The sequence below is a fragment of the Anthonomus grandis genome, chromosome 12 (assembly GCF_022605725.1).
Source record: "Anthonomus grandis grandis chromosome 12, icAntGran1.3, whole genome shotgun sequence".
Lineage (NCBI taxonomy): Eukaryota > Metazoa > Arthropoda > Insecta > Coleoptera > Curculionidae > Anthonomus > Anthonomus grandis.
This window is the reverse complement of record NC_065557.1, coordinates 28,925,639-28,989,996: the sequence shown is the minus strand read 5'-3', so window position 1 is coordinate 28,989,996 and position 64,358 is coordinate 28,925,639. Positions and strand designations below refer to the sequence as shown.

At 31.4% G+C, this 64,358-nt stretch overlaps 3 protein-coding genes across 11 annotated transcripts; 2 read left to right on the top strand and 1 right to left on the bottom strand.

Moving 5' to 3' along the window:
* Positions 1 to 20,077: 20,077 nt before the first annotated feature.
* Positions 20,078 to 50,098, bottom strand: LOC126743003 (uncharacterized). 9 transcript variants are annotated; one of them, XM_050449913.1, is made up of 4 exons: positions 49,891 to 50,098; positions 47,740 to 47,976; positions 38,479 to 38,611; positions 20,078 to 21,778 (listed from the first exon to the last, which is right to left on the bottom strand). In XM_050449913.1, exon 4 carries the CDS (start codon positions 21,763 to 21,765, stop codon positions 20,257 to 20,259), a length of 1,509 nt encoding a protein of 502 aa, XP_050305870.1. In that variant the 5' UTR covers positions 21,766 to 21,778; positions 38,479 to 38,611; positions 47,740 to 47,976; positions 49,891 to 50,098; the 3' UTR covers positions 20,078 to 20,256. The 9 variants fall into 9 exon arrangements, with proteins under 9 accessions (XP_050305870.1, XP_050305869.1, XP_050305868.1 ...); XM_050449912.1 differs by lacking the exon at positions 38,479 to 38,611 and having other exon boundaries at positions 47,740 to 48,017; XM_050449911.1 differs by lacking the exon at positions 38,479 to 38,611 and having other exon boundaries at positions 47,740 to 47,979.
* On the top strand, positions 41,736 to 43,598 carry LOC126742843 (uncharacterized). The gene has a single exon (XM_050449649.1). The coding sequence runs from the start codon at positions 41,736 to 41,738 to the stop codon at positions 43,596 to 43,598; it is 1,863 nt and encodes a 620-aa protein (XP_050305606.1).
* LOC126742842 (uncharacterized protein K02A2.6-like) lies at positions 44,746 to 45,816 on the top strand. The gene has a single exon (XM_050449648.1). It carries the CDS (start codon positions 44,746 to 44,748, stop codon positions 45,814 to 45,816), a length of 1,071 nt encoding a protein of 356 aa, XP_050305605.1.
* Positions 50,099 to 64,358: the final 14,260 nt, after the last annotated feature.

Below are 64,358 nucleotides of genomic sequence, written 5' to 3'. Positions count from 1 at the left end.
CAATTAATCAGAGATAATGCAAACCTACTAATTATATTTAAACAAGACGGAACCAATTTAAAACATATCTATGATGATCATGTAAATATGGACATGTCATTTCAACAGTTTAAAGATCTCTGTTCCACTTGCTGGCGATCCGATTTTGATTTTATTGTTATTGATAAAGATTGTGGTGTTGAGACTGGAAGGTATCGAAATAAATTTGACCAGTTTATTCATTTAAATAAATAAGATATATCACTAAGGAGTTAATTAGTTTAAAGCCTATAGTTTGGAAGCGAACATGAATGAAAAGTTAGTAAAAGAATTAATACAAGCCCGTCAAGCTGTAAAACGAAAACTAAAATCTTTAAAAACAGATGTGGCCAAGTCTCAGTTTCGACAAGAAAAAGAATTTAAACCAATTACAGAACCCTTAAAAGAATTAATTAAAGCTGTAAAAGCGGAGGAAAAAATTAAAACAGAACCCTTAACACCGCCAGCATTTTCTACTCCTCAAAAATTTAAAACCGATTTATCACCGCAAAAAAGACGTCAAACAAATATTTATAACAAATATCTACCTTCGGAATTACCATCATTTTTAACAAGAGAAGATACATTTGAAATAAACGATGAGAATGACGATGATGTATTTTTTAATCAACAATCATCTTTAAGGGAGCCTCGTCTAAGTTCTACGAGACGAGATAATTTAGATGAATCTACCATTACTGAACCAACAACAAAAGAAATTAGACAGAGTATTTTTGAGTTAACCAGAAGTCCGGCATACGAACAATATCTTGAAGCATTTCATCCGCTTGTAAGAGGTTTTGTTGATGCATCTTTAAAAAGTGAACGAGATTTAGATAATACGCATGGCCTATTTCATGATGCAGAAAATGAAAAGTGGAAAATTGGCGACAGTGAAGCTGACTTTGTGCAACAAAATTTTAAGATTCAGGATTTAATCTATGAGGGTACACCCGGTCTCTATGAACTTTTATTTTTTCAAGAACCTCGCGGTTATACCTCAAAAGATCTTGACAATTACATGGATATATTGCAAAGAAGCAATGCTTATAGAAGAAACTATGATCCAAAGGCACAGATTCAAGGCACTACCGACCCAAAATACTTAACAATAATAAAACCGTACTTGATAAAAAAGGGAATTTTAAGATCTACTTCCACATCTAGTGCCATTCCTTTTTCTAAGCCTAAACCACCGTCAGAAACACGCCCGAGAAGTACTAGAATAACCTCGAAAAAGGGGGGAGGAATGATGATGAATTTAACAAATAAAAAAACTGATTATGTCTATTATGATGATCCTAATGAGTTAGTGGAACGGTTAAAATTACTTATATCATCACAAATGGCAGGGCATACCGGACATAATAATGAAATAGTCTCCATTATTGAAGAGCTAAAGGAAGCAAAAGTTATTTTATAGACTGTTTAAACCACTATATGGTATTTTAAAAATGTCTTTGAACAAGTTCGGTTCTCATCTTCACTTAAATAGGAAAAACTATAGTAAAACTGATACAATTACTTTTATTCAATTAACGCCCCTAAAGTTGTTTTACAACATATCATTAACATTTATGGGAAACTGCTTTCCAAACGATGAGAAATTTACTTTGATATTTGATAAAAAAACATTTTTTAAATTTCCATTAAGTTCTGGTGTTATTATAGGGGCTGAATATCCAAAGAAAGAAATATTCTTATTAATTAATGGTAAAAAAGGAAAATTAGAGGGAAGAGAAATAAAAGAAGGAGATCTAATTGAGTTTGGTAAAGAGCCAAAATCCTCAATTGACTTTTTTTATGGAGAATTAATAATAAAATGTCCCGTTTTAGTAGAATAAAACAATAAATAAGTACAAATAAAGTTTATTTCAAAGATGACTTTAGACAAGTTTGGATCTCACATATTTCATAAATATTCCAGAATTGATGATGATGATAATCAAGTTAATTTAGTCAACATTGCAAATTTAAAATTATTTTACCATATAACATTGCCATTTCTTGGTCACCATGACCCAAGTGAAAAAAATTTTGTTTTAACCCAAGATAAACGAGTTTCCTATCGATTTCCAACTGACTCTGGTGTTATTATAGCCGGCGAATTTCCAAAACAACATGTAAATTTATTAATAAATGGTAAACAAGGTGGAGTGGAAGGAAGAGAACTAAAGGCAGGTGATTTAATTGCATTTCGACGGGATTCAAAATCTCAGATAGACCAATTTTATGGAGAATTAATAATAAAATGTCCTATTTTAATAGAACAATAAACATTAACCATGAGCAAGATAAAAGAAGATGTTGTTAATGAGCTGCATAGATTAAGTAGGAAAAAATATCCAAGAAGACGTGTTATAGTTAAAGGACTTAATGATTTATGGCAGGCAGATTTAGTGGAAATGATTCCATATCATAAGCTCAATAAAGGTTATCGATATATACTTGTAGTTATTAATGTTTTTTCAAAATACGTATGGACAAAACCCATAAAGTCAAAAACTGCTAAATATGTGGCTGATGCAATGGCAAATATTCTTAGCAATGTTAAAACACCACCAAACAACCTACATACCGACAGAGGATCGGAATTTTACGGTAAACATTTTCAGGAATTAATGAAAAAATTTAAAATAAATCATTATAGTACATTTTCAAATGTAAAAGCTAGTGTTGTGGAACGAGTAAATCGAACTTTAAAAACTTTAATGTGGAAAAAATTTAGTTTGAGAGGAAATTATAAGTGGATCGATATCTTGGATGATATTGTGCAAAAATATAATAATACAAGACATTCTAGCATTGGAAAAAAACCAAATGAAGTAAACGAAAAAAATGAACAAGACATTTTAAAGTTTCACTTTAACCATATAAAAATGGTTGATCCAAAAATTCCTAAATTTAAAATTGGTGATCATGTACGTATAAGTAAACAAAGAGAAGCATTCACAAAAGGATATACACCCAATTGGTCAAATGAAATCTTTCAAGTGAAAAAAATTAATCTAACAAATCCTACAACCTATTTACTACAAGATGAAAATAATGTGGAAATTCAAGGTGGTTTTTATGGGGCTGAGTTGCAAAAAGTAAAACATCCTGACGTTTATTTGGTTGAAAAAATTCTACGGCGTAAAGGGAACCAAGTTTACGTAAAATGGTTGGGAATGGATAAGACACATAATTCTTGGATTCTAAAAAAAGATGTTTTGTAAAATGTTAGTTAAGTTAAATATATTTTTTATTATTAAATTTTTAATTTTAAACCAAACCATGTACATAGTAGAAGATTATGTAATAAAATCTGTTAAAAGCAAAATTATTCTTTGGTTTTGAGTAGATCAACTATAACCACAAAAGATGTTGAATCAAATATTAAATTCATTAAAATATTTATTTGGAATAAAGTGTGTAGTGAAAAATAATAGTGATAGTGTGACAAACATTTATAATGAAGAAAAACATAATATATTATGTGAACAATTATTACAAATTATAGGTGGAAAGAAAAATGTGCGAGAATTGAATGCAAAGGAATTAGAAAATCTACCAATGGATTTCTTTTTAAAATATGTGGATCCCATGACTTTATTATTTATTTGGAACAAACTACCTGCTAACTATAGACAAGAGTTTGATTTACAAATAAAATTACCATGTTTTATTCACTATAATAGACCAGATTGGCGAACACACGTAGATGGACCTCCTTCACCACAAAATAAATGTTGTTTTTGTATTAAAGCTCTTGCTAAACAAAATTAACCAATATTCAACAATAAACCATGATTTGGTTAAGTCCTACATTTATAACACTAGTTGCAGTAGTACAAAATGTTTTCTACGTTCATAAACCTCCGGAAATAGTGTCTGCATTTGTTCAACTGAAAGGTGAAAATTTTTCAAGTGATAATTCATGGATACCCTTACTATACAAACGCATTCATAATGAATCAGTTCCAATATTTTTTACATGGATTCCAACTACCATCTCAATGACCTCTAGACATAGACTTCACTATAGGTTAAGATTTCGATTCATTAATGGAACAATACTTGAAAGTAGGGACTGGACAACTTTTAGTAAAGGATTAAATACAGAAAATTCTATAATTATTAATCTAAATTCTAATACTAGTGGTAATTACTTAGAGTTAAATACTTTAAGATCAAATTTCCATGTCTTTATGTATGTAACACAGACCATTTTTATAATTACTATACTAATTTTAGGTAATATAATATGTAAAATGTTGTATAATTTAGGAGAACAACAACAACAAAAACAATTACAAAATGTACACCGTTTAATTTAAGAGAATAATAAATATCATGTGTATTTATCAATAAATAAGTATGTACCTATTAGTAGTATTACTATTCTCATATAAATTAGTAATTAACATTTAAGCAAGGTCGCGATACCGCTTTGTTGCTCGCACTCGACGGTAAAATATGATTGTAATAATATTATACTAAAACGGTACGGACGTTTTGGTAGGTGCGCGGTAGACCAAAATTGGTTTTTTTAACCTTGGCAATTAACAGAAATATGCGCAAATAGTAAAAAAAGTGGCTTTGCCACAAAGAGTTTTCATATTAAGTTAGGTGATATGTTGCCTCAGGCACCCTCACCGACCACACCCTATGCTAATTACTTCTTCGGCGTTGCGTCATAACTTCTTCGGCTACGGAACGCCATCCACATCTGAAGAAATTGATGAGACACGCTGATGACTTCTTTAGATAATTACTTCTTTGGCAATTAGTCATAACTTCTTCTTCTTCTTATTACTACTTCTTCAGCGTTACGTCATCACTTCTTCGGCTACACCTAAAGGGCACTTCTGTCGACGACATATTGTGTCTTCTTCAGATCTGCATGACCTCGACGGCACAGCTCAAGAACAAATACCATCCACTTCTTCAGATGCGGATGGCATGTGTCATCAACTTCTTCAGATGTGGATGGCATGTGTCACAGAAACGTGGTAAGATAACTACTATCGTTCTGCGCAGGAGGTGTGGCCTAGAGCCTCGATAGGGTTCATGATTTGGGGTTTTATTTAATTTTATTAGTTGAGCGGCTTTAGATCGTTTTGGTTGAATTTTCTGCTATTCGAATACTTGAATCTTCGCAATATTGAAAAGTTGAGATTGTGTTTATTTTTTTGCTAATTTGTTAATTTGTTTGTTAATAAATAATGGCTGACGCGCCACGTACACCCCCATTGTAACCCCCCCCCATGAAAAGAGTACGAAAACATTTGACCATTGCTAAAAAGGAAGTGATTATGAACATATATAAAACGTGTGATAACGAGCATCCAGCATACAACAAAGTGCAAAAAGTCCAGTTTACAGCAGAAGCAGCAGGTAATAAATATTTTTAATATACAGTGTGTCCCAGGAGGAGCTAATTTATACGTTAAAATGACAAAAAATGTTGTGGTTAAAATTTGACCGTTTGGCATCCAGCCCTGCTTGGTTAAAAAATAAAATTTAGCATATATTATAATTTTTTTAAAATCAAGCTTGTCTTGATACGAACATTTTTAAAATTTTATAAGTAGGTAAAGTGGAGGGTAAAGTAGTAATTCTAGGCAAGATATAAAAAAAGTTTATAAGAAAAGGTTGTTTAGAATGCAAAATTATGCCCGGATACCACATTTCATAACCATAGACCTACTTTGATTTTTACGTTTTGTGTACCAATTAATTTTTGTATTCATATTTAATTATTAGAGATTGAAATTTGTAAAAATCAAAGTAGGCCTATGGTTATGAAATTCGGTATTCGGGCATAATTTTGCATTCTTTTCGGTAAACCCCAATATATTAACATAACTTTGCATAAGAAAATACTTAAAAGGGATTATTATATCATTACCTGGCACAACCTCAAAATCGGTTTAGACCCATTTTACAGGCGCTCGTATTAAATTTTAAAAAAGCTGCTTGCAAAGCAAAGCTGTACGGTAAAATAATTTAAAATAAGTAGGCATAATTCTCTTCATCTAAATCTGCCAAGGTTGCATCGATGGGCGGGCCTATATTTCGCGCAAATCATTTACTCCATCTGTTCGTTAATCCGACTATAGTTGTGAACAAGGGGCAAAAAAATGTATAAGAAAATGGAAAAAGTTTAAGCCCACAACAGATGCAATCTCTACCTGCATTATAGTAAAGCTTAAGGTATTAAACATGCTAATTTTCCTTTTGATTTTTTCTGTATATCTTCAAGTTCATATATACAATACACAATTTAAATTTTTTTGATAACTTAGCTGGTTAATAATTACCAATATCTAACAAAGTATACAATCTTTCCGAAATTCTATGATCAATGAAACATACCATATTACAACGTCTTACGTTATACTGATGCCCTCTGACCTGCTTGTAAAATTTTCTAGTTAACGGCTTCGCTTAAGTTTGTCAAAGATTCTACTGTCCTTTATTACAACTTCATACAAAACCATTCACAGTAGTTATCTTACCACGTTTCTGTGACACAAGCCATCCACATCTGAAGAAGTTGATGACACATGCCATCCGCATCTAAAGAAGTGGATGGTATTTGTTCTTGAGCTGTGCCGTAGAGGTCATGCAGATCTGAAGAAGACACAATATGTCGTCGACAGAAGTGCCCTTTAGGTGTAGCCGAAGAAGTGATGACGTAACGCTGAAGAAGTAGTAAGAAGAAGAAGAAGTTATGACTAATTGCCAAAGAAGTAATTATCTAAAGAAGTCATCAGCGTGTCTCATCAATTTCTTCAGATGTGGATGGCGTTCCGTAGCCGAAGAAGTTATGACGCAACGCCGAAGAAGTAATTAGCATAGGGTGTGGTCGGTGAGGGTGCCTGAGGCAACATATCACCTAACTTAATATGAAAACTCTTTGTGGCAAAGCTACTTTTTTTACTATTTGCGCATATTTCTGTTAATTGCCAAGGTTAAAAAAACCAATTTTGGTCTACCGCGCACCTACCAAAACGTCCGTACCGTTTTAGTATAATATTATTACAAACATATTTTAGCGTCGAGTGCGAGCAAAGCGGTATCGCGACCTTGCTTAAATGTTAATTACTAATTTATATGAGAATAGTAATTCTACTAATAGGTACATACTTATTTATTGATAAATACACATGATATTTATTAATCTCTTAAATTAAACGGTGTACACTTTGTAATTGTTTTTGTTGTTGTTCCCCTAAATTATACAACATTTTACATATTATATTACCTAAAATTAGTATAGTAATTATAAAAATGGTCTGTGTTACATACATAAAGACATGGAAATTTGATCTTAAAGTATTTAACTCTAAGTAATTACCACTAGTATTAGAATTTAGATTAATAATTATAGAATTTTCTGTATTTAATCCTTTACTAAAAGTTGTCCAGTCCCTACTTTCAAGTATTGTTCCAATAATGAATCGAAATCTTAACCTATAGTGAAGATGTCTAGAGGTCATTGAGATGGTAGTTGGAATCCATGTAAAAAATATTGGAACTGATTCCTTATGAATGCGTTTGTATAGTAAGGGTATCCATGAATTATCACTTGAAAAATTTTCACCTTTCAGTTGAACAAATGCAGACACTATTTCCGGAGGTTTATGAACGTAGAAAACAATTTGTACTACTGCAACTAGTGTTATAAATGTAGGACTTAACCAACTCATGGTTTATTGTTGAATATTGGTTAATTTTGTTTAGCAAGAGCTTTAATACAAAAACAACATTTATTTTGTGGTGAAGGAGGTTCATCTACGTGTGTTCGCCAATCTGGTCTATTCTAGTGAATAAAACATGGTAATTTTATTTGTAAATCAAACTTTTGTCTATAGTTAGCAGGTAGTTTGTTCCAAATAAATAATAAAGTCATGGGATCCACATATTTTAAAAAGAAACCATTGGTAGATTTTCTAATTCCTTTGCATTCAATTCTCGCACATTTTTCTTTCCACCTATAATTTGTAATAATTGTTCGCATAATATATTATGTTTTTCTTCATTATAAATGTTTGTCACACTATCACTATTATTTTTCACTACACACTTTATTCAAAATAAATATTTTAATGAATTTAATATTTGATTCAACTTTTTTGATCTTTTGTGGTTATAGTTGTTCTACTCAAAATCAAAGAATAATTTTGCTTTTAACAGGTTTTATTACATAATCTTCTACTATGTACATGGTTTGGTTTAAAAATAAAATTAAAAATGTAATAATAAAAAATATATTTAACTTAACTAACATTTTACAAAACATCTTTTTTTAAAATCCAAGAATTATGTGTCTTATCCATTCCCAACCATTTTACGTAAACTTGGTTCCCTTTACGCCGTAGAATTTTTTCAACCAAATAAACGTCAGGATGTTTTACTTTTTGCAACTCAGCCCCATAAAAACCACCTTGAATTTCCACATTATTTTCATCTTGTAGTAAATAGGTTGTAGGATTTGTTAGATTAATTTTTTTCACTTGAAAGATTTCATTTGACCAATTGGGTGTATATCCTTTTGTGAATGCTTCTCTTTGTTTACTTATACGTACATAATCACCAATTTTAAATTTAGGAATTTTTGGATCAACCATTTTTATATGGTTAAAGTGGAACTTGTCTTAAAATGTCTTGTTCATTTTTTTCATTTATTTCATTTGGTTTTTATCCAATGCTAGAATGTCTTGTATTATTATATTTTTGCACAATATCATCCAAGATATCGATCCACTTATAATTTCCTCTCAAACTAAATTTTTTCCACATTAAAGTTTTTAAAGTTCGATTTACTCGTTCCACAACACTAGCTTTTACATTTGAAAATGTACTATAATGATTCATTTTAAATTTTTTCATTAATTCCTGAAAATGTTTACCGTAAAATTCCGATCCTCTGTCAGTATGTAGGTTGTTTGGTGGTGTTTTAACATTGCTAAGAATATTTGCCATTGCATCAGCCACATATTTAGCAGTTTTTGACTTTATGGGTTTTGTCCATACGTATTTTGAAAAAACATTAATAACTACAAGTATATATCGATAACCTTTATTGAGCTTATGATATGGAATCATTTCCACTAAATCTGCCTGCCATAAATCATTAAGTCCTTTAACTATAACACGTCTTCTTGGATATTTTTTCCTACTTAATCTATGCAGCTCATTAACAACATCTTCTTTTATCTTGCTCATGGTTAATGTTTATTGTTCTATTAAAATAGGACATTTTATTATTAATTCTCCATAAAATTGGTCTATCTGAAATTTTGAATCCCGTCGAAATGCAATTAAATCACCTGCCTTTAGTTCTCTTCCTTCCACTCCACCTTGTTTACCATTTATTAATAAATTTACATGTTGTTTTGGAAATTCGCCGGCTATAATAACACCAGAGTCAGTTGGAAATCGATAGGAAACTCGTTTATCTTGGGTTAAAACGAAATTTTTTTCACTTGGGTCATAGTGACCAAGAAATGGCAATGTTATATGGTAAACTAATTTTAAATTTGCAATGTTGACTAAATTTACTTGATTATTATGATCAATTCTGGAATATTTATGAAATATGTGAGATCCAAACTTGTCTAAAGTCATCTTCGAAATAAACTTTATTTGTACTTATTTATTGTTTTATTCTACTAACACGGGACATTTTATTATTAATTCTCCATAAAAAAAGTCAATTGAGGATTTTGGCTCTTTACCAAACTCAATTAGATCTCCTTCTTTTATTTCTCTTCCCTCTAATTTCCCTTTTTTACCATTTTAATAAGAATATTTCTTTCTTTGGATATTCAGCCCCTATAATAACACCAGAACTTAATGGAAATTTAAAAAATGTTTTTTTATCAAATATCAAAGAAAATTCTCATCGTTTGGAAAGCAGTTTCCCATAAATGTTAATGATATGTTGTAAAACAACTTTAGGGGCGTTAATTGAATGAAACTAATTGTATCAGTTTTACTATAGTTTTTCCTATTTAAGTGAAGATGAGAACCGAACTTGTTCAAAGACATTTTTAAAATACCATAAAGTGGTTTAAACAGTCTATAAAATAACTTTTGCTTCCTTTAGCTCTTCAATAATGGATACTATTTCATTATTATGTACGGTACGCCCTGCCATTTGTGATGATATAAGTAATTTTAACCGTTCCACTAACTCATTAGGATCATCATAATAGACATAATCAGTTTTTTTATTTGTTAAATTCATCATCATTCCTCCCCCCTTTTTCGAGGTTATTCTAGTGCTTCTCGGGCGTGTTTCTGACGGTGGTTTAGGCTTAGAAAAAGGAATAGCACTAGATGTGGAAGTAGATCTTAAAATTCCCTTTTTTATCAAGTACGGTTTTATTATTGTTAAGTATTTTGGGTCGGTAGTGCCTTGAATCTGTGCCTTTGGATCATAGTTTCTTCTATAAGCATTGCTTCTTTGCAATATATCCATGTAATTGTCAAGATCTTTTGAGGGATAACCGCGAGGTTCTTGAAAAAATAAAAGTTCATAGAGACCGGGTGTAACCTCATAGATTAAATCCTGAATCTTAAAATTTTGTTGCACAAAGTCAGCTTCACTGTCGCCAATTTTCCACTTTTTATTTTCTGCATCATGAAATAGGCCATGCGTATTATCTAAATCTCGTTCACTTTTTAAAGATGCATCAACAAAACCTCTTACAAGCGGATGAAATGCTTTAAGATATTGTTCGTATGCCGGACTTCTGGTTAACTCAAAAATACTCTGTCTAATTTCTTTTGTTGTTGGTTCAGTAATGGTAGATTCATCTAAATTATCTCATCTCGTAGAACTTAGACGAGGCTCCCTTAAAGATGATTGTTGATTAAAAAATACATCATCGTCATTCTCATCGTTTATTTCAAATGTATCTTCTCTTGTTAAAAATGATGGTAATTCCGAAGGTAGATATTTGTTATAAATATTTGTTTGACGTCTTTTTTGCGGTGATAAATCGGTTTTAAATTTTTGAGGAGTAGAAAATGCTGGCGGTGTTAAGGGTTCTGTTTTAATTTTTTCCTCCGCTTTTACAGCTTTAATTAATTCTTTTAAGGGTTCTGTAATTGGTTTAAATTCTTTTTCTTGTAGAAACTGAGACTTGGCCACATCTGTTTTTAAAGATTTTAGTTTTCGTTTTACAGCTTGACGGGCTTGTATTAATTCTTTTACTAACTTTTCATTCATGTTTGCTTCCAAACTATAGGCTTTAAACTAATTAACTCCTTAGTGATATATCTTATTTATTTAAATGAATAAACTGGTCAAATTTATTTCGATACCTTCCAGTCTCAACACCACAATCTTTATCAATAACAATAAAATCAAAATCGGATCGCCAGCAAGTGGAACAGAGATCTTTAAACTGTTGAAATGACATGTCCATATTTACATGATCATCATAGATATGTTTTAAATTGGTTCCGTCTTGTTTAAATATAATTAGTAGGTTTGCATTATCTCTGATTAATTGTTTAGGAATTGATGAGTACGTTTGACATAGGTAAAAACAGTCCGTATATTTATGTCTACCAAAACAAAAATAATCTCGCATAATACTTTGATTACAGCACACAATATCATCAAATATTATTACTGAATTAGGTTTAACGTCAACTGGTGGTACAATATTCTGCTCAAAACACGACTCAAAATAACCTATTCCCCTAAGTGGTTTTAATAATTTTCTTAGAAATTCATATTTTGGTTGATATAATGATTTAGAATACACATAAACATTTTCAAATCGTAATCCGTTGGGGTGTGTTAATAATGTAATCATTACATTAGTTTTTCCACAGCCCGATGGACCCACTATGATTCCCCGTTTTGATTCACCTCCAAACAACTCCCCATGTTTCTTAAATATCTGCCCATTACTGATATTTAGGTCATAATTTTTCACTGGTAACGAAAACTTTTGTTTTTCCAACCACATATTCGAAGTATAAAAGTGTAATAACTATTATATAAAAATCTATTATGACACTAAAGTTCACACCGAAAGGTAGCTCCTTAAATACTGTAATTAATAAATTACCATTTGAATTACACATTCCTAGTTATAATTTTTGTGGGCCCGGTACAAGATTGGAAAAACGTTTAGCTATCGGTCATCAAGGCGTAAATAAACTTGACGAAGCGTGTAAAAATCACGACATTGTATACAGTAAATTTACTAACGTAAAAAGTCGTAACAAGGCCGATAGGATATTGGCTGATCAAGCAATCAATCGGTTTAGGTCAAGTGATGCATGTGTGGGTGAACGTTTAAGCGCCCTAGGAATTGCAGGTATAATGAAAGCAAAATCCAAATTGGGGATGGGTTTAACAAAAAAGAAAAATAGAAAAAAAGCGTCTGCAAGTAAAAGAAAGAAAGGTATAATCGGAAAGTCTTATAAAAAGTTAAACGTTACAACCAATGGTGCTTTAAAACGTCTTAAAAAAAGGAAAATTTCTTCAAAAAGAATAATTCCTATTCCAAAAATCGAAGGTGGTCCTTCCTTTAATTCCAATATTTGCAGGGCTATCTGCCTTAGGCGCTTTAGGAGGAGGGGCAGCAAGCATTGCTAAAGCCATTAATGATACAAAGGCAGCACAACAAAAATTAGAAGAAAATAAAAGACATAATCGTGTCATGGAAGAGATAGCTATTGGGAAAAAAGGAAGTGGCCTTTACTTAAAACCATATAAAAATGGTTATGGGTTATATCTAAAACCAAAAAACTATTAAATATATTACCTCACAATAAGCCGTTAACAAACCTAGATATAAATAGGTATATTAAAAAATTAAACATTTCTCATTTTAGAGGCATCTTCATGCGAGATAAATTACCAAAAGTAATTAGAAAAATTGAAAGTGGAATTATAAACTTGGATAGTAATTCTGGTCCAGGTACACATTGGACGGCATACGTTAAAAAAAATAAAAAAATAAGTTATTTTGATAGCTTCGGTATCTAAGGCCCCCTAAAGAAGTTATTGCATATTTTTTAAGTGATGGTAATAAAAATTTAATTAGCTATAACCATTATCCGTATCAAACATATGATAAATCTAACTGTGGACAGCTATGTCTACATTTCCTTTATAATAATAGGTAACCAAATTGTTTAATCCAGATAAAAAATAAACAGTTATCAAGAAGCATGTCATCGTTTACCATAACACTTTCAGCTAAAAGTAGCATACTTTCGGCAAAGTTTAATCCACCTATTTATTTAGATGATAATTCACTCTAGTCTTCAGTAGAGAACTTCAGTCTCTTGCTTCCTTCCAGAAGGAAGCTCTTTACAGGCAAATTGCTGCACTATCAGCTCCAATAGAACATAAACGAATCATTGTGAGTAGGATGACATAATCGGTGTGATTCCCATAGTAGTATATTTCGTTATGTTGGCACCTGCAATTCTTTTTTTTGAGAAATAGTGATCTGATCTAAATTTTCGAGCTTTAAACCATAGCGCTTTACGATTAAATAAAAGCTTACGAATGCTGTCCACATAATTGACCATATAACTACTTTTAGGAAGAATTCCAGATTTTTTAAGTAACCAATTTTATTTCATATATATCTATTTATATAAATATATATATTTATATATATATATATATAAAATTTTTTTTTATCAGAATATGAATATATATATATATATATATATATTCATATATATATATATATATATATATATATATATATTTATCTATCTATATATATATATATATATATATATATATATATATATTGTAACGAAATTCGGGAACACACTTTTATTGTCAACGTCAAAAACACTAACCTAACTCGTTTAATTGTTTCCAAGGTAAAAACTGACTTAACAATTAAAACTGAATGAATTGTCACGAAGCGCGTCCTTTTTAAAACCCGATGGAACAGTTTCGAAATATTTAGAATTATCTTCATTGTTTTTGCCCAAAGAGACCAATAATTTTACGAGAATACTGACAGTCAAAGCAAGCAAGTATACAAATTCTAGAAAATTAGAACTACAGGGATTTACAATAATATAACCTAAATAACCTAAATTGGGGCCAAAATGGGGCTCTCACACAAGATGAACTACCTAAAAACTAAACACTATAGATGAAAATAATAAACCAAACGTAAGTAGAACCCTAAAGAAACCCTACGAATCAACTTTAACTACAGAATACTAATAAAATTGTACAAAAACTAGCAGAATAATTAACGTATTTACATTTTCATAATACTGCTCCCCTCTTAAGTTTGATCGTCCCGATCAAACATGGGACCACCTGAGTCATGATAGGGCGCTAGCCGGACGATGTTTACAATTTTCATCTTCGCTGTCGGATGTCGCTGGATACGGTACACCACGTCGTTGATTCTGGTGACCACATTGAATGGACCTTCCCAATCCTTCTGGAGCTTTGGTGACTTGCCCTTCGTCCTCCGTGGATTGTATAACCAGACTTTATCCCCAGGATTAAAACCGGTAGAATTTGCCTTTATGTAATAACGTGATTTCATTCTGTTACTTTCTAGATGAAGTTTATCCCGTGCTTGTTCGTGAACAATTTGTAAACGCTCTTGTAAATGGTCGACGTACTCCTCAAGGGTTTTAGACTTATGGGGTCTTCCAGTAATAATGTCCAAAGGTAAACGAAGTTCATCACCGTAGACAACTTTTGCCGGGCTTTTTCCAGTTGACTTGTGGATAGAAGAACGATATGCCAATAGGAATGGTTGTATACAGGTATCCCAGTCGGTTTGCTTAGAGTTTACTACCATCCTTAAATAGGTTTCAAATGTGCGGTTAAATCTTTCAACCATTCCATCAGACTGTGGGTGTAGTGGGGTTGTACGGGTCTTATTGATTCCCAGCAACTGGCATACTTGTTGGAATATTTGTGACTCAAAGTTCCTTCCTTGGTCTGAATGTATCTCTCTGGGTACACCAAATCGACAAATCCAGTTCTGGAACAGCACTTCAGCTACTGTCGTTGCTTCTTGGTTTGGAATCGGATAAACCTCGGGCCACTTACTAAAGTAATCCATAGCAACAAGAGCATATCGGTTTCCGGAGCTACTAGTAGGAAAGGGTCCTGCTACGTCTATGGCAATTCGTTCAAAAGGTGCACCAACAAGATACTGCATCATCTTTCCTCTTGTCCGGGTTTTTGGGCCCTTGCTTGACGAACACTGCTCACACTGTCGGCACCAGCGTTCAACATCCTGATGACTGTTCAGCCAGTAAAACCGTTCTCTCACTTTTGCCAAGGTCTTACTAACTCCAAAATGTCCTCCGCCGACACCGCCATGAACAGCTTCAAGGACTTCCGGAATACGTTTTCGAGGAAGGACTGTCAGATATGTCTTTTCTTTTCCATCTACGCTCTCCCAGACTCTTTTTAATAATCCATCTTTTATAACCAATGAATTCCATTGAGACCAATAAGCTTTAAGTTCTGGAGATTTGTCAGAAATGTCTTTCCATTCTGGTTTTGAAATTTCTCGAGATTTCAGTTCGTAAATAAGACCAAATACTGGGTCATCACACTGATCTTGGATTAAACTAGCTACATCCCACTCTTTAGAACTGTGAAGGCCAATACGATTACAAGTAAATATCTCTGGATGCTGTTTTGATTCCTTTTTAAAACAATGTTGACATGTTTCAATACAGGGTCTTCTCGATAAAGCATCGGCATTTTGGTGATATGCGCCTTTCCTATGTTCTATTGTAAAGTCATACTCTTGTAATCGTTGAAGCCACCTTGCTATTTGTCCTTCGGGGTTTTTAAACTGAAACAGCCATTTCAACGAAGCATGGTCGGTTCTAAGGATAAATCGTTGACCATACAAATATTTATGGAAATGTTCAATAGCTTTTACTGCTGCCAATAGCTCTCGTCTGGTGACACAATAGTTTCTTTCTGGTTTTGATAACGTTTTACTGAAATAAGCTATCACTTGCTCGCCATTTTCATATTTTTGTGATAGAACGGCCCCAATTCCAACATTACTCGCATCGGTATCCAAAATAAAAGTTTGTCCAGGAATCGGATATGCTAAAATTGGAGATGTGCATAGTGCTTTCTTTAACTGTTGAAATGCTTCTTCACAGTCTGTTGACCAACTAAATACCACTTTGTCCTCCGTGAGCTTATGTAGAGGCTTTGCAAGATTAGCGAAATTTCTTACAAATCTTCTGTAATAGGTACAAAGGCCCAGAAAGCTTCTTAACTGGTGTTTGTCAGTGGGTCATGGCCATTTTTCGATCGCCTCTACTTTAGCTGGATCAGTCTTGACACCTTTTTCTGATATTACATGGCCAAGGTATCGAACTTCTTTTTGAAATAAGCAACATTTTTTAGGACTTAGCTTTAGGTTGGCCTCTCGCAGTTTAACAAATACCTTTTGAATATTCTTCAAATGATCTTCAAATGTTTTCCCCAGTATGATAACGTCATCCAGATAAACTAAACATGATTCCCAAACCATTCCACGTAAAACTGTGTCCATAAGTCTCTCAAAGGTAGCTGGAGCATTGCAGAGTCCAAAGGGCATTACTGTAAACTGCCAAAGTCCTGTTCCAGTCGAGAATGAAGTCTTTTCCTTATCTTCTGGGTGCATCTTTACCTGCCAGTATCCACTCTTTAGATCGAGTGTTGAGAACCATTGTGAACCTGATAGCGTGTCCAGGGTGTCGTCAATTCTTGGTAGGGGATAACTGTCTTTCTTGGTAATATCATTCAGTCGCCGATAGTCTACACAAAATCTAGTGGATCCATCCTTTTTCTTCACTAGCACAACTGGAGATGTCCAAGGACTCTGAGAAGGCTCTATCACTCCTTGTGTCCTCATTTCTTGAAGCATTGAGGAAACTTCTCCTTGTTTAGCTATCGGAATTCTTCGAGGTGCTTGTTTAATCGGAGCATTGTCTCCAGTGTTAATTCGATGCTGCACCAAATCAGTTCTTCCCAGGTCTTTATCGTGCAAGGAAAACACATCTTGATTTTCTTCAAGAAGACGTCGCAATTTACTACACTGGTCCATGGTTAAATTGGCAGAAGATTCTTCAAATAGGTTTTGTAAACATACAGGAAAAGGTCTGTTTGAATAACGACTTCTATCAGCATTTTTCATGACTGCTACTACTTCAGAGCATACGCCAATGTTCTCTCCTTGTTTCAGGTGTTGATCATATCCTTTTAAATTTACCATTCGAACCAAAATAGTAGATTTCTTCTGCGTAGTTAATGTCTTGGCTGGAAAAATTCCTTGACCATATAGTTTGCAGTTTTCCATGGGCTCAATCAAAACAGTTTCTCCCTCTTTTCCTCCAGTTGTAGCATAAACCACCACCTCTGAATTACCTGGTATAGTAACATCCTTGAATACCTTAACGACTCTGGTATTTACTTTATCTTCATATAGGTGGTGCATAAAAATCTCTTCATTTCTCGTTGTCAATATCCGGTTATATACATCCATTTTAAACTGCTGAGCATTCATAACATCTAATCCTAATATGACATCATCCATGATTTCTGCCACTAGTACTGACTGTTGGAATGTTGTTAAGCCAATTGTAACTGTAGCTTCATGCAATCCAAGAATCGGGATCCTTTTTCCATTTGCAGACTCCAGAATTAAATTGGGTGGTGCTGAGAGCTTACAGTGTGCTACGATGTTCGGCTTCACGATAGTATGACTTGATCCTGTATCCACTACCATCTCACATTCACGGCCGCATATTTTTCCCGGTACTACCAAGCTCTCTCCAGGATGTGGCAGCCGGTTTAGTCTTATACGTGGGGCTTGGTAGCACCCAGCCAGCTTGAAGTTGAAGTTTTCCTGGTTCCTTGGATCTCTTAAAGGCTTGGGGCATTGACGTTTAAGGTGCCCCTCCTCATTGCAATTCCAGCATTGCAATGGTCTTTTAGGTTTCCTCGCTAATAATGATTCAATCTTCTTTAGGCGGTTTTCGAGATCACTTTCCGAAGTTCTGATTTGTCTTATTCGTGTCTGCCTTCTAGTTGCTTGAAAAGCTGCCTCATACTCTAGTCCATGGGCCAAAGCTTCTGATATACTTTTATGATGAGCCATCCTTAGAGCGTGGTTAGTATCTGGATCTCGAACTCCGTCAATAAAACAATTTATAGAAATTTGTTCTCGGAACTCTGTTGGGGCTGAAGGGTAAGCCAGATTTACTAATCGAGCAACATCGGCCTCAAACTGTTGGAGTCCTTCCTCGGGTTGTTGTCTTCTAGATTTCAATTGAGCCTGGTACACTTGTTGTAGATGGGCTTCACCGTATCTCCTCTCTAAGGTACGCACCAGTACGTCGAAATTGAGCTGATCCTCAGATGGCACCATTCTTAATATTTCTGTAGCTTCTCCTCTAAGGCTTAGTTTAAGATTGATTGCCTTTTCTTCGTTATCCCAGCGATTTCCTCTAGCAGCGGCCTCAAATTGATTCAAATAGGTACTCCAAGCTTCTTTGCCGTGGAATTTTGGTGGCTTTACTTTCATCATTGTTTGCATTCCAGGATCGGGATGAAGAGCAGTCCGTTTTACTTTCATCTCTAGTTCTTGGATCTTTTTTTGTACTTGTCCCAATTCTTCTTCTACTGTTGCTTCAAAGTTAGTCATTAATTGTTTCTGATTCTTCTCCAGATCTTCTTTAAGTTGTAAAACTCGTTCCTCTTGTTTCCTGTCTCGTTCCTCCTGCTCTTTTTTAAGATTATTTTTTAAATTAAGTAAGTCATCTTTCATGGTTCGAATCAGGTCTTCATTTTCTTTCTTTAGGTCATCTTTCATGGTCCTTATCAGGTCTTGATTTTCCTTCTTCAGGTCAGATTTAATTGTCTTTAGTAAATCTTCCTGTTTCTTGTCTCGCTCTTCTTGTTTGCGGTCTCGTTCTTCTTGTTCTTCCTTTTGTTTACGGTCTCGTTCTTCTTGTTCACGGTCTCGTTCTTCTTGTTCTTCCTTCTGTTTACGGTCTCGTTCTTCTTGTTTGCGGTCTCGTTCTTCTTGTTCTTCCTTCTGTTTACGGTCTCGTTCTTCTTGTTCTACTTTTTGCTCGTCAAACTTCCTTAATAGCAGCTCCATCAATTTCTCGGTCTCCATCTTGGCCAGACTTCTTGTTAAAGGCATCCACTAAAATGAGCTTCCAAATATCCTTTACTTCTGACACCAATTGTAACGAAATTCGGGAACACACTTTTATTGTCAACGTCAAAAACACTAACCTAACTCGTTTAATTGTTTCCAAGGTAAAAACTGACTTAACAATTAAAACTGAATGAATTGTCACGAAGCGCGTCCTTTTTAAAACCCGATGGAACAGTTTCGAAATATTTAGAATTATCTTCATTGTTTTTGCCCAAAGAGACCAATAATTTTACGAGAATACTGACAGTCAAAGCAAGCAAGTATACAAATTCTAGAAAATTAGAACTACAGGGATTTACAATAATATAACCTAAATAACCTAAATTGGGGCCAAAATGGGGCTCTCACACAAGATGAACTACCTAAAAACTAAACACTATAGATGAAAATAATAAACCAAACGTAAGTAGAACCCTAAAGAAACCCTACGAATCAACTTTAACTACAGAATACTAATAAAATTGTACAAAAACTAGCAGAATAATTAACGTATTTACATTTTCATAATAATATATATATATATTTCATTCATATTCTGATTTAAACGACCTGTTTATTTGGTGTAAAAAAATTATTGCTCTTAGAAACACATGTTAGCAAACCTATCCTTTCATCACTATTACTTTTTTTGTTATTTTGTCATATTATCTTCAAAATTTAAGTGTGCTTGGACTTAATTATATTTAGTATTATTAACTTAATTAATTTACTTATTGCAACGTAACTAGTCTCACGAGTTTAATCCTAAAGTGTGCCTTCTTAAGAGCACTAAACAAAAGTTTCGTATGTTGTAGATTATGTGGTCAATTAGCCTCTTGTTTTTCAATTAAAAAAAAATATGTAAATGAAACGTCGGGTAACTAACAAATACATGTTTTATTAATTTTTTTATCTCAACTGTTTTACATATGGTTGAGACATAAAACAAAAATTTTAATTTTCAGTTAAATTAAAGAGTACGGTAAATTAAACCTAATATCACATTAAGCAAAAAAAGGGAAAACATATAAAAAATCATATATATTATCTGTAACAATTAACCTGTTACTGTCAGTATAGAATGTTTGGGTTTTATTTTGTATTCTTTAAGCTCCGCCAAACTCATTTCTTTAATATAAACATCATTTTGTTTTATTAATAATAAAGGTTCTTTAAAGTTCTTGCCTTTAAATTTTAATTCGCAAAAAAACTTTCGAGCCTTGGGTCCGCAAAATTTTGCTTTCCATATAACACTATTATCTAAGAGAGTCCATGAGCAATAGAAAATGCCCATAGTTTCATTTACTAAAAAAATCTCCTGATATTTTTGAAATACTGCAATAAAGGACTGGAATAGCTTTACGCTACTATGAATTAGGCTAAGGTGGCCTACCATATATTTAAAAGATCCCTTGAAACTACATTCTTCCATTGGACAGAAATATACGCAAAAGGTGCAATTAATTTCATGATCCAAAATATCTGCATAAGAAAGCTTTTTTGGGCATCCACTTTTTCTATTTACGCAAGTGTAAATAAAGTTAACAGACTTTTTTTCCAATTCCAAATTTCTATTTGAAGTAATTTCTTTTTCACATAGAGTACATACTTGTTTACTTTGGTAACATGTTACACATATATTATGCTCATCTATACAATAAAATATAGGAGCAGCTAAATGACCATTACAGTTAGAACATTTTAGTTCATCATCCAAGTCATTTTCTGCTATAGAAGTAAGGCTTCTCATACTAGCCTGTCTTTTAACTATATTCCTTTTCATATCCTCTGGGGTAAATGTAAGTGATCTTGTAAGAACAGATCTTATATTTTTCGATTTGTATTCCGTTTCAGAATCAAAAACACAATCGCTCTCATCCAAAGTAGTTTTCTTATCACAAAGCTCAAAAGTCAAATTTTCTTCATAAGAACTATCAAATAAATCTTGTAAATTAGGACTAAGGTCATTAACATCCTTGCTTAAATCTAAAGTATTATCCAAATTAATTTTTAATTTATCAATATTGCTATTTCGTAAACATTGTATGTCTTTTTTGGACTCATTAGCATTTGACCAATTATTTGATGCTTTATTATCAGTGAAGATATTGTCAAAACATTCAATTATAGGTTTCTCATTTAGCATCAATTTACAGCAAATGCTATTTGAATCATTTGAAATATCCTTAAATTTTTCATATAGAGACTCAAGTGGAACGCGAAAAGCTCCATCTGTTATTTCAATAATTTCTTTGGCAATAAAAACATTATCTCTGCCTATATGTACATCATATGTTAATGTGGACGCTATTCTAGCAGGACCGAGAAAACGTAAATATATATTAAGAAACTCATTAGTTACTTTAAGCTGCAACAAATAAATTTCTGCATTTAATAACAAAAGATGATTTTCAGTTGCTGCGTCTAATGAGATATCTATTGACTCATTAAAATGTAGTAAGTCTTCGTGCATTCGACTAAAGTGATCAAAAACATCATCGGACGATCCTTTCCATTTACATTTATACTTTTTGTCCGCCGGGCAAAGGTATATTTTAGATTCCATTTTGGCTGTTATTCTGAAAAGAAAAATACAATTTAATATTAAAAGAAAATTGAAAATATCATTTATAGTAGTGTGTATTATATATATAGAAAAAATTAATATTTTCTTAAACCTGTTATTGAATATGAATATTCAAAAATTTTTATAAAAAAAAGTTAGTTTTCTATTTATGCAAAAATAAATTATCAATTTGAAGCAGAAGAATTAATATATTTAAATAAAAATTATTTATAAGTCTTTAATCCACAAAAAATAAATAAATCTGATATAGTTTAGATTTAAACTAACATCCGTCGACCTTGTACTCCGTTCCTCCATTGTGGCTATATTTTTGAAGCAAAAAATTATTTTTTTTTGTTTTCACTTATACAGGGTATTTATAAAATGCGTGGCAGAAGAAATTAATGTTTTTTTTATATAAAAGACTTCATATTTTATTTAATTTTTAAACTCTTTTTAAAATTTAAAAAAATTGAATGTCATGCATAATCAAAGTAATTTTTGACAGTTGAATTTTTTTTTTCAACTACAGAGCCATAACTATTTGTCATAGGACAAAATGATTTTTACATTCCTATCTTAACTTTTTAAGATGTGTTTAATAAAAGGAAAAAATGCTACTGTAACTTCTTTTTTTTCCTTAAAATGTTAAAGAAAGTTCGTGGTTTTCATGCTACAACTCAATCATATCCAAGTAGCCGATGAAAAAAATATGGCAAAACTCTTTGTTGAACCTCATTTTAAGATATCCGTGAAGTCGTAAAGCCCTGTGAGTTTACATCGCAGTGTTATAATCGAGATCAATTAAGTGATAGTGACAGGAGTTTTTTGTTTATTTCAAAAATTTCAAAAAGCCTCCATAGCTCTTTTATTTTTCGGTTAACAGCTTAATGCGATTGTGTACAATTTGTTCTATTTTTGATTAGGACTATAGATTTTGATTAAGACTGAAAAACTTTTAAAAATTTATGTTTACGTCAGAAAATATCAGATGACAAAACCAAAAATCAACTTAACTATTTAACCCAATTACGAGAAGAACTGGAACGTAAAAATGCTAGTAGTGAAGATAACCTTACCATCAAGTACATAAAAGGGGTACCAGAAATTGTTTTTGTTGACACAAAAAACGATTCGATACATCTTTTCTTCAATGGAAAATCTTATATACGAATCTAGGCAGTTTATCGACTAAATTCAACGAGTTTGTCTACAAAATTCAACTAACAAAACCAAACCTTATTTTTATAAACGAAACATGGCTTTCAAATAAATTACCTGACTCCTTGGTTAACTTACCAGGGTATACTATATTTAGGTAGAACAAATAAACCTGGGAGTGGAGTTTGCGCCTATGTAAGCAATCAAATTTTAATTGATTTTTCGTCACAAAAGTTGCCATTTTTTTCTGAGAACATAGACACGCTAATATTAAAAATAGCAAGCAAAAATATTTCTTTTACGTTTATGTGCATCTATCGGCCGCCCGCAAATGATTACAGTTTGGAAAACAACAGAAAGCTTTTTGACAAGATGAAAGACTTGTCAAGGACATGTGAAAATTTAGTAATAGTCGGTGACTTTAATTTTCCTGGCTTAAAATGGCCGCTTACGTCATTTTCTGAGCCATACATATCTGAAACCTATTTTAGTGACTTAATATTTAATAGTAATCTGTCCCAACTTATCACTGAACCAACCAGATACAGACAAAACCAGGAACCACCGACCCTCGAATTATTACTAACAAACGTAGAATCTCTTGTTTGCAATATTAAAATTGAGGACTTTATTGGAAAATTAGATCATAGTGTAATCAATGCAGAACTTTAATTTTCTACAAAATTCTATAATGGAAAACAGAGCACTAGTCAGTCAGATAGTCAGTCATACTAGGTGACATGTCTGTAACAATCTAGGAAAGTTAAACTGGGACCAAATGTTTATATCCTGTGAATTCTCATCTGAAATGTAGTCAGTTTTTTATAATATTCTTTGCGACTCTATTATTTTGAGTTCTCAAGAAAACCCAATGCGACGGAAAGCAAAGAAACCTTGGAATAAAAATCTTTATAACATCTATATAAAAAATATAAGCGTTCAAGAAATGACACTGACCTGATGAATCAAAAATGCTTACAAACTTAATCCCGCCAAAATTTTGAAATTAATTTAGCAAACAACAAAAACCCCAAAAAACTATTTAAGTACATTCACTTCTCAATTAAATCAAGAGTGTCAATACCGTTACTAAAAAAGGTCAACAACAGCATGTGTGAAAATGAAATGCAAGTCGCGGAAGAGTTGGTGAGAACTTTCGAACAGGCATTCACTAAAAATCCTGAATAAGATGTATTACCTACCCCACAGTGTCCTCGTATCTTAAACTCAATAACAACAATAAATATAAATGAGGAAAAAATTAAACCAAAAATTAAAAAATTAAAAAAATATTCGTCTGCGGGTATGGACAAATTAACGTCAACTATTCTAAAAAAATGCAGTGATAGTTCCGCCCCTTGAAAAAGTAATGAAATACTCAATGATTAAAAACTTTGTACCGAACAGTGGAAAGTCGCATCGGTCACGCCAATTTTTACAAAACGCAACACGTTATCAACAGACAACTATAGGGCGATAAGCCTAGTATCGATTGTTTGCAAAATTATAGAGTCCATTGTTCGAGACGAATTGCAAACATTATTTATTGAAAATTATGTAATACCCAATATCCAACACGGATTTCAAAGGGCTCGCTCTACGATTACTAACCTGCTTCAATGTGTTAACCAGTGGACATCAGCCTTAGATAAAAACCAATCAATAGATGTTATGTACATTGACTTTGCTAAGGCATTTGATAGAGTTTCCATAAAACGATTGTTACGTAAGCTTGAACATCTTGGCATTAGAGGAGAATTGTTAAATTGTATTGGAGACTTTTTAAAAAGCAGAAAGTTCAGTGCGAGGGTAAGAGGCACCATGTCAACATTCTATCCGGTATCCAGGAGGAGTCCCTTAGGGCTCCGCCCTTGGCCCTCTCCTGTTCCTGGCTTACACGTGTGATTTCCTTTCAGTACATGTTGATAATGAACATGAACATAAAATGTTGGGTATCAATGTTTGCTAACGACACAAAAATATAACTTGCTAAAACGAAAACTTCGTGGTGATTTAATTTTAACATTCAGAATCCTTTATAAATATTTGGGCTGCGATCTAAATGAACTATTTGAAAGAAATCATGATGAAATCACACTTTTGATGTATAAAACAAAAACACATCGAATGTTTTTGCCAAATAGAGTATTCGATGTTTGGAATTCGTTACCTGTAGATATCATAACTGCTCATTCTGTAAACTGTTTTAAAAATCGTCTGGACAAATTGGACATGTTTAGTATTTAAATTGGGAAGCTGACATTTGAAGATTTATTAAAATATATTGTAATGCCTACTAAAATCATAGAGCTATACAGAATGTAAATTCTTGGCTTTTATCTAATGAAATAATAATAATAAATGGATTTTCCAGTTTTCTGAAAAATTGTTTTACATAAAAATTATTTTCTGTTGCATATAATGCGCATTGACAATCCAAACAACTTATATTTTAACAATTTTTTTCTTCAAATAATTTTTTTTCAGAAAAAATAATAAAAGCACCTCTTTGAATTTTTTAAAGAAGACTTTTTGGAAAAAATTCGGTAAAACTTTTTTTGGTAAATTTTATGGAGCCTTTTATAAAGCTTTTTGAGCAATTTATTAGTTTATAAAAAAAATCTTTCAAAAATTTATTTAATTTTCCAAAAACCTTTCATAACGCTGTTATTTTTCGAATTACGGCTAAATGTTATTCTTTTTGTGATTTGTTCTAATATTGATTACAATTCCAATGCTAAACGAATTTTCATGTTCTCAAGGGTTTTCGACAGAATCAGGAAAAACTTTTAAAAGGTATTAAAACTATAAGTCTTAAAAATGATTTTTTATTGCCTGTAATGCGTATTGATATTTTGAATAATTTTTGTTTTAACAGTTTTTTTCTCCAACCAATTCTTTTTCAGAAAAAAAAATAAAAACCAAAATTATGAACATTTTCCTACGATTACCCCTTTGGATTTTTCTGAAGACTTTTTTGGAAAAATTAGGTATAACTTTTTTCTGGTACATTTTTTAAAAATCTTTGAAACCTTTTTAGCGTTTTTTTTTCACATTTTTCACTTAAGAATTTTCTAATTTTTCAAAAATACTCAATAACTTCTTTACTTTGAGGTACACTAATAAATGTTATTTTTTATCATTTATTTAATTTTCGGATTAAATTAATGATTGGGATCCCTATGTTAAGCGAACATTTTCTATATTCTTAAGAGTTTTTGAGAAAGTTAGGAAAAACTGTTTGATGAACTGTAGATGTTTTTCTCGAAATAAGATTTTTGCCTGTCTGAGAATTTTGAAAATTTCGTTCGTTTTATAGATATTTTCTCACAGAAATCGAGCGAATCTGCAAACTCACCTTAACGCTCACCTCTTAACATTAAAACCCTTAAACTACTTGGAATCTTTAGCACTAACGGATTAAGTGCCTTATATACTTTTTAAAGATCCACATACAGAACAAAAAAGACGATTTAATCATATAGTATCAAATATATAACCTATATCTTCTTTCCTATTAAGCATTGGCCCTGCCACTAACCATATCTAGCTACTCTATCTTTCTTGCCAAACGAAAATTTATACAAAAATAACGCCATCTCAAAAAGATATTTAATTTCTTATATACAACAAAACCTAATTTGTAAATATTGTAATCTTTGGTGGTATTGAGTTATTATAACCAGTTTAGCTTTTTGAAAGAGAAAGTAAGAATCGTTTTTTTTTTCCTAACACTTAAAAAAAATTAAGATTCTCAATAAAAATAGAAATAATGGAAGCTTTATTCTATTTTAACATAACATTACAAAAATATATAGAACACCACCTCTCTGTATTATGAATATGTTGTCTTAAAAATACAATACAATAGTAATGTCAACCAATGCAAAACAAAATAAAATATTATTTACTATAACAGAAATTAAAATTATTGTAACCTGTTAATAAAAGTTCCGCAAAGTAGTAAATTTCACCGCTAAAATATACCGAGTATAAACTCAGTAAAAACATTACAATTTTATATTTTTGTTCCTGTTGCACACTGACCCTGTTACTCCTTCATCTGCGCCTTTCATCAGCCAATTGGATATGGTTGAGTTCTAAGTATATATCATAAGATAGATCTTAAAAGGTTGAGATAGGAATGTGAAAATCATTTTATCCTATACCGAATAGTTATCGTTAAAGTTGAAAATAGTCAATATTCGACTTTCTCTAATTAACTAACTACTCAGGGCCGTTCCAAGGGTATCTGCCGCCCGGGTGCGAAAAAAATTTTGCCGCCCCTCCTTTACCCCACCGAATCCGGCCTTTGATAAACATTTGTAAATAAATAACTTGAAATAATTTAACGTTAAAAAAAACAACATTTTAGAAACATAAACACTTTATTTTATATTAAATCATAATTTTATTTACAATTTATTTGTAATGTAATGTATTTACAAATAAATTGTAATTAAATACAAACATTTAATTAATATACATACATACATATTATTTACATACGCAACATGCACTTTATAATATGTATATGTATACATAAAGGGGCAGGTAGCTAACATATCCAATGATTATACACAAGTTTGCTTTTCTCGCTTTTTTTAAACTCAAACTGAAAAATGCTTTATTTTCAATATAAACATAGAAATTGTAGACAAAGCCATAAGACTGTACATTAAAGGAATAAAAACAAGAAACTAATTTAAAACAAAACAAAACTATATAAAACTTTGAAAAATACTTGCTGCTACTAAATGCTAATCATTAAAAAATTCACTTAAACTATAGTATGCTCTAGTAGCAAGAAATATTTTCGTCCTTGTACGTAGGCTTTTTTCAGTCTTAAGTTGTCTTATTTCTAGTGGAAGTTTATTAAACAGCTTTCTACCTCCATATATGATAGAGCTACGGACAAGTTCAAAATTAGGAATAGGTAGCCTCAACAAATTATTTTGTCGCGTATTATAGTGGCTTTCTAAGTGGAGTTCCTGTTTATATTTTCTAAAAACTAAGCAAACTGTTTCCAAAATAAAGATACAACACAGGGTTAAGATATTATAACTTACAAAAAGCAAGCGACATGAGTCACGAGGCTTGGGCCCCACATAGATATCTAATGGCCCTTTTCTGGAGTACAAACACTGAACTAAAAAGTGAATTTGAACATGAACCCCAAAAGCAAATTCCATATCGAAGGTGCGACTCGATAATCGCGAAGTATGCAGATCTGGCGATGGAGAAATTAAGACTGGTGGCAATAACCCTAAGGGCGTAGCAGCCTGATGAGACTTTTCTACATACATTCACAATATGGTCTTCGAATTTAAGGAACTTGTCTATGGAAAGACCCAAAAACTTACTGAACGGTGGCATGGTGATGGCTTCATTATTTAAACATATATCATTTGTATTACATTTAAAATTAATGATATTTGTTTTGGAAACATTAAATGTCAAAAAATTTGCATCACACCAGTCTTTTATTTTTAACAAATCTGCACGTATATTGACCTCCATTTGAGAAACATCAGAGTCGTGCCAGAGGATGGTGGTATCACCGGCAAACAATGTAAATTTGCCAGTTAGCTGCAGTTGTGGCAGATCGTTTACATAAATGAGAAAAAGTAAAGGGCCAAGTACTGATCCTTGCGGAACACCCACATTTATATTAAGTTCCTTAGAGATACCGCCATTAAATTTGACAGCCTGGACACGATTTGATAAGTAGGAACGAAACCACTCAAGGGCAGTTCCTCTGAAACCATAGAGCTCCAGTTTCATCAGCAGCACTCTGTAACTCACGCAGTTAAATGCCTTGGACAAGTCACAGAATACCGCTGCTGCAACTTCACCAACATTCAGTCGGTTGTACAAGTGCTCTAGAAAGCTAAAGATAGCATCATTTGTGCTCACAGACTCACGAAAGCCAAACTGCTGAAGACTTAATAGGCCAAACCTATTTAAAAATGAAACCATCCTCACCTTAACGAGCCGTTCCACTATCTTGGCTAAAGTAGGCAATAACGCTATAGGTCTAAAGTTAGAAGGACAGTCGCGATCGCCACCCTTGCAAAGAGGAACAATCATTGCTCTTTTTAAGCACTCTGGGAAAACTTCAGACATAAATGAAAAGTTAATTGACTCGGCCAAGACTTGCAAAGCAACAAGAGGTAAAGCAGAAAATATTTTAAGAGAAAACCCATCCCAACCTGATGAACTCTTATTCTTAATATTAACCATTAACTCTTTAAGCTCTTCTACACTTGTGGGGGCAAAAAAGAAAGATTCGGATACTACCACATTGCTGAGATAGCTCCTGGGATCTATTTTTTGTGAGAGATTGGATGCAAGGTTACTAGCAATATCACAGTAGAAGGAATTGAGGACATTGGAATCTAAGGTACTTGGAATAACCAAGACATTATTTTTGCCTCTTAGCCCATTTAAAATCTTCCAAGACTCTTTTGCTCTGTTGGAGGAATTATTTAACCTCCTTTGAAAGTAGGTCCACTTAGCCATTTTGATTGAGTTTCTGTAAATCTTGCGGTATTTGTTATAATAATTTAAAAATGTTGCATTGTTCATAGCGTATTTCCTAATGTAAAAAAGAGAGCGCATATTTTTTCCCAGATACTCGTAAACCCTTAGTATACCAAGGTCTTCTATTTCGTTTCTTAATATTGACAACAGGAAAAGCAGTGTTAAAATTATTTAATACTATTTGATGAAAGCTATGCAGTGGGTTAACAATACATTATTCCAATACATTATTCCAACTTGACATATTGCAAAGCAAGGAGAATTTGCGGAAATTAGCTCTAGTATAAAGTCTATCGCGTGCAAACTTATTCTCATTAGCTGCACTATGAAGCTTTACTAATCCCACTATTGCCTCATGGTCAGACAAACCAGCATTGATTGTTGTACACTGATTTTCGTGTTGGTTAAAATTCGTACAGAAGTAATCTATCAGTGAGGAAGAAAATGCTGAAATCCGGGTTGGCTGATCCACGTGCATCTTAAAATTAAATGAGTTTAACAGATTAAAAAGCATTCGATTTGATCTATTAGATTTGTCTAAAAAATTTACATTAAGATCGCCAGTCAGAATCAACATCGCATTAACCGAAATTTCACTTAAGAGGATCTCCAACTTTTCTAAAAACAAATCTAAATTACCAGATGGAGATCGATACAATCCTAAAATATACAAATTTAACTTACTGCTAAATACAATAGAAAACTCGCACACCTTTTCAATTAATAGATGATCAAATCTGTCAATAGTAATAAACACAAATTTAGTTAAAAAAGCTTTCTCTAACATAATAAGAGTACCACCATGTGTATATTGCTTGCGTGAAAATTTGGAAATTAGTACAAAACCAGGGATATCAATAGGCTTGTCAGACCTCAACCAGTGTTCAACAAGAATTAACACACTAGGAAAGTTAACCGATTCTAAAAATAGTTCCAATTTGCTAACTTTTGAACGCACAGATTGAACATTAAGAAATGCTAGGGAAACTTGATTATGGTGGGAGTTTCTATTAAAAAAGAAGATCCAATAGCAAGGGTGTCTATAGATTGGTCTAGTTGAGGCGTAACCGAAGACCTACCTTCGATCAAGGGTGTATCGCTGATTATCCCACTATTGCTAATACCTAAAGATGCTAATACTAATTTGGATGACAGAAAAGTATTTTTAACATATAAAGATAAAAGTTTGCACATAGATTTGGCAGAGTGACGGTACCTAAAATTTTGTCTGACATCAGTAATTATTCTCACAGAAAAGTTACGGTTAGAGATGAAAGAATTCATAAAATGAATTGTATTGTAATATCTGCTTTTTGAGCACTTATTAAAATCGCATTTAATACAGACAATTACATTAGTTATCCTGCCCATTGATAGCAAGGATTTTATTTGGGAAAAAGATGGCAATGTACAGGAAAAATCAAGACAAACAACAACAACATCATTCTTCGTATAGTTAACAATTAGCAGAAACGCATAATTACATAAGGTCTGGGCTGTAACATTACTAAACACATAACCACAGGTGTTGTATGACGAGCTCAGGATACCTGAGAGAAGAGAAGAGAAACCTCTAGCACTAGAATCACCATAAATGAGTACATTTGATTTTGCTCGTGGGTTGAAATGCGCATTTGCTAAGCAGTTTGTAGATTTTGATTAAAGATTTGATTTCATGCAAATGTTTTAACAATGTTAGACACATCTATATTTTCTGCAATTTCTTTCTCAATACTAATTATTGATAAGTCAGAAAGCCTCTCTTGACCCATTGTGGACCGTAAATAATTTTTTATTATTTTGAGTTTAGAAAAGCTTCTTTCTCCACTAGCTACTGTGACAGGTAATGTTAAGAAAATTCTAATGGAAATTACTAAATTGGGAAAAACATAGATGAGGTTATTTACAAATAGGTAGGTAAGAACATTTAAGGCATTCATTTCAGGGGAAATATAGGGTGCAACATTATCAATTTCATCAGATAAATCTTGAGCTAAAATATCTTTTTCATTTTTTGATGGATCATATAAAATTTTCTCAAGAGCTTCACATTTTGCAAACCTAATTGATTTTTCTGTTTGGAGAAAGCTATGTAGGTTGTTAAGAAAATTAAACAACGTATCATGTTGCTTCATTTGCTCGAATCTTTCTTCCAATTTTAATAATGTAGTATCTGATATAACAAAATAAAAATTAATTTTAAACTGATCAACTGGATTTTTAGGGGCCTCGTCTACACACTTAAATAAACGCTTTTTTGTTCGGGGTCTAACAATATTAATCGGAGGAAACGAAGGGTCGCAATCAATATCTTCGGCAACTTTTTTGGCCTCCTCTAAAATATCAGTAAAACCTTTATCTGATCTAATACTAGATATATATGTTTTAGTCTGTTTTAAGATTAAAATAATTTTAGGTAGGGCAACATCGGATTCCTGCATCACTTTACTTGCAATATTAATTTTTGTTAACACATTATACCATATAATAATGGAACAAATAACTTTAAACGACTTAATTTTTAAGAGTAATGAATTAGCCATAGTTTTGGTATCGGAGTTCCTGTTATTATCAGAGTAAAGTGCAAATAAAGCGTCATATATTTTTCCTAAATTATGTCTAAGAACTTTCAGAGCATCTATTCTGCTTTCCCATCTAGTACTAGAATGAGGTAGTATAGCTTAGTAACCTTATAGTTTAGTATTAACGTTGGGATTATAATAACGTTTAGTTGATGCGGAGAAAAAAACGTAAAGTTCCTGCACAATAGCAAAGAAACTTGTAATTTATAAAGATGCTTTTGCAGCGTTATTAACAACTAAATTTAAGCTATGGGCTGCACAAGGCACGTAAAAAGCTCTAGGGTTCAATTCAATAACTTTTTTTTGTAAACCATTATTGCGACCCTTCATATTCGCTCTATTATCATATCCCTGACCCCTTAAATCGCCTAAACAAATGTTTTGAGTCTCCAAAAGATCCAATAAAACATTAGTTAAGCCTTGTCCTGTCGAATCTGATATTGAAATGAATCCCAAAAAATGCTCTCTAATTTCGATTTGCTTTGATGTATTATTTAATAAAACAAACCTTATTACAATAGTTAGTTGGTCTTGATGACTCACGTCAGGAGTCATATCCAAAATAATTGAAAAATATTTACTAGCATTTAACATAGATATAATGTCATGTCTTATGTCTTATTTGCTCTCCCAGAAGGAAAATTAATTCATTTTGAATATGAACACCTAAATAATGAGGCATATTTGATGGAGTTCTTTTAATCCTGTTAATGTGATCGCATATTGTTTCATTAAAATTGGCAATTGTTTCGATTAATTTTAAAAAGTTTCCGTTTTTTTGCTCGTATATCTTGTTATTTTCACCTCTAAAAGTTAAACTTTGACCAGCTAAAAACTTGACAACATAAATTATAATTTTCAAAACAGAAACCCATCTATCTTTTTCCATGTTTATTAATTTCTCGTTTAGTGAATCAGTTGTCGTTTTAGAAGAAATTGATTGTTTTAAACCAAGCCAAGATTTTGTATTACAAATATGCCCCTTTGACTTTTTATGTCTTTCTATAAGTTGACTTAAATGTCTCCAATCGTTATAACCCTCAACCAAACCACTACCACCAGAAAAAGTTTTAAATATTTTGCAAGGAAAACAATATACACAATCTTTTGATTTAGAATATACTAGCCCTCGGAATTATTTCTCCATTACACATTTTTTTTTATAATAAATAGATGAGAATCCTCTATTGTCTTTATTTAAAGGAAACGTCATATCGGCCTCCGTTAGTTGCGTAGGCCCTAACTCTATCAGAGTTAATTTAATTTTATCCAATAAAACATTTGGCCAATAGCCAGGATCTTTATAGACATTAATATTTTCAAAGCTTATGAGATGAGTTCTCCTTCTCTCTCCGTCACATTTTCATCTCGGGCTTGGGAACTTGATGGTTTGTCATGTGATCTTGTTGGGATTAAAAACGCTTGGAGTGAACTGCAAGCCTTTTTAGTTAATTCTTCTTTTTCACGCTTTCGTTTTCTGTACTGTGCTCCAGAAAGCTTTTTTCGATTATCAGACATCTATAATAAAACAAATTCAAAATTAAAATAAATCCAAGTTATCCTATATTTTGCCTGAATGAATAAAGAGATATATTTTTAACATTTCAAATAAAAAATAAATAAATATTAAGATTAAATGCTACTTTTTTATTAAACAAATAACTAATATTTAAAAGGTGAGTAGCCAAACGGAATTAGTGGATGAGTGCGACTACTGACTATTCGTAACGCATATCATTTTTTCATTTTTTCCTCAAGTTCAAAATGAATTATTTTTTTTTGGTTATTATATTCTTTGACTCTAAATAAGTCAACATTACTTTTTAAAATAAAATTAATTGTACTAACAAAAATTTAAAAAATCTCAAGAGTAAAAAAATTGGGAGATTTCTAATAGGAGTAATAGGTATCTAAAAAAAGGAAAAAAAACTCCTTAAATTCAGGAAAAATAAAAAAATATTATGCATTATAAATAGGCAGTAGGTTCAATGATCCACCATTTCCGTTTGGCTACCCATTTTCCAAACATCCTATATATTTCAAAAATATTAAAACGATATTTAAATTTTATATGACAGCTCAAAAAAAATGTTATCAAATTAACGTATATGTAGAGATACTTACCTTTTTAATTTTTACTGTCTGTTTTACCACAATATTAAACAAAAGCTTTTAATAACGTTACGATTTACACGATTGACACGAAACAAGTGCACGCATTGCACGCATTTATATGCCTTGACCACCGACAAGTATTTTCCTGAAAAATCTTCGTCGCGACATATTTTTTCCAACTCGTTGCGACCTGAAGCGGACTGAAGCGTATATCTAGGTATACCTATTAAATTTGAATCGGAAATATAACTAATAATATTTAGAATGTTATAAAGTAACTTTAATAGATTAATTAATAATTAATAATATTTACATAAGTATAATATTTTAAAATAATATGTGTATAATAGTTTTTGAAACAAATTATTAAATTTTAAAAATATTTATTAAAAAAAAATTTATTTAGTTTTTTTTGGGTTGAACTTTAGTTGGTTGAAGTTTTTTTTGCACTCTGACCTTCCGCCCGGGTGCCCCGCACCCCCTGCACCCCCGGGTCGGAACGGCCCTGTAACTACTTAATAAAAATATAATATATAATAAATCAAATTGCCTAAGTTTGGATGCGAAATCAGAAAGTCAAATAAAGGATATTTAAGTATAAAAAAAAGGTTAAATTCTTCTGCCATGTCTTATGTGAACTTATGACATAAGCCGCTATATTAAAATTATGACAAAATAATTTTAAAATATAGCTTTTTTCACTGACAAAAAAATATTTTTTTGCTTCAGAAATACAGTGACAGTGGAGGAAGAAAGTACCAAACGGATCCTTTTAAAGGCCAGAATTATTGCCGTAAAACTATGTTTGCTCGTTGTTCGTTTGCAACATCTCTGATGCAATTATGCCAAATGCTTAGGTAGAAATAGCAAAAAAATACTTTGTAATATCATAAAAATTTGTCATTCATTTTGACAGGTGCAAAGTAATACTATTCCTCTTTAATAAAATATTAAGCTTTTTTTTCATAAAGTATGATAAGATGCTCTATAAAGAAGTCGACATTCAAAGTTAAATGAATGTAGATAACGTATATTAAAGTGAAAGGCAACAACATCGCAACGCCCCTTGATCCCATTGTCGACTCCACCGACACTTATCTCGTAAAGGTACTTATCTAATAGAAAGCATTTTTATTGAAATTAAATATTTTATAAGTATTATAAATTCCTTAATAAGTTTTTATTATTCTACTTTTATGACGACGGTGGTCCCTTGATATGATGTTACGACAATATTGGTATTTACTTGTAAAAAGATCGGCTTAAATTGCCTTTTTCTCATGGCGCGGCACAAACGGCACAAGTTTTTACTATCGAACAGTTCACAAAAACACTGAAATGACTCAACCATTTTGCCTTTTTCAACCAAACACTAAAGAAAAAACACAGAATTTCACAAATGTGGAATGTAAACACAAAGCCGTTTGTCAAGATGACATTTCGAAAGATGACATCAGCTTTTTCCTGCGGTGTTACCATTTCAATTTTTTTTAGAAGCGGTTTCAGAAATAACAATGTTAATATTTTTTTTTACTTTAAAGATATTATTCTTGCACTTAAAAATACATATATCTATTTCTAGTTTTTATTTTTAGTCCAAAATCTATCATCAATAAGTTAAATTAACAATATTATATGTATTGCTAGAAAATTTCCTCTTTTGAAAATGCGTGTAAACTTGACAACAGAGAATCGATAAATCTGTTTGGAAACAAGACACTCCTCTTGCCCTTGTGCACATGTTGAACTCTAACAAAGATGTTGTTTACTAATTCTAGCCTTTTAATGTTCTTAAGTATTCCCTTCAAAGCCTGCATGAATGCCAAATAGCAAATATAAAAATTGTGTATAAATAAAACGTTATGGATGCTTAGAAATTGTGTACCAATTTTCAGAAAGATATCTACACGTGTATGAAATTTATCAACAAAAGAAATTTTTTTTGCAACTTTATCAGCTTTTAGTATTAAATATAAGACGTTTAGGATATAATATATTTATAGCACCTGTATTTAAGCTTTTTTATTAAAATATTACAAATTATAGACAGAAAATTTGAATAGTGATAAATATTGAGACCTAGATAATTGATTGAATCATCACCCAAGGCTTTAATAGAAAACATTACTAAGTAAATTTTTGCTAGTTTTTAAATGTTGTTCATTTGTATCTAGGGTTAATTAACTTTTGTCAGAGATTTTTCTATAAATAGGAAGCAATAACACTACTTAAATAAAATAATGGTCTTCGCCCTAAGACATATCATTTTCGATATGTCTTAGTTTAAAAAAGAGTTAGTTTAAAAAAAGAGTAAGAGATTTATCATATTGGCAAAATTAAAGGAATAGTTATTATTTCTAGCAATATTATAATCGTATTATTAATAATAGAACTGTAACCTTTAGCAAATCTATTTTTTCTAAACCATTTTGTTTTATCTGCTAAATAAATTGGGAGAGAAAGATTCGATAGATTCCATTTACTTAAAATTTTTTAAGGGAATTGGTTTAAAGATAAATAACTTCGAATTCTATAATCCAATTTATTTGAAAGAGTGTGAATGAAAAGTGTGGACTTGCTTTAAAGATCATTTTTATTTCAAGTATAGTAGTGTGTAAAACCGCATCCCAATATTCTTTAAACTTAAGATATCAGTAACGCTCTTAAATATAACCATTCTAATAAAGCATTGGAAAAAACCGATTAATTTATTTTCAAATCAATCACATATCTAATTAATAATTTTTTCATCATATTGATATGAAAATGCAAATACGGAAATGTTTTCTTAGTGTTTCTACCGTTTTGCTCATATTTTTTAGGTTTAAGTTGATTAGTTAACTTTATTTATGGTTCTAGCTTAGTATGTTACCTATAGTTTTTATTTTTTGGTAAGATAGCTTGTTTGAGGTCCGATTTAGGTTAGTTTATTGTAAATCCTTGTAGTTAAGTAACATAATTACTTGCTTTCACTATAAGTATTCTCTTGAAATTATTGGTCTCCATCAGCAAAGCTAATGTAGAAAATTCTAAGACTTTCCAAATTATTTCATGGGTCTTTAAAAGGGACGATGTTTCGTGGCATTTTAATCAGTTTTGTTATTTACTTGGAAAACAATTAAACGACAGTCCCCGGGAATCAGGTTAAAGTTTTGATGGTGTCAATAAAAAGCCTGTTCGTGACTTTAAAAAATATTCCTGGAGTAAATGTGTTCCAGAAAAGAGTCAGTTCCTGAATTTACGTTACAAGTGGTGTCATAAGTGGAAATAATATGGAAATGTCATAAGATCCGGAAACCCAATTTAGTGGATGCCTTAAACAAGAAGCCGGGCCGAGATAAAGACCCAGAAATTAATAGAGCTGCTATTAAAGAAGTTTGAAGAGCAGAAAGTAGAACAAGAGGAAGGAGAAGGTAAAGTAGTTATGACTTTAAATAACCGAATTATTGAATTTTAAAGTTTACTATTTCCTACTGGTTTTCATTGTTTGCACAGAACAATCTATTTTTCGCCTTCCGCTTGTGCCTTTGTGCAGTGTCCCCTTAAATAAGGAGCCTATGCTTTGAATTAGTGTTAATTAATTTGTCATTCATGCAGACCTTTTCCAGTATATTTACAAAGCATTTTTGATGAATCTTCTGCAGAGAATCTTTTGACCAGATTAGTAAATTGGACACAAGAAGTGAAGAAGAATGAAAGATCTACAAGGTTTTCTGTAGATAATACAAATAACAGCTGAGATACCTGTATACAACCATTCCTATGGCCATATCATTCTTTTACGCGCAAGTCTACTGGAAAAAGCCCGGCAAAAGTTTTTTTTTTGGATGATGAACTTAGGTGATGGACATTATTTTAAGGTTAAAACCCTTGAGTAGTACGTCAACTATCTACAAGAGAGTTTGTAAATGGTCTCTAAAGAAGTCTAGAATAAACTTCTAAAATAAACTTTACCTAGAATGTAACAAAATGAAATTACGGTATGACTTAAAGCCGAATTCTACCAGTTTTAACCCTGGGGACAGACTCTGGTTATATAATCCACGAAGCTCAAGTCACCAAAACTCCAGAAGGATTGGGAAGATCATATGGTCACCAGAATCAACGACGTGGCATCGTTTGGATTTCGTGTTATCATGAGTAGCAGGCAGCCCTCAAGGTGTTGATTGATCGGAATGATCACACTTGAGAGGGGAGCAGTGTTATGAAAATGTAAATAAGTTAAATATTTTCTTAGGTCTTGTACTGTTTTGCTGGTATTTTGTAAGTTGATTAGTTCATTTTGGGTCTATAATTTTAGTTAGATACTTACGTTTAGTTTATTATTTTCACCTATAGTTTTTGGAAGCTCATCTTATTTCACGGAAGCAATGAAACTTTCAATCAACAGTCAACGCGAGTGAGGTTAAAGTTATGCCATTGTCAATACAAAGTGTGTTCCTGACCTAAAAGAATATTCCTGGCGTAAGTGTGTTTCAAAAAGTAGTGTGTTTTTGAATTACGGTACACTATTTTATAAGCTTCAAGATAGTGCCTTCAGGCGTCTACTATCAAATGCATAGTATTATTATTTGAAAGGTAAAATATTAATTAATTATAAATGTTAGGTTAAGCTAATATTATTAATTCTTTTAGTGTCTTAAGATTTTGTATTTGAAATTTAACATTATTGAATCTACAATTTTAATCAAACACCTTTTCTGTAAAAGGTAGATATGAAAATTAATTAAATATTTTTCTTATTGTATTTTTATTAGTAAATAGTTATAAAGACGTAAAATGTATTTTGTCTCAAATACGTAAAAAATATGTTTGCCTCAGTATGTTTTACTGACTCATCCTCTAAGTAAATACTTATCAAACTATTTATCTTTTTATTTTAATTAATTATTTTTATATCGAGAAAAATGTTTCAGTGTCAAATTTATAAGCTTGTTGCGTGTAATTGTTAGAGTTCAAATAAAATCAGTAATATTTCGTCAAAATATTACCTTTTAAAATGACTTTCGTAGATGTCTATAAGTTTATCCTAGTTTATTAAAATTGAGGATAACTCAAATAAAAGTAGCGGGTATAGATATATCTGTTTTAATATTGACGGAATTGGCGGCGAAGTCGAAGACCGTGATACACTGGTTGGGGGCAGGGCAGCTATAGGGGCTATAACTACATGGTCAAATAGTGTGGGTTGGTAAAAAGATATAAAAACATTAATTTAGCCGTGTAGAGGTAACAGACCCAATTATAAAGTAAAACGAATATTACTTTCTAAGTCACAGGAAACTCATCTAACCGACTGACGTAGTGAAGAAGATATTTTGAAAACATAAGAAAGACTATTAGATAAGATCTTTAAATTCAAATGCAAATATGTTTTATTTGCCAAATATTAAATTATACAATAATTTTTATTTTGCTAAAATTTACAATGACAAATGGGAATTTTGCTCAATTATGAACGAAGTCGCTAGGCTGTACCCGTAATGTAACCCTTATATGGAATTGATAAGACAACCGTGGTACAATTTAAAATATAAATAAGGGAAAAAACTATATAAAGAAATGAAACAATAATTTATTCAATAATATAACTATAAATTTGATGCCAGTGACTTAAATTTAACAGAAGAAAATAAAGTGATATAATAAATTATTAATTACAGCAGAATCTGAATTGCATTTTTTATATTAAAGCAAAAGAATGAGTGAAATTTGTTTAATACCCAAAACTGTTTTGGTACTATATTTATACTAATCACTAATAATAATTAATATCTTTAATTTAGATTCTGTAAATGCCAATTTCCACAAAGCGCAACGCTGTAAATTTCGCCTAGAAATATTATCTCGATAAAGAAATTTGGCAACTCGTAGCAACGGTAGTAGTTCACGTTTGGTTGGCGTACTTTTCGTATAATATGAGTAAAGATATTTAGAGTGATTTCCGTGCTGTGATTTTTTTAATTAGTAATAAAATTAAAAACGTCCTTTTTGCTGAAACATGATAAAGAAGTCTAAAGTAAGTCACATATATTGGGAAAAAGGAAATAACAATCGTTCCTTTCACAGGCGAGTTAGGTATCATTCATCAGCGAGTTGGTATCCAGTCGATACCCAGCAATTAACACAAGAACGCAGCATATGTCGTTTGTCCTTTGGCAATCTATTTATAGTTCACGAGGCTCAATTTTAGGCCTTAGCCACTCTTTAATATTTACACTGAACCTCACTAATTGCCTTAAATTCTGCATCAATATGCTACTGACTCATAGCTTTATTTTCCTTTTTTTCCATCTGAATATATTAATTCAGAGAATAAACGAGGATTTAAATAGATTATATTTAAATCGTCATAATCTTCTTATTCACCCATCTAAATCAAAACTTATTTTTGGTAAGAACCAGGAAAAAGTTTTATCGAGAGTTTAAATCCTTTGGGAGTTTTGGGATTCATTCTCATTTCAATAACATTTGACTTTTACGCTAATTTTAATTGACCATAGTTTTAAAGAGATATACCATAAATCGATTTAGTTATTCATTGTTAGTATCTGGATAAAAAATTATTAAAATAACTTGGGAATTCCAGGAGATACGGGCATTATATCAATTAAATAACAGCGGGCGCGGACTATAAATACGTTGTAAGGTTGCTGGCAAACGACATATGCTGCGTTCTCCACTCGGTCGCTGAATACGATCCGATCGGAATGATTTGACATCTTTTTTTGAAAGATGGTGAACTCAAACACCTTGCCTATGGTTTGCAGCTAGGCTTATTCTAGGCATTTAATGTTCTAAAGTACCTAATTATGTTGGGTGGAGCTCAGAGTGCTAAAGCATTTTTTTTAAGAAGCAATACTAACAATTCATATTATTATATTTTAAAAAATAATCCAACATGAATAGTTTGCTAGTACTTTTATTTTGACCTGTTTGGGAAATGCGCTCAAAGACAATACTTCCTATTTGTTGGGAAGACTGTTTCATATTTACACAGCCAGATATTTAAAAGAACTATTAAAAGCCTCAGTAATATGCATAGGTAAGAAAAAATTATTGTTATGGGTTAAATTCCTAAAGCTGACTCCTCAAATATATTGGTTGACTCTTTATTATTATGTAATAGACATATGCGTGTGGAACAATCTTCTGTTCCAAATATAATTTAGGTTAAGGTAAGATGTAATACGATCTGAACGGAATGGCATACAGAAATTCTGAACCCTCTAAATTGATTTTCTAGTATAAAGACTTAACGGCTCTCCATAAACGACATATCTATAATTGAACTGAGATGTAAATATAATGTTCCATATGATATAATATTTTCGTTTTTGTTCCATATCCGTTGTTTATTTACATTACACCGCATAGCTGTATTATTATTTGTTACCCTTTTTTTTGCCGGCTCGAAACCGACGGCATTTACGGCATTTACTGTATCTCCCGGTCAGTCAAAAATATACTCTCATAAATTAAGGTTGTGTATTATTTCAAATTAAATACATACACATCATTGGCGCAGTCGATCTTACGGACCTAAATTGTTAAAAGTAGTCGGTGAAAATGTCATCTTTTCTCGGAAATTTAAGTACGTTTGATCCGGAAAAGTCGGATTACGCGATATTTTCCGAGCGGCTAAAACAGTTTTTCGTGGCAAATGGTATAACGGAGGACGATAAAATGCGTGCGATTCTTCTAAATACATTAAACGAAGATTGTTACGTGTTGTTAAGAAATTTGTGTGTACCGAAAACGCCACCGGAAGTGAAATTCCAGGATTTGGATAAATTGTTATTAAAGCATTTTGCTCCAGTGCGGTCCTATTTTTCGGAGAGAAGTAAATTTTACTCTGCTCAAAGAGAGCCCGGTGAAAAAGTGTGTGATTGGGCAGCTCGTGTGAAAAATTTAGTGAGTAATTGCGGATTTGAGGCTACAATAACTCTCAGTACGCTAATGAGAGATATTTTTGCGATCGGTATTAATGACGTGCGTTTTTCCGATCGTTTGTTTGAAGAAAATGCCATCAGTAGGGACTGTACGTTTCAGTTTATGGAAAAAATTGCTTTGGCAAAGGAGTCTGCGGTCGCTGATCATGAAAAGCGCGTATCCAAGGAGTCTCAGGCCCCGATTAAAACAGAACTAGAGGAAATATATTATAATCAAAATCCAGGTACTTCTCGTCAAAATCGGGGTAAGTCAAAATCTAAATATACTGTTAAAAGAGACCATCAAGAAAAACCGGCTCTACCAAAATGTTCGGTGTGTGGGCGTGCAAATCACGTTTTTTCTAACTGTGCTTATCGTAGCTGTTTCTGTCACAAATGTGGAATCAAAGGCCATTTGGCACCTATGTGCAAGAAGCTATCAGGTCATAATTTTTTGCAAGAAAACCTTTTGCAAGACTCATCTGATGAGAATGACGAGATGTGCTTTAACATTAAGAGTAATTCTTCATCATATTATAATAAGTTGCGTTATAATTCTAAAGGTAACGAAAGGCCTATAATTATTAAGCTATTAACTGACGGTTTACAATTTGATTTTGAAATTGATTCTGGATTTGCTCATGCGGCTATTTCTGAAAATTTCTATAAACATTATTTTACAAAATATAATTTGATTCGTAATGATCTGTCTCTTAAAGATTATGTGGGTGTATCATTTAACCCCTTAGGTTATCTTAACCTAAATATTATCTATGACTACAACAATTACATTTTAAAAACATATGTCATTAAAAATGGAGGACCTCCATTAATAGGGCGTAACGGCTTAAAAATGTTGAACATTGGTTTATGTAAAATAGATAGTAACAATAATAATAGGTTGTTATACGTAAATTCGGAGACCAAGCTTCAATATTTATTAAAACATTTTGGTCAAATTTTTGATGGTACTCTGGGCACTTTCAACAAGTTTAAAGTAACCCTTAAGTTAAAGGAAAATGCTATTCCGCGATTTTTTAAACCACGTCCTGTTCCAATCGCGCTTAAGCCAAAAATTGACGAAGAATTAGATCGTTTAATTAAAAATAAGGTATTAATTCTGACAGAATTTTCTAAATGGGCCACCCCTATTGTTCCCATATTGAAGAAAAATGGTGGTCTAAGAATTTGTGGAGATTTTAAGGTAACCTTGAATCCACAACTGGAATTTCAACAGTTTCCGCTTCCGCGAATAGAATATTTATTTAGTCGGCTGGAAGGGGGTTTAAAATTTTCAAAAATCGATTTGTCAGAGGCATACCAGCAAATTCTTCTATATGAAAATTCTACAGAGTTGGTGACAATCTCTACACATAGAGGTTTATTTTCTTATCAGAGGCTACCCTTTGGCATTCATTGTGCACCCTCCATATTTCAAGTTATTATGGAACAACTATTTAACGGTATACCGGGCGTTATAGCGTTTTTGATGATATTTTAATAACGGGAAAAAATGACCTTGAACATTTAGAGAGGTTAGAACGGGTTTTTACAAAATTAAGTGAATGCGGCCTTAAAGTAAAAAAAAACAAATGCAGCTTTATGCAAGACTCCTTGACGTACATGGGCCATCGAATCGATAAATTTGGGCTACATAAAACCCAAGAAAGAGTAGAAGCCGTCATTAAAACTAAAAATCGTTCAAATATTACAGAACTGAAATCATTTTTAGGGGGGGTAAATTATTATGTTAAATTTTTACCAAACGCATCAACAATACTCTTCCCCTTATATAATTTGTTAAAAAAAACGTTCCTTGGGAATGGAGTACAGAATGTCAAAATAGTTTTTCTAAAATCAAGGAAATGTTAATTTCTCCATCGGTTCTGGCTCATTTTGATCCCAAAATACCCATTAAACTTTTGGTGGATGCTAGCAGTGTAGGGCTTGGAGCGATTATTAGTCATTTTTATCCAGACGGTTCTGAGAGGCCAATCGCTTTTGCTTCCAGATTATTATGTAAAAGCGAATTAGGTTTTTCACAAATTGAGAAAGAGGCTCTAGCCATCATTTTTGGAGTAAAAAAATTTTTTCAATTTTTGTATGGGACAAAATTTACCTTGTATACCGATCACAAGCCCCTTTTAGCTATTTTTGGAGATAAAAAGGGGCTACCGGTTTTTGCAGCTAATCGCCTACAAAGGTGGGTGTATATTTTATCATCATTTAACTTTGAAATTAAATACGTCAACCCAAAAAAGAATTACTCGGATTTTTTATCTCGACTAGGAACTAGTGTTGAAAATATTCACTATTATTATAATAGTAGTTCCATTGTGTTTTCATCAAGTGACAATGATAAAGTGTCATATTTAAATTATATTCAAAATTCCGATTTTCCAGTAAATTTTTTGAAAATTAAAGAGCAAACTGGTAAAGATCCAATCCTTAGCAAAGTTTTTTTTTATGTTAAAAATGGCTGGCCTAAAACTTGTCCTTCTGTAGACCTTAAGCCATTTTTTATAAGAAAAAACGAAGTATCTATTGAACACGGTTGTTTAATGTGGGGGTATCGTTTAATTGTACCTTCAAGTTTTCAAACGAGTATTTTGGAAGAGCTACACTTAACCCACATTGGCATTGTCAAAATGAAGGCTTTGGCTCGCTCATACGTATGGTGGCTAAAAATCGACGAGGCTATAGAAAATATTGCTCGGCGATGTAAAATTTGTTCAATGTATGCGGATAAGTCACCTAAACCTTCTTTGATAATGTGGGATTGCCCTAAAAATGCATGGACTCGTTTGCATGTAGATTTTTTTGGCCCTTTGTTTAATAAAACATTTTTAGTTGTTGAAGACGCCACATCCAAATGGTTGGAATGTTTTATTGTGCAAAATATGTCTTCTTCTAAAACAATACAAATTCTAAGAAAGTTATTTTCTCAGTTTGGATTGCCCAAAGAAATAGCTACAGATAATGCACAAACTTTTATGTCTGTTGAATTTAGTTCTTTTCTAGAGAGTTTGGGTATTATCCACAAGACGGGTGCTCCTTTTCATCCAGAGACTAATGGATTGGCGGAGTCCGGTGTTAAAATTTTAAAAAGAGCGCTTATTAAAGGTTACAAAGATCATAAAACTGATCTGCAACTTATTTTAGATACGTTTCTTTTTCAATATCGCAATACGCCTCAAACAACCACTCAAGAATGTCCATCCAAAATTATTTTTGGTCGCTCTTTACGCACTAGATTTGACTTATTGCTTCCTTCCACCGAAAATGTAGTTAAAAATAAACAGCATAAAATGGAGAAAAATTTTAAAAAGGTTCGAGACATATCATTTTGTATTGGAGAAAAAGTGTGGGCTCAAGATTATCGTCCAAATGCAGACAAAAGAAGGTGGTGTCAAGGGGTTGTTCAAGATATTCTTGGTCGAAGAACTTACGTAATAGAGGTAGATGATGGAATAAAATGGAAGAGGCATCTCAGCCAGTTAAAAAAAAATTATGTAACATTTCAGCCTGAACATAATAAGACAAATACAACCATAATTCCAAGATCTACCTCGATTGATAATAATAGTTTTAGCTCTAGTGAAGATGAAGTGGGGGTTTTATCAGATAGTGATAAATCTGATTTAGAAAGTGATTCGGGTACACGTGTGTTGCGTAGACGTAGCAAAATTAAAATGCCGGATCGTTTGCAAGTGTCTTAGTTTAGAAGACAGTTAGGTTTGATGTTTGACTGGTTGATTTTTTTTTCTTTTTGTTATTGGGGGAGGGTGTTCCATATCCGTTGTTTATTTACATTACACCGCATAGCTGTATTATTATTTGTTACCTTTTTTTTGCCGGCTCGAAACCGACGGCATTTACGGCATTTATTGTATCTCATGGTCAGTCGAAAATATACTCTCATAAATTAAGGTTGTGTATTATTTCAAATTAAATACATACACATCAGTGTGACAGGTACTATTTATTTTGGAAAGTTGCCTTAATCGTAAATTTGGAGCTTTAATTTTGATTTTAACATGTAAGGTAAAAGATATAGATTTGTTGAAAATTATACCCAGGTTTTTTGTTTCTACTACTATTAAAATAAAAACATTATTTATAGTAATATGCAGTGTATTTTTAAGGTCTGGCAAGAGATTTGGTTCGGATGATAAAATTAGAATTTGAGATTTGGGACAATTTAACTTAAGATTATGATTTTTTGTCTATATGTTTAAATTACCAAAATCAGTATTAAGCCCGACTTGACCTATTTGAAAATTATAGTAAGCTATTGGATTATTTATCTGGAAATTATCTGCATATTACTTCAAAATTGAATATTTTATTATCTTATACATATCTTCCATGTAAATTTAAAACAGCAGTGCAAGTATCTGATCCCTGAGGTTAATTGGCGTTAAAGTCAATAATAATCCATCATCGGATTATTATTGGATCCTCAGACAACTGTGTCGATCATACAGGAAATTCATTAGAGGATTCAAAGCATCCCACAATAATCCAAAAAACTGTAATTTCACTTATAACTATTTGGTTCTGGTGTTTTTGTAATAGGTTTATTGATTGCCTGTTTATAAGAGAATACAAATAAAACGGCAAGCATAACTTAAGAGCCCTAGATTTTAAGGTAGATATATTTTTTAACTGTGAGTCATCAGTAAGTTAAACTTATTAACTGTTCATTACTAAATCGGCTATTTCTATAAAAATTTATGACATTTTGGGCCGCGGTATCGGCTAAATATAAAACATCTAGGAAGTGATGTTGAATATCTGTAGGATTAAATTTAGTAGGTATCAATACATTTTGTTTAAAGAATGTGTTCTTTTTTCCATATAGCATGTTGTATAATTTTTAAGTTATAGGTAATACTGTGAGTGAATATGAAACTTTGATTTTTGAAATTTCTTATGGGCGCGATCTCCTAACTTCAAGAGAAGTTTTATTTTCTATTATCCAAAAAAAAACTTTTTTTATTTTGTTTTGTTTTAAATGGGACATGTGTATAAAAAATTTAAATTATATCATTAATATTATCCAAAATTTAAATACCAATCAAAATTGGTATTTTTGGCTTAATAAACATATATTATTATTAAAGAAATCAATTTCGTATCTCGCTGAAACAACTCACCTATTTGCATATTTTAGACTGCAATAACCTCAACGTGACCTTGCTTTAACTATGACAATTATAAATGAATACGTATCAAAACAAAATATTTTTATAATGAAGTTTTAACCTGCAACCTCTATCATATTATTATAATGGAGATGTGGATATATGATATCATATTTGATTCGTCACTTTTCCTTAGGAATACTACTGTGCACAGATGTAATCGAAAATATGCGGTAAGATGAGATAAATGCGTAATGTAATGCTATTTAGCAGACCTTTACCGATATTGCTGACATCACACGAATAAGGATAGTAACTGGTACTAGCGTATGCATTATTTTTATATACAGGTTGTCTTGGAAGAATGGATTATTACAATTTTCTCAACAACCCCGCATATTTTTTTAAAAGCTCGGTTTCGTTGATTTTTAATTTTTTATTACAAGAATATATCATAAAGGGCACAAAAAAATTAAAAACAACTTAAATACGTACCTACATCAATGTTCTTCTACACCAATTACCATTTACTACAAAATCCTAGCTTGTCATAAGAATATTGTATACAGTCCCGAACCAGCTTGTATCTATTTTTCGTAATGTAGAAAATAGTGTAATGGATTAAGATCCGGAGATCTACGGCCAATTCACAGCCCCTCTTCTTCCTATCCACTTGGTGGGAAAGACTTCATTAACCATGTGCGCCGAAACATCGTCTTGATGGAACAATATCTGCTGGTGTAAAATATGCTCTTAATTTGGAAAGATAAATACTAAAAATAAGAATCCCAAATATAATTCTGCATTTAGATTTCATTCAAAAATATATGTTCCATCCTTTTGTTAATCATCCCCATGGACACTTCGTATTTTTTTTTATTATACAGTATGGGTTTTCTATGAGAGACCGATGGCGATAATTTTGTTTTTTTGATTTCCCCGTTTAATAAAAATGTAGTCGTCTGTAAATATTTTATTATAATTTTTCTGGATTGAAGAAGTTCTTGTACAATATTATTTAAAGAAGTTTTCAGCTACCCTATATGCTATTTTTTTACAGAACAAAATGCTCAAGAAAAATTAAAAATTGACGAATTTAAGCTTTGTTGAGAAATATACAGGGTTGTCGAGAAAATTGCAATATTTTATTTTTTCAAGGTATCCTGTATTATGTATTTTTGTATATACCTCAAAGTCAAAATGAAATATTTTTATTAAACTAAGACAATATTGTTTAGTGATAACGTACTCCAGTATAGTAGTTCAGGATTTTTAAATAGGAAAGTTTCTTTAAAAAATAGCTTAGAAAGCTTTTTGACGGATATTAGAGGAATTGTATATTTAATATTTAACAGCGGTTAGCAGAATTAGTCATTTTATCAAAACTAGAGCTCTGCTTTGTTAAAAAAATATCGACATGATTTTTTGTTTAAGAAAAAGGGTGCCTAACAAGCAATTTCACTATCATCTTAAAGTAGAAAATGCCTTCGGCGCTAGCTTTCTGGAAATAAACTGGAATATACTCTATTTTAATTGGAACTCACGAGACTATTAGGTGGCCATCTAATAATAGTTATGTTCTTATAGTTTGGGACAATGGATGTTGTATAAACAGAAAGAAGTAAAAGTTTAAAAGTTTTAAGGCAAATAATCCAAAGAAGTAAAGATTATCCAAAATATATTTTCAAATTAGAGTATTTTTAAATTAGAAGAACATTACAGATAATGTATTGGCAATAACTACCGTCAACACAATTTTTAAAAGTTATTTAATGAAAAAATGATTTAGGATTTTTGCGTTTTTCCAATATCTTTATTATATTGAAGCATTATATCTTATATGTAGAATTTTCCGACGAATTAAGAAGAGTCCCAGAACTTTTTATATTAGGTTTATTCAATCTTTTATTATAATAGCGTTACCAACTGCTACCATCATTATCAACTTAAAAGGTATTATTTATTTATGTATAATTAATATACATATTTTCCAATTTAACTAATTAATTAACTTAGACATCTCTTGCATAAATGATTGTTGCCTCCATTATAATTGCATTGTGGCTTTTCATAAATTAAGTGTATGTTAACATTTTTGTTTTACTTTTTAAGTTTGACTTATAATAAATTAAAAAAAAGTCTTATATACAGAATTTGATATTGTTTAACGTATGTACCTAAGAAAAATATATAATTTTCAAACCAAGTATAATTAAATATACTTTTTATAAAGTTATATTAAATTATTATATTAAAATAAAAAAAAAAAGTATATTCTCTATTAAGTAGAAGGTAAGAGAAAGTGATTTTTGATGATTGCAATTTTACAATTCTACCTGAGAGAGGTGATGGTAGCAGTTCACTGAATCAAAAATTAGACTTTTAAAAATATAACTTAATGGATGAAATTTTGATTAGCTACAAATGCGCCTAACAAACTTGATAAGTATAAGCGATAACGTCACTAGACACCATAAATGTTTACAACTGGGCAAAAGAAGAGTGGATGAATTTGACCATTTATTTTTCTGTCATCAGGAAAAAATCAAGTATCAGCCTCCATATTTACTGTTATACCACATAAAGTTTTAAAAAGTTGATTGTATATATTATTAACATACTTTTTACGAAAAAATAAATGCTTACCGTCGTTTTATACCTCACAATCAAACATTTTTATTCATTTAGTTAAATTCAAATTATTAACTTCAAACTCCGGAATTAACTATTAAAACGCACCAAAATTATAAAATGAAAATATCGATACATATTTAAATACAGACATTACACATTTGAAATTTCTATACTATAGATAGATGGTAACCAAATGTTTTCACATTCATTTAACCGCTAACTGGAAACTGATAAGGAAAGTGCTTTATTTGTACCTGCGATAATTTTTATCAGCAGATTATTATACACAATTTAAATGAAGGTTATTTTTGGGAAAATATTAAAGTTATCAATAAATGCGTCATAGAAATTATTTTTTTTGTAGAGTTAGCGAGATATAGTAATAAGGAATATCGTAAACAATCATGTATAGATATAGCCCAATACATTTTGTTTGATGTAATTTATATCTTTTCTAGGTAACTAAGAAAATATTTAAAAAGAATTTAAGCAATTTTTTTTTAAAAGCTAGGGAGATCATTGCTACATTCGAAATAAACTTTATACATACCATGAAACAAATAGCCGTAGTTTATAAGGATGGTCGCAAATTACTTTTCTTCTAGTAGACAATAGTCAATGTTCGTAGAAATCATAAATTTGATTATCGATGCCTGACGGTATGTTTCGCTGCTGATATTACTGTTCTTATATTTTTGTAAATGTATAATAACGCTATGATCATGAAATTAAAAACCATCTACCGTGTTGATTAAATAAATATACCAAGAGTCTATTTCAAATTTATTTCAAACCACACAGTTCAGTTATTTGTAAGTAGAAGCGTCTATTCTTAAAGTGGAGTGGCTATAATATAGCGGGTTAGGAAGGGCGGGAAGACTTTTCTCCACAAGTGAAATTGTGGAAAAAATCCTTCAGACTCTTTCTAACCGCTATAGTTTAGTTTGTTATGCATATTATGCACATATTATAAGCTAATATTTAAGCTACACAATCAGCAGTAACGTCTAACTTATGAATGTACCTTATTATTTTAAACATATTATTACTTGACACAAAACCAAAAAAACGCAAGTCACTGTCTTAGACATTATATAATTAGTTAAAATTGACCAAAGAAGGGCAGCAAAAAAAAGCAACTTGGTTTCTGAATAAACAACAGAAAAATCTACAGCTCTAATGATACTAATACACAGAAGTGGCAATATACACTAGCCTTTGAGAGAGGATCTGGTTTTTTCTAAAGTCTTTCCTTTAAATTCATTTTGAGTATGTATGTGAGTATTTCAAAAGCTATGATAATAAAAGGGTTAAAAAATTTTGCCAGCCGTGGGGAAATACCACCAACTTTTACTTTTATAAAATTTGGTTCAGAATTTTTTGTGGTGGATAAATTATACGGTATAAAGAGTTGGTATCGGTTATAACATTTAAATAAATCACCTAAAAGAAAATTGTTATTTAAAGCTCAACTTTAAAAAAACAATAAAATAAATAATTAAAAGCAGTAATGTGTTGATGGAAATAATTTGAGTTAAATTGGATAACGTTATCGATGGAAGACGGTTTTTTTTATGCTCGGAAATACCTGAACTTGACTAAACCAAAATCGTTATGGAATTTACTAAAAAGATTAAATATTTGCAAAGACGAAACTGGTTCATTGTTCATTGCCACTTTTTCTCTCAGTTCCCAAAGAAATTGTTAATTATTTTTACACTTTTGTACAAAATAAACCAGCATCTTACACTGAACCTATTCTATAAGATAGCCATCACGTTTTTAATGAGCATAAGAATAAATACTACTGACCTGTTAAAGTATCACTCCTAATATTAATATTGCAGCCTATTTATTGACAAATGTAAAGTTCACATCCTAAATTGATGCATAGAGGTAAGTTTCTTTTAGACCAATGGACAATATCGATCGGTAAACCAAAGTTTTTAATCCATTAATCTTTGATGACCTTCGAATCATGAATTAAAAAGCATCTGACACTCAAGCTCGACAATCTTTGAAATGATTTTTTATAATCAAATTTATAAGTATTCTGTTTCCACCGATATAATATTCAGTGCACAGGGTGGCTTAAGAAAGAAATTTAATAAATCAGTAGCTTTTAGTTGCACATCACTGATGACGTCATTGGGACTCAGACGAATATTTAAATGGCAGTTTTGCATTGCTTGACTTTCCTAAATTATCAGTTTCAATTTATGACTAGCTAATTCATTAAAATCGAATTCAAAAAGACAAAAGCTGAATTTAAATTCTACCAGCTTTCAGCTTATGATTTTCAGCAATAAGAATAAACAAAAGTTTTAAAATTAAATGTGAATATTACTATTGATATGGCAAATGTGTCCTAAGTTGGATCTGCTAAAAATGTGGGTATATTTTTTGATGACTATATGATATATTTATATGAATTTGTATGGAAAAACGCGCTTCCAAGAAGTTTAAGATGCATATGTTTCATTTACCTATGACATGAAAAAACCCAAACCATCTATTGTCACTCGGTATAATGTAGCTGGTACATATCTATCATATTTAATAATAATAATAATAATAATAATAATAATAATAGTAATGCGACACTTAAACAGCTTTAACTAATAATATATCGTACCGCTGTCATTAAAACCCTGGAATTAAAAATAATAAATAACAGCAAAATGTTACACGTAGTGAACATTGTGACATTGACCGGCTAAAGGAATATATCGGGGTACCAGAAACAGAAAATTACAAAAAAGAGTAAAGGAAATAATGCGTCAGGTCCAACATTCATAGCAGGACCCAGAAGACTGTACAATAATAATACAATGTAAATGTACTCCGGAACAATGCGTAGGTATCTTAAACAAAAGTTATCAATTTTTTCCGGTCACTTAAGAAGGAATATCCACTAATAAAAAAAACAAGATAATTTACTTTTTGAATGCTTAGAGAAACAATTTTATCGAAAACATACCGACACTTCTCCAACAAACACTGCTATTAGCATTTACCCCACTAAATAAAACATGGAGGAGTTCTAAGGCAGTTAATTAACAACACCTAGAGAATGCAACCTCGACACTGAATGGCTGACTGAAGAAGGAGCAAAGTGTCAAACATATAATCCAATGGCGTTATTACCTTTTTCAGTTGACTAACGACATGAGAAAGCTACATAACTAGAAAACTCTAGGCCCAGATCACGTCCAAAATTACTGGATTAAGAAAATATGGTCAATGCATCAACCACTGACCCACCTTCTAAACGACGTGCTTATGAATCCTTAAAAATTCCTCAATTTTTTAACACAAGGTATTACTTACCTCTTATCCAAGGACTGCTAAAATACTCAAGATCCGGCTAAATATCCGCCATTAAACATGCTTACCCATTCTCCATAAACTAATTATCTATTGCATTATAGAACGTATTTACAGACATTATGACCAAAATAGCATCATAACAGCTCAACAGACCAGAGGTATCATAAGTCGTAAAGAACAACTAATTATCTATCGACTTCGTAGTTTTCAATCAGACATTTAACAGCAAAAGAAATCTTTTCATACATTCAATTTTTCAAAAATTTCATATTTCATACATGAAAAAGCTTTTGATGCACTTCCACATAAATGGCTTATTAATTTACTTAAATTGTACAAAATAGATAACCACATAATTTTCTTTTTAGAATTCACTATGGATTCTCGCCGAACATTAAAAAAAATTAAGGTGCCTAACGGTTACTGAATTGGAACTAATATGATTCCTATTAGTTCCAGGGGTATATTCCAGAGAGATTCCTTAAGCTTTGCCATGAACCCACTATTTAGCCTACCTAATTTAACTATGTACGGATTTTGCCTAAAAAAGGATAATAGAGAACAAACAAGAGTAAACCATCTACTTTATATGGATGACTTAAAAATTCTTGCGGCAACACGAAATCAACTAGATCAGATGCTTAAAATAGTGAAAAAATCTCTGACGATATAGGAATGATCTTTGGACGAGATAAGTGCTGAACTGTGTACAATATTATGGTTAAACTATAACCAGGTGACTTTTAGTCAGAAAATGATCAGATAATTAATGTTATGGACAAAGAATAATCCTACAAATACCTAGGAATGAGTCAGGCGTAAAGAATAGACCATAAAACTATAAAGAATGAGCTAACTACTAAGTTCACTACAAGACTGCGACGACTGCTTAAAACAGGTCTTAATAGCAGAACCTTATTTAAAGCTATTATTATATAAGGAGTCTCTTATGGTATTATAGGATGGCCTAAAACGTACATCGAAAATTTAGAAAGAAAGGCTCGAACATTCCTAAAGAAAGCTAATAAGCATCATCCACGCAATGCCATAGAACAAATTACACTACCTCGACATATGGGAGAAAGAGGAATGGCCGACATAGGGAAATAGCTGAGTCAGTAAATCAGTAACTTGCGTTCCTTTTTTTTAGGAAAGGCTGAAACATCACACATTTTGGTTGCAAAGATACTGCATCAAGAGCTCGCAGAAAAACTAAACCTCTTATCAGCAGTCAGGTTACCATATTTAAACTATAAGCCGGAACCAGTTGTTGAAAATGAGCAACACAAATTGTATTGGGATCGCACAAACAAACGAGTAGGTAATAATAGGTAACAACATAACCTAATACTAATCGATCAAATTTCTATAAAGACAACCCTTATTGATTCCTAATAATATCAACCTAAGAGCGAAACCTAATAAAGAGATTGTTAAGAACAGGGATCTAGAACACCAGGTATGAGGACAATGAGAAATAAGAGAAGTGCGGACAATTCCAATTATTGTGTCAACAACAGGAGTAATGTCAATGAGCCGGAAACATAAAACTGCTCAACCTTAAGAAAATCATATATAAGCTAACGCAGAAGGCAACGCATTTATTATTAATTTTCATTTATCAATTATCCACATCTCGAATCGTCAGAAAGTTCATTGGAGACGTAAATAACGTCAACTAGTTTAAAAAACATAGCCTGTAATTTTAGTTTAACTGTATTATTTGTAAATAAAGGTAAAAAACGCAGTCCGATAATATGGAAAGGACTTTATTGGTTTATAGCCCTTGCCTAGATAATGCAGATAAAAAACGCACACAAAAATTAAAAAAGTCATTAGATTTATTTTTGGTATACGCAAGCCTCATGGCCATTAAATAAGTTACAAGATCTTGGTCAGCTTAATATGTTTTCATAAGAGATTTACATTAAATCATTTTTTTTACAAGATAATTAATCGATGCCCACTACCTGTTTCACAAGGTAATAATTAGGGCTAACATACTTCAATACCGCTATTAGAAAAAGACATCTCATAGATTTTCCCCGGCATCGTAAGCAAATTTTTAAACGCTTATTTCGTATAATGAGCAATGAACAAAATAAATATTTACTTGACCTCTCGCTATCCACTAATCGTTTCCGAAATAATAATAATATAAGACAAATATTGATGTTCCAGTACTGTAGAAGTTATTATAAATAAATAAATTCAACATTTTAATTGCATTTAAGAGTATTTATGTAAGTTGTATTCTAATGTATTGTTTTTATTTTAATTTTAATTAATGTTATTATTTCTTATTACGAAAAACAAGTGTGGGAAAATGTAAAAAAATTGGGTAGATTACCAATAATATATTGAAATGGAAAGAAACTCCACTCAGTTAATCTGGCTCTAAAATCCAGTTTTCTCCTGTTACTCTCGCAAGAGTTCTTAGGCAAGGGCGATATGCTTTTTATAGTTTATTTTCTATAACTATTGCTAATGCTTTTGCACAATATTTTATTTTCCTTTATATAGACTTAACTACAAATCAGTAAACACAAAGATAAATTTTCTTTTCTAAACTCTCATGTTAGAAAAAATATACAGTTATTGCAACTATTTTGAGGTCGGGTGAATAAATTCAACTTTTAAACTATAGATCAATGAGTGTTTTAAATTTCCAAAATCTTTGAAACTAATAATTATTCAAACCATATTTACTTATTTTAAATTCATGTCAACCAGATATATAATTCTTTTTTTTTGCTTTCACATTTAGTAGCGGTATATTAACTAATAACAGTAATAACTAATAAGCGGATATCAGAGAATTAGGACAGGGTTACATTCTGTATTTTTGGAAGTACCTCAAGGCAGTAACTTGGTACCCTTATTTTAAACAATTAGTTTATATGACCTACCTAATTATTGAATTTACTTAGGTTTGTTAATGATTTCATCATATTTAAGTTAATTTAACAAGTAAACATGAAGGTGTCTTGTTTAAGATTGGATTAATGTTTATAAATCATTAGTGAATAGGGTATATACAAGAAATAAAGACACAATTTTATGTTATTTTCAGTTACTCTCAGTTTGTTGCTTATACAAGTTGAATAAACACCAGAAGGAAATTAAAGCATAGATACCGCAGTATGAATATAAGAAATTTATAGAATTATATATAATTAAAAAGATAAATAAATAAATAACCAGTATAGTGGGGTATAACCAGTATACAATCTAATAATCAAAATTATTATTGCAGTTAACTCCATCTAGTCCTCTAGTATGCCCACTGCTATCCCGATCTTAAAAACTAAACTACGTAGTCGCCTTATCTAAGTCGGGTAACTTCTGTTTCCAGTGGTCTTTTTTTCCTCGTTAATTACAAAGGATTTATCTAGCTCTATAATCTTGGTTTTGCCTATTCCTAGTGCCATTGGTGCTGAGTATGTAGGTAATCATGTGTCTTACCATTGTTTTGTATACCCAGTGTATCATTTTTGGGGACAGTCACCATGATCTGCCGAATATTGTCTTACGAGTCGAATTTTTGTGGCCTGGTTTGTATTATTTATTAAATGCTTCTTGTACCTGAGTTTTTTATCCAGGATCACCCAGATATTTGATCTTATTTGTAAATCGCAGATATTCGCCAAAAACACTTGGTCTGTTATGGGCTCTAGTTTTCTCCTTTTTGTGAAGGCAACCAGAGTGGTCTTTGCGGAGTTTACCCTTAATTATTCTTCCATGTACCAGTGTGAATTACGTGAGCCTGGCTCCTCCTCCCAGACTAGTAAAACGAAGTTGTCTACGTATTCCATAGCGAAGATATGCTGTCTCTCCAGTCGTGCCAGTAGGCTGTCCGATACAAGGTTCCACAGCAGTTGTGAGAGTGCTCCCCTCTGTTGTATTTCCCTACACACCTTGGCCTTAGGCGTAGTGTTGTTGAAACTTGCTGTCATCCTCCTATGGCCTCGCATTTGATTGACCCAACCGCCTGTCATAGGATGTATACCCCGTGCAGCTATGGTATGGTTGATTAAGTCATATCACATGTGGTCAAATACTCAATGTCTAAGAAGACTCCTAGGGCAATTTATTTAATGTTCATAGATTGTTCGACCTTCTAGGTTATCGCGTGGATCGCTGATTCACAAGATATATTGGTTTTGATGTAGAGCTCGTAGTATATACCTTTTTTTAAGCTTTTGCTCTCTTTTCAGGAGGAAAGATGTAAGACAAATTATGATGTAAGGATTTGGGTTGCACATATGAGTCGCGTTTTACTTTTGGTAGGAATACTATCTTCGCTTCCGTTCTAGAAAGGCTGGAGCCTAATCATATAATACATATGTAACTAATGAAGTGTTATGTTTTATGAATTTAATAGTTATAATTATTATAAAATCAGGTAACTGAGTATTAATATCGTAATATATTATAGATTTTGTAAGCTACTCTATGTACTCTTACAAGACTCGAAAAGGTTAAATTTATATAGCTTTCCTATAGTTTGCCTTGTTTTCTCTTCTCTCTTTAATTATATGAATCCTTTTTTGATTTCCACCAGATATTATTTATTTATATATTAGTCATTAATATGTCAAAGGAAAAATTTTAAAAATTCTTCTATAAAGAACGATAAAGCTACAGGGTTATAAGTATCTAAAAAAAATTCAATGATACAAACTGGTATATGCCCGCATGATATAAAAATTTGGGTAAAAACAGATCAAAAGATAATTAAAGAACAGATACATATTATAATGTATCAGATTGTAACAGATACATGTTTACATCTAATTATCCTTTGATAAGTTTCATTATGGCTTTATAAAAAATAGTTAATGCATATGGCGATACATTTAATTTGGCTAATTATGTTTCAAAAGCCTTGGATGGAAACGAAATTGTTTATACACAGAATTAATTAACTTTTGTGAGTATAGTAAATAGAAATATATCTCAGAAACAGATGAATCATTTTGATCAAAAAGTAATGGATAATACCCTGTACTGACACTCTATTAAAAAATGTAACGGCCAAGTAGTACCATAAGACGCTACTAAACCAATGCAAAGTCCATAATGGTGCGCAGGCGGGACCAGCTTTTTAGAGGGCGCATGCTAATATTAATAAAGCAGTAAATCATTAATTTTTGTTTGGCAGTTAAAAACTAAAGCCAATTATTTCTAAAAGCATGATCGATATCAAAAGAAGTGACACACCTTTCTACACTTTTAACTTATACTAATATTTTTATAGTTATTTTACTATGACTATACTAACATAAATGATGACCATTACATACATAATATCATTATGAAGTGGCGCTGTTGATGTAAGCTATGGCTTAATATCGCTTTGTAATTGTCTTTGAAATAAAATAGTTAACGTAAAGAAATATTTACTTTTTTATACTTAAAGGTATTTGCAGTAGGATTGTTGTAGCTTTTCCAGTGCTACCTTAGAAAGATTAATATTTTTTTTTGGTTAACTCGGGGATTTTGTGTTGAACTGTCATCATGGCAAGCGTAGATCCGTAAAATTAAAAGTCTAATGACTAATAAGCTTAGCGAGAAATGTTTAGGAAAAATAGCAGATAAAGTAACCACTATTATTGAAAAGAAACTTAAATACCGATACAAGGAATAAGAAAAATGGCTACCATTCTTAGAAGAAAAACTAATTAAGTTTAATGAGGATAATAACCATCTAGCGTTCTTATTGAATGCCCACGAGCAGCAAACTCGCAACAAAAATCTGCGCTATTTGGAATCTTGTCAGCTGAAGGTAAAAACCCGAAAATATTAAATGGCAAAATACTAAATTTATTTAATTCTGATATGAAGGCTGATATATTAAGCAATGCAGTTAAATAAATAACCACATTATGGATATTTTTGTATTTGGTGAGATATCAAGATAAGTTACTTATCTTTTAGGTATTTAACTTTTAATTTGCTACTAACCATCATTAAATTTATAATGGTACGATTTTTGTTTCTTCTTTATATTAACTGTTTATACCCTTGCATCATGTGTACCTAATGTAAGTCTTCTAATTTTACAAAATAGTATCTTACAAAATGATAAAAAACCCTTTTACTTATATTTATTGGGTTTGAGACATTTGTTAAATTTTTTTTATAATTTTTTTTCTTACTTTTTGCCATATATAACTTTGCTGCCATAATGATATTTATTAGGATATTTTTTTAAATAGATAGAAAACTCGCATTCTGTTTAAAGAGCTCTTAGAGACATAGGTAATTAACGTTTATAAAAGACTATTTTATAATTTCATTTTTATTGAGGCAAAACCTATTGTCGTTAACCCTAACAACTAAATAATATTGAAACTTTGTTTAGAATTTGTGTAAGTGTTAAGTAACCCAAGTCTGATTATGGCAAGAACACTTGCCGAAATGCATAACTCCTGAAATTAGAATATTAGCGTTTTATTTGTGGATAGTAATTGATTGATTGATAGTGATAATATTACTCTACTTGTAGTGTATGTACATAATTGTTTACAACAAAATCATAGGTATTTAGCATTTTGTGCTTGATGTTATATAAATGTTACTCTTTTTTGTACTTTCTCATTAAGAGTTTAGTTGAATTAGGATTATTCTAAAATTTTCGGCTATAGGTTTTTTCAGATTTATCTTATTCTTTTTTGATAGGCCTTAGATGAATCACCACATCAAAATAATTTATAATATTATATTGGAATAATAGTTACCTTTTAAGCAATTTCTTTAATTACGTTACAAATTGGCTCTCAATTAAAAATTGGTTATTCGGCTTTTTTTATAAATCGCTTTTACTGTAGTTAATTAAACATTTTAATTTACTAGGAAATATGATTAGCACTAATTTGACATATTACACAATGCACTAATTTTTCTTGCCTCTCATATAACTTTTTATTAAGTTGGGTTGGCCATAAATTAAGTAAGCATAGAAGTAGAACTATTAAACATACGAAAAAATTAAATTAATTAATATGCTATTAAAAAAACAACGCCTTTTTGAGCGTTTTTCTTGAGCTTTTATAAGATCATTTAAAAATAATCCATGTTTATCAATTTTCTATCATTTCATCAATAAAAGATTATGTTTTCCTCCTTAGACATGTTTTATTATAAAATAAATATATTAATCTCAATGAAACTTTCCTTTTTTTTCGAAATCCATTAAATAAAAAGCGCGCAGTAAAACTTTCGAATAGAAAGTTCGGATTAGAAACATATAAAAAACTCTCATTTGTGCCTAAGATAAAAAGGTTGTCACACAAAAAGCATTTTCTTGTATCTTTCAGCAATTGATTATTGACGGAAATAAATAAAAAGAATATTTGATTAGGTTCCATAACCATTAATACCTAAAAATTTATTGAATTCGTTTTTCTGAATATGATATATTTGAAAAACTATAACGTTATTATTAGAAAAGTGTTAAATTGCAAGTTTGCTATTTTTTTTTAAATTTTCTTTAGAGAAAGAACACAAAGTGTAATGAAATGGATCGACTTTTCTTAATTTTCTTCATCTAACCACTTTATTGTAAATACCTGCTAATATTTTCTTGTTCGGCATTTTAGTATTTATTGTTATTGCATATATTTGAAGCTCAGTAGTGGATTGTTCTTATAATGCATATTTTGGTATTTATAGAGTGCTTAGACTATAAATAAAGGTAATGTCCGGTATAAATGGGATTACTATAGCTCTTATCTTTACCAAAACATAAGGGCAGATTTAAATTAGTATTCATCTTCATTATGAATTTAACTATGGGTTGAATACTGTTAAGGTGGTGTAAGATGTAGCTTTTACTTTTATCTCATCTACATAATAAAGCCGTTATAAGGTTTACGTCAAGCAGTGTTGATTACGTATTTTTCAAACCATGTAAATATTTGCTGTGATTTAGGATGCTATGAGAGAGAGGTGAATCCATTGAAAATCTCTTCTTTTGACCTTAAATCCTTCTTAAACTATCTTTTATTTAAAAGTAGGAAATAAGACTGCTGAATTTGCAGAGTGTAAGTCAAAGCTAATAAATGTGTTCTTAGGGTTGATTTTAATTAATAAAAATAAATCCCAAACTAAGCATAGTTTCGATTAAAGGATTCTTAATTCCGCTGGACTGTTTGTTAATATGTAGAAGAAATTTGGACAACTGCATTACCAGTTTTAGATTAATCTTGCCTGACTCTTCAATTTTCATACTATCATCACGTAGTAGATGCTTTTGCTAACTCTTCTGACTTTCAAATATTTTGAGTTAAAAGTAAAATGACGTTTCGGTTGGTTAGTGTCTATAATATGTATAAGTGTAAACTAAAAGTTAATTTTTTTAAGAATGTTTTACAGGAATCTGACTGACTAAAAAATCTATTATTTAATTTTTATTATAATCTAATTTTTGATATTTTTACCAGAAAAAAAAACTAATTTTATTAAATTAATTTTTCTACATGAATATGGCGCGTAGCTACTTAAAAAATATTTATTATTATTTATATTTTAAAAAGTCTGTATTAATAACATTGTTAGCGTGTCAAATTTCAGCGGGCCTAACAACAAAATTGCTTGTCATGGGCGTATAAGTCATTGGTATATATCATGAGTTATACATGATTGGGCAGTTTATCTAAGTTAAATAATTTTAGCTAAAATATTTTATTTTAAATATTGATTCTCATCATTCAGTTTATCTACTATCAATTTTATATTGGCTCAGGGTTTTTATTGGCACACTAAATAGTTGTTATTTTTTATCTTAATTATAAATAATTAATAAAGTGGTGGCAAAAAAGTTTTGTTCTTATTTTTGCATAGAGTTAAAAAATAAACTACTCAAAACGAAAAAGGAGCCACTACTCCATAAGCTTACATTCTCTTATATTCTACGGATTTTGTAATTAAACGAAAATATTATTTTACAATCACGATTTATAGACTTCAGCCTTATTCTTAGAGTTCTAAACAATTTTTTTTTGTCTGGATATCCTCAAAAAAAAAGTAGACATTTTAATCTTAATGATTTGTTATCAGCACATATTAAATTTGTGCATATTTTTTTCAGTCCTAGTTAAATTTTACAATGAAAATATAAATATTGATGTGCTAAGTTGAAAAATAAGCCGTAGAGTGTACCTAAATTAACTTGAAATAGTGAAGAAATAGTCACAGACATACTTGCAGTGGAGTCGTAGGTTAATGTTAAATGAAAATCTGCAGTCTCCCTTTACTTATTTATTAAGCATTTAGTTATTTAAAATTCCCTACATATTTCGGACACAGTGGTGTGCATCATCAGGGGATAAAAGGTTTAAAATTAGTATTTAATATACGCCCCAGGGTTTGATTCCATGTGAAAAGCCTTCTACTTGTTATTATTGTTTTTTTTTTAATTTTATTTATTTACATTCTGTTGTTGACAAGAACCGAACAGTATGTATTTTTTAGCATACTGCATGGTCCTTATAAAAAATAAAATCATTATTTATTGACTAAGTTTGATTTTTTTATTCCTAAATGACATATGCGAGAGGTTTAAGACATTTACTATTTTAATAGTAGTCTTTCACAAATAAATCAGAAAATGATAACTTTTGCAAAAAATTATTCCACCAAAAACTATTTAAATTTTTTCAAGTGGCTCCTTTTTCATTTTGAGTAGTTTATATACACTCACTACCAGCTCGTTTATTATAACCTATGATTTAACTACAATAATATAGTCATTGTAAAATTATACGTAAAAGCCCACAAAACCTTATAATAATTCTATAGAAATCTATTATCGCATAACATATTTATAATATTACCGATCCGCGCAATTACATTATTCGACTAACGATAAAATTTGTTGACACATAGTTGATAAGACTCATGTCGCACGTATATCTTGCTTTACCTTCCAAAATCGCTTAAAAATAAATTAGTAAGAGTAGTTAAGCGCTAATAAGATGTTTGCCGTCCCAGAAACAATTTTAAGTAAATTGAAGTGCGATAGATGTGACGGTTATTTAAATGCGAAACCTGTCGTCGTTAAGTGTGATAAACAAATATGTGCCAAGTGTTACAAAATTTTACCAGTAGATGAACGGGAGCAATGTTTAAGGCAACTAAGTTTTGAAGCTTTAGGTAGTTGCTTAATATTTCCTTGTAGATATCACCTAATGGGTTGTGATTTTACGTATACGTGGAATAATGAAAATGGACATGAGTCGGAATGTAAAAAACGATACTTTACATTTCCAGATATTATTTCGACTAGTGATAAAAATAAAACATTATCGCTAACCAAAAGTGAGTCAAGTAAGACTCAAGCTTTTAGTAACTCAGCTTTCTCCAACGATATATCTGACATCAATCAAAATTATAGTATCCACTTGGGACCAAAGGAATCTGTCCATTTTAGCAACACAAGTCTTACTGATACTAGACATACAGAATGCAACAATAATACCACAGCATTGTACGAAAATATTTATTCATCAATTGAGTCTAAGACTCCGATTAAAGAGTGTCTAAATTGCCGATTGCCTGTTGACAAAGATACAAAAAATGTGTGCTTGTTTGGACATATTTCTTGCAATACCTGCAAAGGTGAAATGTGTGTTGCCTGCGTTAAAAACTTGGACGGTAATTCTAGAATTGCATGCAAAAATGCCTCTAAGGGTTGTAAAATGTTATTGCATCAAAGTATTGTGGGAGTGCATAGAGACAATTGTGACTTTAATGAAATATCATGCCCAGTAAATATTTGTTCAGTAAAACTGGTTTTAAACGACCTCATGAGACATCTGAAAGAGGATCATAAAGATATGATAATTAGTACCAATCAAATTAAAAGAACGATGAGCCACAAAGATCAGTGTATAATATTTTTGTGTCATGGAGGAATTTTTAAATGTTTATATAGTGTTTACAATACCTTCGGTGAACTTATGGTAGTTTATTTAGGACCTTGTGCAAAGGCAGCTGAATTTAGTTATGAGGTTACTATTGAAGGTAATAATTCTAAAGCATGGAAAATGTCATGTACAAATTGGAACAATTGCATGCTTGAAAGTGGTATTTATTTTGATAAAAAAGAACTTAATATACCCGATAATAAATCTTTAAAATTTACT

Excerpts from the sequence above, each read along its gene's own strand:
- LOC126742842 (XM_050449648.1), top strand. The coding sequence starts at position 44,746 with ATGAAGGCTTTGGCTCGCTCATACGTATGGTGGCTAAAAATCGACGAG.
- LOC126742843 (XM_050449649.1), top strand. The coding sequence starts at position 41,736 with ATGTCATCTTTTCTCGGAAATTTAAGTACGTTTGATCCGGAAAAGTCG.
- LOC126743003 (XM_050449909.1), bottom strand. The coding sequence starts at position 37,936 with ATGGCCATAGGAATGGTTGTATACAG. Across the intron at positions 21,779-37,910 it reads ATAGGAATGGTTGTATACAG|AATAACAGCCAAAATGGAAT; the intron begins GTATCTCAGCTG and ends TTTTCTTTTCAG.